The 66,837-nt window shown below is 62.7% G+C and overlaps 3 protein-coding genes and 2 long non-coding RNA genes across 16 annotated transcripts in view; 3 read left to right on the top strand and 2 right to left on the bottom strand.

The window, feature by feature from the left end:
- Positions 1 to 6,970, top strand: part of FGR (FGR proto-oncogene, Src family tyrosine kinase) — a 10,435-nt gene extending 3,465 nt beyond the window's left edge. For 3 of the 8 annotated variants that reach the window (XM_032132456.1, XM_032132454.1, XM_032132455.1), the window contains 12 exons: positions 1,384 to 1,444; positions 1,695 to 1,947; positions 2,042 to 2,144; positions 2,421 to 2,519; positions 2,673 to 2,776; positions 2,847 to 2,996; positions 3,419 to 3,583; positions 4,494 to 4,673; positions 4,781 to 4,857; positions 4,935 to 5,088; positions 5,518 to 5,649; positions 5,806 to 6,970. In XM_032132456.1, the coding sequence (XP_031988347.1) occupies positions 1,707 to 1,947; positions 2,042 to 2,144; positions 2,421 to 2,519; positions 2,673 to 2,776; positions 2,847 to 2,996; positions 3,419 to 3,583; positions 4,494 to 4,673; positions 4,781 to 4,857; positions 4,935 to 5,088; positions 5,518 to 5,649; positions 5,806 to 6,014 (1,614 nt within the window). In that variant the 5' untranslated portion in view covers positions 1,384 to 1,444; positions 1,695 to 1,706 and the 3' untranslated portion in view covers positions 6,015 to 6,970. Of the gene's footprint in view, positions 1 to 1,383; positions 1,948 to 2,041; positions 2,145 to 2,420; positions 2,520 to 2,672; positions 2,777 to 2,846; positions 2,997 to 3,418; positions 3,584 to 3,945; positions 4,102 to 4,493; positions 4,674 to 4,780; positions 4,858 to 4,934; positions 5,089 to 5,517; positions 5,650 to 5,805 lie in introns of all 8 variants that reach the window. The other 5 variants (XM_032132451.1, XM_032132449.1, XM_032132450.1 and 2 more) reach the window with 3 other exon arrangements.
- A 5,304-nt stretch (positions 6,971 to 12,274) lies between these two features.
- Positions 12,275 to 61,289, top strand: AHDC1 (AT-hook DNA binding motif containing 1). 5 transcript variants are annotated; one of them, XM_032132174.1, is made up of 6 exons: positions 12,275 to 12,392; positions 12,884 to 13,004; positions 54,550 to 54,712; positions 55,482 to 55,522; positions 56,009 to 61,066; positions 61,176 to 61,289. In XM_032132174.1, exon 5 carries the CDS (start codon positions 56,086 to 56,088, stop codon positions 61,021 to 61,023), a length of 4,938 nt encoding a protein of 1,645 aa, XP_031988065.1. In that variant the 5' UTR covers positions 12,275 to 12,392; positions 12,884 to 13,004; positions 54,550 to 54,712; positions 55,482 to 55,522; positions 56,009 to 56,085; the 3' UTR covers positions 61,024 to 61,066; positions 61,176 to 61,289. The 5 variants fall into 5 exon arrangements, with proteins under 5 accessions (XP_031988065.1, XP_031988066.1, XP_031988064.1 ...); XM_032132175.1 differs by lacking the exon at positions 12,275 to 12,392 and adding an exon at positions 12,471 to 12,554; XM_032132173.1 differs by lacking the exon at positions 12,275 to 12,392 and having other exon boundaries at positions 12,803 to 13,004.
- On the bottom strand, positions 25,918 to 27,358 carry LOC116454962. Its single transcript, XR_004244267.1, has 2 exons — positions 26,402 to 27,358; positions 25,918 to 26,300 (listed from the first exon to the last, which is right to left on the bottom strand). It is a non-coding gene; the product is annotated as an uncharacterized LOC116454962 (long non-coding RNA).
- Positions 27,407 to 29,699, bottom strand: LOC116454961. Its single transcript, XM_032132177.1, has 2 exons — positions 28,615 to 29,699; positions 27,407 to 27,828 (listed from the first exon to the last, which is right to left on the bottom strand). Exons 1-2 carry the CDS (start codon positions 29,218 to 29,220, stop codon positions 27,721 to 27,723), a joined length of 714 nt encoding a protein of 237 aa, XP_031988068.1. The 5' UTR covers positions 29,221 to 29,699; the 3' UTR covers positions 27,407 to 27,720.
- Positions 61,290 to 61,362: 73 nt separating the features above from the next.
- LOC116455152 lies at positions 61,363 to 63,870 on the top strand. The gene is made up of 2 exons (XR_004244308.1): positions 61,363 to 61,814; positions 62,488 to 63,870. It is a non-coding gene; the product is annotated as an uncharacterized LOC116455152 (long non-coding RNA).
- Positions 63,871 to 66,837: the final 2,967 nt, after the last annotated feature.

The raw sequence follows: 66,837 nt of genomic DNA, 5'->3' as shown, positions 1-66,837 counted from the left end.
CCCCGTCCCCATCCCTGCTGGCATCTGTGGTATCTCCATTGCCTGCTCAGCACTGAAATTCAGCAAAATGGGAAGTTTCTGAATGTGGCGGGTGGGTGATTCTCACCCAGGCGGGACAGAGTTTGTGAGAGCCAGGGTTGTTCATCAGTTTAAATAGCCATCAATTATCATCAGGAATAAAATCCCCAACCAGCCGAGTTTGCTCAGGTTTGGCAATGCTACCCTGTCAGCAATGGCTGTGGCCTTGCCACACCACCAGTGTTGAGAGCAGAGGTGGAAGGGGAGAGCTGGGCTCTTTCCACCCCTACTGAGAGAGAGGAAAGGGAATCAATGACCATGATGGGGAAAACTTGCCTGAAACATCTCATCCACCCCAAAACCTTTGCCTCCTGCTGCTCACTGGAGTGCAGAGGACAGGACACCTTCCTGCTCCTTCCCTCTGCTCTCAGCTGGAGACAGAGTGACCTCTGGCATATTGCAGACTGGATTGCTCTGCTCGGAGCAAACTGGGCAGACTGGTGTGGGTGGGTGCCCGGCAGCCAGGGCAATGACAGGGCTGGGGATGGACGTCTCCTTGCAGCCATGACAGGAGAGGTCCGATTTCCCCATCCTCCTCCTCCTCCTCTGTGACACCTTCTCGCCACATGCGGCCGGAAGAGCCTGTCCTGACCACAGCGATGTGAGCGGGGACCTTCCACCCCAAAACACCCACTGCCGTCAAGCAGAGGGTGTGGGGATGGGGACGCTTCGGGGGCTCCTTCCCACCCGGCCTGGCTGTTCTTCAGCCTCGGGGACACAGATGCCCTGGAGGGACGTGAGCAGTGTGGTGAGGACGAAGTGAGAGAAAAACCCACTTGAGGATGTGGTTTCAGCCCCCACCGGGGTGTTGCAGCCCTGGGAGGAGTGTTGCAGCTTTGTGGGGGTGTTTCAGATCACGCAGATCATTTCAGCTCATGCAGGGGAGTTGCAGCCTGCGAGGGGGTGTTGTAGCCCATGCAGGGGTGTTACGGCTCATGCAGGGTATTACAGCCTGTGCATGGGTGCTTCAGTCTGTGCAGGGGTGTTGTAACTTGTGCAGGGGTGTTACAGCTGATGCAAGGGGTGTTGCAGTCCACGTCGTTGGTGTTGCAGCCTGTGCAGAGGTGTTATGGCCCATGGCAGGGGTGTTGCATCCTGTTACAGGGAGTTTCAACCTATCCAGGGGTATTTTAGCCCTTGGCAGAAGTGTTTCAGCATGTGCAGGGGTGTTCCAGCCCCGGAAGGGGTATTTCAGTCCACCCAGGGGTGTTGCAGCCTGTACAGGGGTATTTGATCCCATGGAGGGGTGTTACAGCACATGCAAGGGTGTTGCCCCCCAGCTGACATCCTCCCTGGTGTCCACAGGTGCCTCTTCTCCTCCCCGAAGTGACATGGAGCAGCTGAAGTGACCTGAGGAGCCGTCGCAGTGAGTGGAGCTGCCACGGAGCACCCACGGGTGCCGCGGGGACATGGGGAGCACAGCCCTCCTCGCAGTGGGTCCCTGCTACTGGCAGTGCCCATGGGGACCCCAGTGTCCAGTGTGGTCCAGCGTGCTGAGCTGGGGGGTGGCAGGACCTCCTGGGGCCAGAGGGGCGCACCCCAGTGCCTCTACCCGTGCGTGCACACACGTGTGCCCTGCCGGGGGGCGTGGGGCTCACGGACCCTCTGTCCCACAGGCGGTGCCCAGGATGGGCTGTGTGCCCTGCAAAGAGAAGGGGGCTGGCAAAGGGCAGGCAGGGGGCGAGGGGGGCTCTCTCCAGCCCCCTGCCTCCCAGTACGACCCCGATCCCACGCAGCCAGAGGCCATCTTCACCCGCATCCCTGACTTCAACAACTTCCAGGGGCCAGCGGTGCCCTTGGCCCCGTCCTTCGCGGAGCCAGGGGGCTTCACCTCCAACGTGCTGCAGACGTGGAGCGGGGGCATCACAGGTCAGCAGGGTGGCTAGATGATGGGGAGGGGTGTCCAGCTGCACCCCTGGGCTGTGGACTCTGGGGTCACTTTGGTCCCCTCCATGTGCCACAGGCAGGGGGGTGACGCTGTTCATCGCCCTGTATGACTACGAGGCCAGGACGGAGGATGACCTGACATTCCAGAAAGGGGAGAAATTCCACATCATCAACAACACGTGAGCCTCCCCGGACCTCCTGCACCCCCAGCACCCACATACCACCCCGGGGAGGTGCCTTTGTGCTTGGGTACCCACCGCAGGACCCAGGCTGAGGAGCCTGGCTCTGCCTGGCTCCATTGCTCAGTACCAGGGCCACGAGTCATGGGTGGTTTCAGCAGAGATGGGTGGGGGAGAGTGGGGTCTGGCGGGGCCGTGTGCAGGGTGAGGAGGCACATGGTGGATGGGTCTGTCTATCTGTCCCTCCTCCTCCATATTCTCTGTTTCTCTGCCCAGGGAGGGGGACTGGTGGGAGGCCAGGTCGCTGAGCTCGGGTGCCACGGGCTACATCCCCAGCAACTATGTGGCCCCTGTGGACTCCATCCAGGCAGAAGAGTGAGTAGGGGGGAAAGGGATGGAGACAAACCCCAACCCACCTGCCTCAGGCCCAGGTGTCCTTGTGAGCCCCGGCAGTGCCACGGTGCTGGCAGGAGGTTCCATGGTCCCCTCGGCGGTGCCTTCGTGGTGCTGAGCCCATCACCATGGCAGGTGGTACTTCGGGAAGATCGGGCGCAAAGATGCAGAACGGCAGCTCCTGTGCCACGGCAACTCCAGGGGCACCTTCCTCATTCGGGAGAGTGAGACGACGAAAGGTAGAGGGACAGGGGTGGAGACACTGGGGGTTGTGCCCCACATCCCTCCCTGACCAGTATCCCCTCGTAGGTGCCTACTCCCTCTCCATCCGGGACTGGGATGAGGCCAAGGGAGACCATGTGAAGCACTATAAGATTCGGAAACTGGACAACGGGGGGTACTACATCACCACCCGTGCCCAGTTCAGCACCGTCCAGCAGCTGGTCCAGCACTATATAGGTAGGGTGGGGTGGGGGGCACAAGGGGGCAATAGGAGGGGTAGGGAAAGCTCAGAAGACCTTTTGGTAAGAGACTGGGCTGACGGGGTTGAACTGGGGAAGGAGGGGGCTGTTCTGGTGGTGGCATTAGGGGACTCCCTGAGGGTCTCCCCTTTTCCACGTCCAGGGTGCAGGGGATTCCCACTGTCTCCAGTGGGTGGGCATCACCCACTCCCTGGGTGTAGCTGGGGGGACTGGGGGTCCAGCCCAGCCGAGGGGTTGTGGGGCTGTCCCTAGGGGAAGGTGGAGGGGGGTGCATTTATGTGTTGGGGGTGACTGGGTGATACAGGAGCCTTGGCAATGCCTGGGGTGGTGGGAGTGGGGCAAAGGGCTGGTGGGGGTCTGTGCCCACACTGACTCCTGTCCCCCTGCCCGGTGCTGCAGAGCGGGCAGCTGGGCTGTGCTGCCGCCTGGGCGTGCCGTGCCACAAGGGAACCCCCAAACTGGCCGACCTCTCAGTCAAAACCAAAGACGTGTGGGAGATCCCCCGCGAGTCCCTCCAGCTCCTCAAGAAGCTGGGAAATGGGCAGTTCGGGGAAGTCTGGATGGGTAGGGTCTGATGGGCAAGCCAGGGTGAGAGGCAGGGGGGGTGCAGGGGTACCCCCAGGCCTGGCACTCCACCAGGAAGAGCTCCTGCCTGCCAGGACAGGCTGAGAGACACCGATTTGCTGGCATGAGGAATTACCCCATGTCCTGCTCTGGGTTCACAAAGGGTACCCCAGATGCCCCATGTCACCTCTGCATGGGCAAGCAGACCCCCATTGCAGATGGGACCACAAGACCAGGCCAGGGGGTCCCACCTTCACCATCCTCTTCCTCTGGCATCCCCTGCTTCCTCCACTCATGCATGCTGCCTTCATCCCATCACATCGCCTCCCTCCTCCTCCCTGCCTGCCCCCCATCCCCCGCAGAGTACAACGACGGGTTGTGCCATCTGCTCACCCACCCATGCCCTGCTGTGAAGCCCCAGACCCTGGGATTAGCTAAGGACGCCTGGGAGATAGCGCGGGAATCCATCACCCTCGACAAGAAACTTGGCATGGGATGTTTCGGAGACGTGTGGATGGGTAAGGTGGGGGAGCACAGGGGGCAGGAGAAGCCTTGTTCTGTCCTGGCAGGGAGCATCACAGAGTGCCAGGTGGTACCCACTTGTGTGGGGGAGATGGAAACTTGGCACAGAGTCCACGAAGGGTTTGGGAATGGGGTGAGGTTGGTCTTGGGAGAGGAGCTCACGGGTGCCTTGGGGTGAGGGGAACTCCTTGTCCTGGGTGGGATGCAGTGGGATCCTGATCCCCGCCAAGGGATCCCTTCCTTGCCCTGTCCTGATTTCTTGCCCATCCATCCATCCATCCATCCATTCACACAAGCATGCAAGCAGGCACCCACACACCCCTCCATCCTGGCCCCACCAGGGCTGGCTGTCCCCTGGGCTCGTGGTGACTCTGTGTCCCCAACCCAGGCACATGGAATGGCACCACGAAGGTGGCGGTGAAGACGCTGAAGCCGGGGACCATGTCCCCTGAGGCCTTCCTGGAGGAGGCTCAGATCATGAAGCGGCTGCGTCATGATAAGCTGGTGCAGCTCTACGCTGTGGTGTCGGAGGAGCCCATCTACATCGTCACCGAGTTCATGAGCCAGGGTGAGCGGGGGGCACCTGCTTGGGCATGGTGCCAGGGCAGGGGGGCTCACAGGGGAGGGCACCCTTGGGTTTTGGGGGTCTTTGATGGGGACCCCTTCTGCCTGCAGGCAGCTTGTTGGATTTCCTGAAGGATGGGGACGGTCGCTACCTGAAGCTGCCCCAGCTGGTGGACATGGCTGCCCAGGTACCGGGGGGCTGGTACAGGGTGGGGGTGCCCCCCAGGGGTGTACTGGGGGTGTTCACTGCTCCATCCCCCCTCAGATTGCAGCGGGCATGGCGTACATTGAGCGGATGAACTACATCCACCGGGATCTCCGTGCTGCCAACATCCTGGTGGGAGACAACCTCGTGTGCAAGATCGCTGACTTCGGCCTCGCTCGCCTCATTGAGGACGACGAGTACACGGCGCGGCAGGGTAGGAACCTCTGCACTGCGTGCTCCCTGTTGTGTCCCACCCTTAGCCTGGAGATGGTCACCCCCAAGGCTGGGTGACGTGGGCAGTGGGTGCCCCAAATTATGGTGCACCAGGGAATGATGGACACCCCAAATTACGGGTATTTTGAGTGACAGATGCCCCAGGTGATGGGTACCCTAGTGCAGGGTGCCTCGGGTGCTGGGTGTCCCAGGTGTGGGCTGCCCCAGGCAGAGGGTTTCATGGCTGCTGGGTCCCCCTAGTGCAGGGTGCCCCCCGTTCAGGGTACCCTGGGTGCAGGATGCCCTCAGTACAGGGTGCTTCAGGTGACGGTCCCAGGTGTGGGATGTCCCCAGATGTGGGTGCCCCAGGTGCAGGGTACCCTGGGTACAGGTGCAGCCCCAGCCGTGGCTCAGCTGACTCCCCTTGCAGGTGCCAAGTTCCCCATCAAGTGGACGGCTCCAGAGGCTGCCCTTTTCGGGAGGTTCACCATCAAGTCGGACGTCTGGTCCTTTGGCATCCTCCTGACGGAGCTGGTGACCAAAGGCCGGGTGCCCTACCCAGGTACGGCCCACTGGGGCAGGGGCACCCTTGGGGTGAGTCGGGCAGGGCACAGACAGGGGCTGACTCTCCTCAGCAAGGCTTGTCCCATGCCTCAGTTTCCCCACTGACCTGTCCCGTGGGGGTGCTGTCGCTGAGCGGGAGGTCCTTGTCATACAGGGATGAACAACCGAGAGGTGCTGGAGCAGGTGGAGCGGGGGTACCGCATGCAGTGCCCGGGGAGCTGCCCTCAGTCCCTGCACGAGGTGATGGTGCAGTGCTGGAAGAGGGAGCCCGAGGAACGCCCCACCTTCGAGTACCTCCAGTCCTTCCTCGAGGACTATTTCACTGCCACCGAGCCCCAGTACCAGCCTGGGGACAACCAGTGACCCAGCGCTGGCACCCCCAGGAAGCTCTGGGGTGGCTTTGGGGTGAATCTCCTCTATTCTTTAGGAGGTTGTTGCTTCCTTCGTCTGTGCCCCCCCAAAAACGCCTGTGAGGGGTGCTCAGGGTGCCCAGGGAGGACACAGGGCTTTGCACAAGGTTGTTTGACTCAGAGAGGAGACAGAACTGTGCCCCCCAGCCCCGCCCTTCCCCCACTCCCTTTATTGCCTTCACACCCAGCTCTGAACCTGAGAAGGGCTTTGGCTGCAAGGAGGAGTGTGGGTAACCCCCGTGAATCCCCCAGACACCCCCAGACCCTCAGTAGCAGAGGGCTTGGGGGGAACTCCCCATGCCAACCCCAATCTCTTCTGGGAGCACAGCTGGGTGGGGTTCGGCCCCCCAAAATCCCGGCACTGACCTGTGGGAGGTCAACTCAACCCTCCCGCCCTTTATATCTCCTTTAATTTATAAGATTTTATATGCCTCCCCCCAGCAGCCACCGCCCCCACCAAGAGGTCCCTGTATTTGGGGGACCCCCTCGTCCTCTGCCTTATCTCCTCTGCTTTATAGACGAGCCAAGTCCTGAAAGCCATACACCTCTGCGTGCACTGGGGGACAGGGGGGCCTGAGGGGGGCACACGAGGAGTCCTGGGGGGCCCAGGCAGGGTGGGGGCAGCTCTGCCCCAGGGGCTGTTCCCTCCTGCCCCGAGGGGGCAGGAGGAGGGTACGGGATGGGGTCAGCCCCACAGCGCTTGGGGCGGTCCCGGCTGCAGCAGGAATTAAGGGGGGGTCTGGGGGGCACAGTCAGTGTGTCAGTGTGACTGTAATGGCTCTGGGGGAGGAGGGGGCCACCCTGTCTGCTGCCCCTCCAGGCACTCCCATTCTCGAGTCCCAGTCCTGTGCCCCATGGCCAGTAGCGCCCCTGCACCCCCAGGGCAGGGCTGTGGGTGGACAGTGCCGGGGGGGGGCGGAAGGGAAGGGCAGGGGAGGGATTTGTTGTTTATTTTTTTTTAGTGAAGTCTGTAAATACAGAGAAATAAAACCTTTCTAACAAACTGGGGGCAGCCCAGGTCCTTCTGCCCCTGCCCCGCCCCAAAAGAGACAGGCTGCCCCGGGTGGGCATGAGCACTGGGGGGTGCTTAGAGCTGGGGGGACAACACCCAGTTACAGGATTTGGGGTGGGAGCACCCATCCCCATGGTGGGGGCTCCGAGGTTCAGCCAAGCCAGGACTGAGTTATGCCCCCTCACCCGCTCCAGCCCCAGGCCATGGGTTTGGGGGGTCTCCTCAATGCGAGTGAGCAGAGAAAGTCCCCCCTGCCCCCAAGTCCATGTGGGGAGGGGACACACCAACTTCCTTTGTGACTAAAAGCCTGGAAACGCTGGGTCGGGAAGCATTTGGGTTTGCAAAGCTGCCCTCATGCAGAACACCCCACAGCCCCCCAGCACTCCCTGAGAAGGGACTGTCCCTTCCTGCCAGCTGTGACAGGGAGGGGTCCCGTGCTTGCAGGCTGGGGAGGAAGAGGTTAATTTTCCTTGCAGCTTGGCCTCCCCAGCAGGGCCCAGCTGTGCCGGTAATGAACTCCTCAGCACTGATGGGAAGGAGGGACTGGCCCCCACCCCAGCCAGGGGGGGCTCAGGCTGTGGGGAAGACGCTGGGCATGTGGGGAGGAGGGCACGGGGCCAATGCCAGTGGATATGGGGACATACCAGGGGCTTAGGGGATATGCTGAGGTGTTTGGGGACATACCAGAGGCTTTGGGGACATACCAGGAGGCTTGGGAACATGCCACCATCCCTGGGTACCACCAGGCATCTTCAGAGCTCCTGCTCCACCCCAGCCGAGGGCCCTGTCCCCAGCAGTGGCGGTGGCAGGAGTGGGTCAGGACCCATGTGGATTTGCCACGTTCTTTTCCACGTGGCTGTGCCACCATAATCCCTGTGACGCCATGGTCACTCACCAGAGGGTGTCCCCCATTTTGCTGTCATGACTGTGTCAGCTCTCGGGGATAGAGTGGGGCCTGAGGCTGCAGGTACCTATGTGAAGGGGCTGAAGGGGGGAAGGGGAGACCGCTGTCCTGGTTCCCATCCTTCTGTCCTCTCCCAGCACTGGTGCCCGCAGAAGGGGTGAGGGGCTTAAAGGATTTTGCTGCGGGGTGACCACAGGCTGGGTAGGGGAGGGACATCGATTTTATGTTAATGCTGGGCGGTATTGATCAGGGGTGGAGGGACAACTGCGGGTTGGCACAGCCACCCCCCGTGCCCGGGGTCACCCCTCACAGAGCTCCTGCAGCTCCCAGCAGGGTCCACCCTGGGGCCAGAAGAGATGGGGAGGTGGGGAAAGAGGTTGGGACCCCTCCAAAGGTGCTGCAGGCTCATTTTTGCTTCAGAGCTTGGGTTGGGGGCTTGCAGGGAAGAGCAAAGCTCAGAGCTGGGGGCTCTGCTCTGGCCCCTTCCCCTCCCGGCTGGTTGCTCCCTGCAGCACCACAGGCAGCGCTGCAGCTGCAGCAGCTCCAGAGGGGAGAGGGAGCAGCTCAGCACCGCTTCCCCTGCCCTGCACCCGAGGGTTAATCCACCGCCATCAGCTCTCCCCGATGCTCCGCAGCACCCGCGTCCCCATGGTGCCGAGCCCTGCTCGCCCCGCTCCTGCCCGCACACCCTGCCCAGCCCGTGTGGCCCCGCTCTGGCTGGCTGCTCTGCCAGCGCCGGGCCAGCCCGGGCCACGCGTGGCGGGGGGGTCTGGAGCCAGCGAGCCCACCCGGTGCCGGGACACAGCAGTGGCGATGCTGCAGATGGCCGGCGCTGCAGACCCTGGCACGAAGCACCCGCAGCGCTCCCACTCTGCCCGGGGGCCCCCTCGCCCCGAGCTGCTGCTGGGGACCCCCGTGACCGGGAAGGAGCCATCCCCACCCACAGCAGGGCGGGGGTTTGTCCCTGTGGCCCCTGGCCTCAGCTCCCCAGGGACTGGCAGAACCTGCAGAGCTCCTGGGTCGTGGATCGGAGCCACGTTTCCGAGGCAGCAACGGCCAGACAACAGTGGAAAATGGCCAAAAATGTGGATTTAGACTTGACCAAGCTTGAGCCTGCTGGTCCAGGCCTTCAGGCACTGTCCCCTCAGAGGGCAAACTGAGGCACAGATGGATTTATCTGCAATCACCCAGCAGCTCAGCACCAGTCACTGTGAGGGGACACCTTTTTCCATGGAAAAACAACAGATAATTGGGAAGAGCTGTGCACTGACAACAGCAGCATCTGTGACAGCAACGAGGGAGCAGCAGGATTTGGGGACGGAGGTTTTCTGGGCGTGGGAATGGTCAGGTGACAGCGCAAACACAGGCGATGGGGAGGGGGCACAGTGGGAGCCTTGCTCTGCTGGCCACAGGGCTGCTCGGAAGTGGTTTTATTGGGAGAAATCGGGAATTGTTTTGCTGCTGCTCCGGGGCAGCCCGGTGCTGGAATTCGGGGATGGATTGGGCTCTTCTGCCGCAGTTACTTTTATGGAGGCAAAATCTGAGTGCCCTAACTCTCCACAGCCGTTGCAGGGGCAGGATCCTCCCTCCCCCCCGCCCCCCAACCCCATCAGGGCCTCTGGACTGCGCTCCCCGCAACGGCAACTCCCAGTATGCCAGCAAAGCATCAAACACCTTTCTCTGCCCTCCTCGCCCCTCTATCCCCATGCCCCCAGATCTCCCCCACAGCACCCCACTGCCTCCTAATCCCCTGCTCCCACCCCGGGGAGCTGGTGGCTTTCGGGGTGTCAGCTGCCACCACCCCCCCAGCCCAGCCAGCCACAGCTTTCCGGGGACAAACCCAGGCAGGTCACCCTCGTCCTGGTCACAGGGGTGGCTTCGACCCCCGGGTTTGGGGAGGGGGGGCGGTTTGCGGGGACACGGACTGAGCCGGGGACAGCGGTGGCAAAGCAGCCACTAGATGGTAGCGTAAGTCCACGCCAACGCTGCTGACACAGCACTTGGCTGGGAGACGGAACAAGGGTGCCCGGGTGACCCGGGTGGCCCCGGGGACCCGCCTCCACCACCCACCCCCCCAGCTGAAAAGAAATCCTGGCAGGGCTGAGCACTCGCAGAGCTGTGACGCGAGTGGCATGGGCACAGCTCACCCGCCCCAGTGTCCACTGCCATGGCTGGGAGCCACCTGTACCCACGGGGACAAGTGGGGGACCCTGCTCCCAAACCCACCGCATCCATCTCTAGCCCAAACCCAGACTCCAAACATAACCCCCAAACCACCACAGGGCGCAAGCCTGACTTGAGAGGGAACAAACCCAGGCCTGGGGACAATCAGGATGACCCGCAAGATGCCCAGTTTAGCATGGGGGTGTGGAGCACCCACGGAAGTCTGGCAGGGCCGGGTGGGGGTGTCCATCCCACTGTGAAGTGCCTCATTTAACTCCTCCTCCTCCTCCAGCCCTGCCTGGGGCTCCACGCCAGACTGGTATATATATTTTATGATAACTATAGAGATGCACTTCAAACCTGACAAAGGACTTTGACAGTTTTAAGCATCTCTTTGATTAATACATGACCTTTTAATGCTTTGGATTAAATTAATAAATATTTTACATTCTAACCCATTCTGCTTGCCATGTCATGCTTTTTGCACGACCTCTCTCTCTTCCCTGCCCTGTCCCTCTGTCCCTCTCCCCCCCCCCCGCCCCGTCCCTGCACAGGTACAGTGATCCACAGCCTTGCAATATTCATGGGGCGCAGAGCCCTGCAAAGCAAGAAGGGAGGGATCCTCCTCGGTGGCTTTTTTTTGGAAATGTCCCTAAAAATAGCAAGAAAATTCAAAGCTGACATTCAGGGCGAGGGGACGAGGAAGCCTGCAAAGTTGCTCACTCAGCCACCAGCAATTGCAGTGATCCTGTCTGCGTGTGCAGATTCCTCTGCTGACCGGGCTGGAGCCCAGGCCTCCACTCTGCTCTGCTTCCAGGGGCGATGCATCCTTATCCGGGCTGTGCAGAGTCCAGCCAGTCCCACACCCAGCCCTTCTGATCCCGATGGGGTGCGTGGAGGGGACAGATCTGACACCTTTCCAGCTGCAATAGGTCCCAGCTGAAAGACAACTCCCAGCATGACCCCAGCTCACCAGTTCATCCCAGTTTAGCAGCGAAGCTGGGGTGACCAGCGTGTATCTGGAGTTCAGATTCCTTCCTTGCTTCCTGTTGATCCAAAAACACATGAAACCCCAACCTGCCCCACACAGGCGAGGCAAAGGGCTGCTGTAAAGCCAGGTGCTGTGTCTCTCCCTGCACCCATGTGTTATTCCATCTATGACTCACGTGTTATTAGCAGCCAAGCAATATTCCCAATTCCCTGGAGTTAACCCTTCACTCGTCACTCACAAAAACACGATGTCATAACAAACATCACCGGTATTATCTACTTTAATTATATTGTATCTACCCTGCTCCGGGAACATTAACAGCGACGGCGACTTGGTTCTGGGGAGATGCTCCGTGGAGCTGTGGGGAGGGAGGTTACGGGGTGCTCAGGAAGTTGGAGAGCAGCTCCCTGCTCTGCCACCACTGTCCCGAGGGGCCTTGTTCACCACCTTCCCTCCTGGCATTCCCTTTGGGACATGGCCAAGAGGGGACGCAAAAAAATTGGAGGAGCAGGGTGTCAGCAAACAGAAGAGATATTTCCAGGCCTCAGATAGAGCTTTTGATTAAAAAAAAAAAAAAATAGTTAAAAGTGGGGGGGAAAGGAAAAAAGGACATGCTTGGCTCCATGGGCACACTTGGCTCCATGGGCATACTTGGCTCCATGGGGGTTTTGAGGGCGCAGGGGTGCTGAGTTGGAGAGAGCGACGAAGTGCACCCCAGATTGTCGGGGGGGGGGCTGCAGAGGGGGGTGTGTGTCCCCAAATCCTGCATCCCTAAGGAGGGGGTGCGCAGTGCGGGTGCAACCCGGGAGAGGGCAGCAATGCCCCGCGCATCCCACTGGGACCGCGGGGAGGGGGGGGCAGCCTGGGGGGGGGGGTTACCCTCCCCCCGGGATATCCCCCCCAAAACATCCCCTCTCTGGAAGTGTCCCCCCCCTCCCAGGGCGGCGCTCAACGGCCGCGCGCCCGTTGCGCCCCTCCCTGCGCGCTTCGCAGCGACTGGGAGGAGAAAAAAGGGGGGGGGAAGGAAGGAGGGGAAAAAAAAGAGGGGGGGAAAGGAAGGACTACAAGGCCCGGCATGCCCCGGCGGTGCTGCACGGCTCCCCGGGGTGCCGGATGCTGGCCGTGCCGCTGACAGCGGAGAGAAGCGGAGCCGCGGTCCCCGCCGCGCACGGAGAGAGGAGCGAGGGGCTGGGCGCGCCTGGCCGCCGGCTCTGCTCCCCCCCTTTTATCCCAGCCCCCACAAAGCCGGGAGCGGCAGAAGGCAAGAGAGAGGGAGGAGGTGGTGGAGGAGGAGGAGGAGGAGGAGGAGGAGGAGGGAGGAGGAGGAGGAGGAAGGGGGGAGGCAGCGGCAAGCCAGGGCTCTGCTGCGCTGTGTCTTTCTTTGCTTTCCGCAGGCGGCGAGCGGCGGAGGCGCAGAGGGGAGGTCGGTTCCCCTCCGCCTCCCGCTCCGCTGCCTTTTGTGTGTGTGTGAGAGGCGAAGGGGGGGGGAGAAAAAAGAGGAGGAAAAAAAAAAAGGGGGAAAAAAGGTGAAAAAAGGGGGAGAAAAAAAAAAAAAGGAGAAAAAAGGGAGAAAAATAAGCTAAGCGGTAGAGGGGAGAGAAAATCCCGGAAAAAATAAAATAGAGGGGTGGAGGGGGGGGGAGAGGGAAGGAGGAAAGAGCAGGCAGGGGACGGAGGAGGGGGCGGGCTGGCAGGAGCGGAGTTGCCTGGGGAGAATGTGAGCAGGAGGCGCTGGAAATGCTCTCGTTGAAGGTGGCGAGCGGTGCCGAGGGCTCCGGGACCCCCGCGGCCGGTCAGGACGCAGCCCCGGCGGGCGGCAGGAGCCTCCCCAAGCGGGCGGGCTCCGAGGGGCGCGGAGCGCAGGAGCCGGCGGGTGAGTACCGGGGACCCCCGCCTTTGTGTGGGACTGGGAGGGGGGAGGACACACGGGACACCCCCTTTGGGCAGAGCGGGGTGGGGGGGGAGGAGGCGGCGTGTCGCGTGTATGTGTCCCCCCCTCGCCGTCCCCTCCGCTGAAGTTGCGCGGCGAGTTGGTGCCAAATTGCCGGAGTTTAATGGCACTTGTGGTGGGGAGGGGCGTGCGGGCGTGGGGGGGGCCCGGGGCGAGCCCCCCATGGCGGGGGGCTGCCATCTCCACGAGTTCGGCCGCGTCCCCCTGGACACCCCCCCACCTCTACCCCCCCGGGTGCGAGCGGTGAGTGACAGCTGTCAGAGCCGGCTCCGGCCACTAGAAGGCAGAGCCTGTCAACAGCGCGGGGGGCTAGGGGGGCTCCCCGGGGAACGTGGGGGACCCCCCGGGGCACAGCATCCCACCCCTTCCTCTGGCAGGCTGTCTCCGGGGAGCGGTGGGCCGCCCCGCGGGGGCACTCCCGGGAGGGTGCGGGGTGAGGGGCGTGCGGGAGGCTTCCCCCAGCCCCGCCGGTGAAGTTGCGTGGTCCGTGGCGCGGGGCTCGGCGAGCGGTTGTTACTCCGGTGCCTGTCATCCCCCCTCTGATTTGTTTTTATCGATCAGCTGATTTAAAACCCCCCCGCGCGGCCCCTCGGTGCTTGCGACAGGGACCGCGGGGGACCGCGATGGCTTTGGCGGGGGCTGGAGTCACCCCACGGGGTCACGCTGACGCCAGACTCTCTGTGTTTGGTGTCCCCAAGGCCGACGCAGGTGGAGACACCTGAGTCCCCGCTTGTTTACGTGCTGGGGGGACGACGTGGCTGTGCCCAGGACCAGGTGGCCTCGTGCATCCAGCCCCTCTGCCCGTGGCTGCCAGGAGAGCCCCCCAAAAGCAGCGGGGTGAGCTCATTGTGTGCCACAGCGCGCGGTGGAGTCACTCCAGATTTATCCTGGCGTGACAGAGAGCAGAAGCGAACCCCCGGGGTGACGGGCACGGATCCTGCCCCGCTCGCTTTCCCACCCTGGTGCCGGCGCGGTCTGAGTCGGGGGCGCGTGGTCCAAATTGGGGCCCCGTGGTCTGAATTGGGGCCCCCCTCCCAAGCCTCTCCCCCTTTCCTCGCCCCCCCAGGTGTCCCCTTACACTGGCTTCTCCTGCTGGGCTGTGGAATTTGCAGGGGAGGGTGGTGGTGGTGGTGGTGGTGGGGAGCGGGGGGTGGAAGAGGAGGGCGGAGGGGGGGCTGGAGAAGGGATGGCGCGGCGCCAAATTCCGCTCTGCCATGTCTCTGTAACCTGAATAGGCCAACTCCATCCCCGGTGCGAGTCCCCCGGGGCTCTGCCGCGCTCCGATGCAGTCAGGCGGGAGGTGGCTTTCGCTCGGCTGTTGGCGTGTCCCCCCTCTACACCCCGCCAGCCCCAGTCCGGTTCCCTCCCGGACACCGGCCGGAGCCACCGCGCGCCCGCCGGGAGCCGGTCGGGCAGGAGGTGGAGATGGTTTGGGGGAGAGGGGTTGGCACTGTGGCGGGGACGGGGTAGCCAAGGACATGCCGGGAGCGGGGCGGCCGGCGGAGGAGAAGCCATGGAAGCCCATGGAAGATTACGGGAAGCCTGGGGGGGGGGGCCGGCGCTGCCCTGGCCTCCTTAGAGGAGGCAGCAGAGACCCGGGGCAGGCTATTTCTGCTGAGATCCCGAGGAAAGCTCTGGGAGAATTGTGGGCTTCTATAAATAGTGTGTGTCAGCCGAGTGGAAACAGGGCCTTGAAATGCTCCTGCTATTCTCCCGAGTGCTTGGAACCAGCTCTTGGTAAACAGGGCAGCGGTGGGGAGGGCTGTTTCCTTCTTCCGGGCTCGGTAACAGGAGCGGGAGGGATGGGGGGGGATTTTTGCCTGGTGATATGGCAGCGTTCCCCCCCTGGGGCCAGCCGGCTGGATGCTGGGCTGTGGCCGGGCTGCCCGGATGCGGGATGGCCCCTGAATGCGTCGCAGATGTGTGTCCTCCCCCCGCTGCCGTCCCCTCCCCAGCCCCACCGCCCGCCAAACTTCGTGGCTGGGATGTGCCGTGTGGTCCGGACATGGTCCTTGGGGAGCCAGTGATGCTGGGGGAGGTTTGTGGGATGTGAGGGCTCAGCTGGCCAGGAGATGCTCAGCACACCCCCTCCTCTGGCCGGCATAGAGGTGCGTGGGGTCACAGCCCCATTCCCTCTCTCCCCACCGCGTGTCCATCCATCCGTCCATCCCGGCTGGACTTGTTCCCGCTCTGCCTCAGGGCACATGCTGAGCGATGCCTTGGCCCCGTGTGCGTGCTGGAGGGCAAGGATTTGATCCCGTGGGACCTTCCCAGGCATGTCTGGACACCCAGGGTGCTGGGGACTTTGTTCCTCAGGGGGCTCTGCATGTGGAGGGGACATGGTGACATGTTCCCAGCGTGTTTGCTTGGCTCTGGGGCACATCCTGGCAGCCCCAGTGCTGTGGTGAGTGTTCAGCTTCCCACGAGGACCCTAGCATCATGCTCTTGTCATCTCCCCTCGCACCCACACCCCAGTATTCACCCTGTGCTGCAGACAGTGGCTCGAAAGCTGCCTTGTTATTATTTTCCTTAAAAATAACACAAAAGGGAAATAACTGGGCTGTGCTCACCTCCCCACTGGGAGTTTTTAGGGTGATGTACAGTGGGCTGCATGGTGGGAGGGATCCAGTGCACTTCTGGTGGGATTTGGTGTTGGATTCGGAGTTCACCAGGGTGTCACAGGGCTGGGGGGCCCACCCCGTCCCTATGTGCTGCCTGCCCGGGTGCTCGGTGCCGGCACAGTGGAGTGTGTTCTCGGCGTGGGTGGGAAGGGGCGAGCGCCAGTCCGGTGGGGTTTTTTTTCCTTCTCCATCTTTCTTTTTTTTTTTTCTTTCCCTTTTTTCTTTCTTTTTTTTCCCTCCCTCTCTGTGGGTTGAGCGTTGGGGCGACAGACAGGGAAAGTCTGAGCAATGGTCTCCGTGCTGGTGCTGTCTTCAATCACCGCGTCCCAGAATCCCTCGCTCTGGGCCTTCTAGGCACAAGGGCTTACAGCGAAAATCGGCAGCTGCAGCTGCGAGTGAAAGCACAAGAGCCCGGCTGGGTCTTTGGCATCGGCAGGAGAGCAAAAAAAAAAGCTGGGGGAGGCGAGGAGGGAAGGGAAAAGGCGGGGGGAAATGTGCCCTGTGGTTTTTTTCCAGGCTTGCCACCGAGGGTTGTGTTTCAGAGCATCGGTTCCCGGGCGCGGGAAGAGGCGGGAGGATGGGGGGTGCGGAGCGATGCCTCCGGGGAGCTCATTAAAATCTGTCGGCTCCCCCCTTTCGCCGGCCGAGAGAGGCTGGATATGGAGGGAAGGAGGGAGGGACGTGCTGGGAAGGAACATGCCGGCAAACCGGCTGCCCGGTGGGGACAGTTGCCGGCCCAGGCAGGAACGCTGCCCCGGGGGCTCACCTGTCGGAGCACGTCGGCCGCGGCGTGCCAGCGAGGCCGTGACAGGGGCTGGCGTGTGCCGGGGACTCCCTCGGCGCTGCGAGAAACCCCCTGGATGCTGCGCCAGGCTCAGAGGGGTGATGAGCTGTCCTGGTGCCGGGGTGGTGGTGGGTAGGTTATGGGTATTCAGGCGATGCCGGGGGTCAGTGGGGTGCAAGCAGGAAGGGGTGTGTGAGTGGGAGGTGTCAGCACGTGCATGGGCAGCATTGAGAGTGTTGGCTGTGCAGGCAGCGTTTGATGTGCGGGTAGGGTGTGCGGACAGGGTTTGGTGCACAGGCAGAGACTGGCATGCAGGAAGGGTTTGGTGTGCAGGTAGAGTTTGGTGTGCGGGCAGGGTTTGGTGTGCAGGTAGAGTTTGGTGTGCGGGCAGGGTTTGGTGTGCAGGTAGTTTGGTGTGCGGGCAGGGTTTGGTGTGCAGGTAGAGTTTGGTGTGCGGGCAGGGTTTGGTGTGCAGGTAGAGTTTGGTGTGCGGGCAGGGTTTGGTGTGCAGGTAGTTTGGTGTGCGGGCAGGGTTTGGTGTGCAGGTAGAGTTTGGTGTGCGGGCAGGGTTTGGTGTGCGGGCAGGGTTTGGTGTGCAGGTAGAGTTTGGTGTGCAGGCAGGGTTTGGTGTGCAGGTAGTTTGGTGTACAAGACAGAGGGTGCAGGCAGGGATTGGTGTACTGGCAGGGTTTGGTGTGCACAGGTAGGGTTTGGTGTGCTCGCAGAGATTGATGTATTGCGATGAGGTTGGCTTGGACATCCTGAGTGCTAAGGTGGGTCTGGGTAGGTGTTGGCAGGGGACATGCCACCCTGGCAGAAACACCTCCTTCCCCTCCCCAGTGAAGGGGACTGACAGTGTTGGGGATCCCCCTTCCCATTCCAAATCCCTTGGCTTGCCGGAGGGAGAGTGTTGGTGCAGCCTGGCCTGGCACAGTGTGGGGAGACAAGGAAGAGGCAGAATGTGGTATTGATCCTCTCAGAGGGAGAGTGAAGCAGTTCTGGCATCCTCCAGCTCCAATCCTCTGCCCTTCCCACAGCTCAACAAGCTCCAGGCAGAGAGAGCAGCATGCCATGCCATGCCATGCCATGCCATGCCATGCCATGCCATGCCATCCCATCCCATCCCATCCCCGTGCTGCCGCCACCAGGGCCCCAAGCCCCACGCACACTCTCCCTTCTTCTCTCTTCCCTCTTCCCTCTTTCCTCTTCCCTCTTCGCCTCCTGCTGACTTCAGCGCATCGGCTTGGGCTCAGCGCCTGAACATTCCTCGCAAAACCTGGGCCTAAAATATCTGGAGGAGGATGGAGCGCCTTGGGCGAGGGAGATGAGCTCCTCAGCTGCAGGAAAGAGGGAGGCTGCCGGGCTGGAGGCAGCAGGGACGCTCTGCTCCCTGCCAGCTGCCAGCCCCGCTGGCCCCCCGGGAAAACGCCAGGAATAAATCTTGCCTGGTGAAGTCAGTGGTTTGGTTTGGTTTGGTTTGGTTTGGTTTGGATGTGCCCGGGCAGAAGCAGGGGCAGTGGGGAGCACGGCACTCTGTGGAGCACCAGATGAGTGTCACAGGGAGCAGGGATGGCGTTGGGAGTGGGGTGACAGAAGGGCAGGGTGTCATGGAGTGTGGTGACAAAAAACCAGTGTGACAGGGAGAGCAGGATCACAGGGGAACAGGGTAGCAGGGTGACAGTGGATCAGGGTGGCAGGGAATGGGATGAAGGGGGAGCAGGAGAACAGGGTGCCATGGGAGAGCAGTGGCAGAGAGCAGGGTGGCAGGGAATTAGGGTGACAGCGGAGCAGGGTGACAGTGGAGCAGGGTGATAGAGGAGCAAGGTGGCACTGGAACGGGACGGAAAGGTGACAAGGGAGCAGGGTGGCAGGAGAGTGAGCTGGGCTGGGGTGGCTGAGGAGGGACAATAACTGCTGGGAGGGAGGTGCTACGCGGGAGCTGTGTGAGAACCAGTTTGCGAGGTCCAGATTGGCAGCAGATCCTGAACCAGGAGGAGCTGAGCATCCATACGGCCCCTGCCGAGATCAGACGCGACGACAGCGACTCGGTTTGGGGGAAGAAATTGGAGGCGGGGGAAGCTTTTTTGCTGAAATGAAATTTGAACCCCGAAGTGGGAGGGAAGTGGAGGTGGGGGGCACGGCTCTCTCCACATGGTTATTACTGCTGTTTTCCACCCAGCTGAAAGGAGAATGTAGCTTAATATGGACCCACGGGGAGGAGAAGCACTCGGGAACGGGGATTTGGCAGGAGGGAGCTGGGAAACAGCGAGAGGAACGTAGAGGTGAGAGTGGCCAGGGCTTTGCCCAGGGAGGAGAGGACAGAGCCGGGCTGGAACAAGGCGCTATTGTTCTTGGCGAGCAGGGGGCCGGCCGCGGCCCCCCCAGACCCGCAGAGCTGGCGCGGATGTGGGGAAGGTTTTTGGGACCGGTTTTTCCCGGCGGATTGCTGGCTGGGGAGTGGGAAGAGCTCACTGTGCTGGGGTGCACCGAAGGGAGCTCGCAAAACACCCAGGGAGGCAAAGGGAGACTCTCGCGTTTGATGGGGAGGTGACAGCAGGTGAGACGACGGGGTGAGGAGGGGGAATTTTGGATCAGTGAGCGGGAGTGGGGGTGGTGGGGCAGGGGCTTGGCGGCCAGAGGACAGTGTGGGGATGGGGCAAAACCCGGTGTCCTTCATTTTGCCAGCACAGCAGCTCCTCCTTGATGTGTGTGTGGGGCTGGGGAGGTCAAAATGGAGGGTCTGGGGACCTTGCTGGCCTGGGGACCTCTGTCACCCCGTGATTCACGTCCTGCCACGATCCCCTCTTGGCTGTTGGCATCTCTCCAGTGGTCCCCACTGAGCCCTGCTATCCCACATGTCCCTTTGGTCCCTTGCCCCAGCACCCGACATCGCCGCCTTCGGCACTTCGCCGCTGCTGTTGATGTCATGTGCCACGTTGCCACAGCCACCGGCTGTCCCCTGGGCCATGACAGTGCTTGGGGACACCCCAGGGTGCCAGTGAGCAGGAATGTGGGGAACCAGCAAGCTCATGGGGCTGGAGGAAGAGGAGGAGGAGGAGCGGAATGGAGGGATGTGCAATCCCATGGGCTCTGGGAGCTGTGGCCGGGGAGGGGACGACGAGGCAGGGGCCAGGCTCAGGGCAAAGCTGAGCTTACCCCAGCCCTTCCTGGGCTCCCCATGCCTTGGCCCTCCCAGCCCAGCTGGAAAAGAAAGACCTCCCTGCAGCACATCCCTGGCATTTGCTCCCCATCCCCCCAGTTCCCACCTCTCTGATGCTTCCAACGCAGTGATGCCCTAAAGGCAGCAGAAGCACCTTTGCAAGTGCACACTAAATATTTGAACACGCTTGGGTGCTCTGGCACTGCTGCTGCTCTCGCTCTTCCCCGTGCTCTTCCCTGGTCTCGCTGGACTCCCCAAATTTAGTGGGTACCCCTCCTTTCCTTTGGTGGGGGCTCCTCCTTTCCTTCCAGAGAGGGGTGTGATATTTGCTCGGCAGCTCTTGCTCAGAATTATTTGCTCCAACCAAGGCAGTGCTTGGCATCACCGTGTCACCCCGGGTGTGTGTCATCGCGTGTCCCCCCCTCCCCAGCCCACCCGCTGCCAGCCCTGGCTGCACGTGGTGGTACCACAGTATCCGCGCGACGCCCGCCTCCCCATCCTTCATCCCTCCTCTTCCTCCCAGCCTCAGCACCCTGCAGCCGGGCTGGGTGCCCAATGGGGCGGGAAGGGGGGGAGCAGTGTTCCCCTCCCCTCCCCGGCATTCCTTGGGAGTGAAACACAAGAGCTGGCAGGGCACTCCTGCTTTCTCTGGCCTCCGCTCCTCCGGTGCCTGAACAAAGCCCTCCTGCCTCTCCCAGGAACCTGGGGTTTGAAACAGGAGAGACGGCTGGTGCTGCGTGGCAATGCCCTCCTCGCGTGTATTTTGGGTTCTGTGGTGGGTGGGGGACAGAGGTGGGCAGAGTCCCCATGGGGGGCAGCTCTGGACAAGGTACCCCAGGGTGCCCACAAGCACTATGCCTGCCTTAAGAACTGTTGGCATCCTCCCCAACCTGGGTTTTGCTTCCCCACCATCTCACTGCCATCATATTGCCATGGAAACTGAGCCCTGAGGAGTACCAGTTCAACTCCAGTTTGCCCCCAGTTTGGTCCTAGTTTGGCCCCAGCTCTCTTCCCAACCCATCCGTGACAACACGAGTTGGTGTATCCTTCATCCCACCATCCAGGATGATGTATCCCACAGGGAATGTGCGCTCCGTCCCCCTTCCTAACGTCCAACACGCCCCCTCCTCACCACGCAAAGCCCCCCCCACCCTCCCCACCACCCCCGGTGAAACAGGCCCCTGTTGGAGCGCAGTCCCCGACAGCGAAGGTTATTTTAATGGATGCATTACTTTAAACGAACCCTCCGCCATCTGTTCCACCCCCTAATTACGCATGCAAAAAAAAGCCCATCTCACAGCCAGCGCAGGAGAAAGTAAAGATATAAGTGATTTAAATGCATGTATCCACAGCTCCGCCAGCAGCTGGGCTGGGCTGCGCTCCTCGGCTGCCTGGCGAGCTGGGCAACTTGGAGGCAAGAAGGCAAAAGGGATGGTTCTCCTGGATCTGGCAGCGCCAACAGCTCAGGAGGGCAGCCATGGTGCTGGGTGGATGGTGTGTGCAGCAGGCTTTGGAGCATGGTGGCTGTATCCATCCATCCCTCCATCCATCCCTCCATCCATCCCTCCCTCCATCCTGCCATGGCCTCTCCCCGTCACCCCCTGAAGGTTAGCGCTGCCCGCCGGCTGCCAGCCTCGGTGTGGCGGCGGCTGAGCCTTCAAAGCGCGGGGACACGCGACCGTCCCCAGGCTGCCGCTGTGCATGGCGGGGGCTTGGGGGGGAGCACCCCCCAGCTCGGCCAGGCTCCTTGTCCTGACGCTGTTCGGAGGTGACTGAAGGGGCAGGGGGTCCCATGGGGATGAGGATGGGTGTGCCTGGCCTCCGGGTGACACTGGGTGCTTGTTCTCTGGGAGAGAGGCTGAGGAGGGAGGCTTTTCCCCCACGCTGTTTTTCCCAAGCAGTAGCTCTGTTTCTATGAGCCATCCCAAGATCCAGGGGATCTTGGGCCCTGAGTGCTCCCAGATGATGTTCAACCCTGGGGGCCTGTCCTTTGGGACAGCAGAAGGTGAGAGTGGAATGGGGGGTCTGAATGAGACCTGCTTGGAGGGGCAGAGCTCATAGGTGATGAAAAAAACCCGTTTTTACATCAATCTCCTGCTTTGCAGAGTCCCAGCAGGGACAGGGAGGTGACAACAGTTTAGGTGGCTGCGTCCATCCCCTGTCCAGGGCGAAACAGGGGGGAACCCTGTATCCAGGGCTGCCCCACTGTGACTCAGTTTCCCCCATCCCCAGTACAAACCACCCACAGGGATGGGATGGGTGACTGGCGTGGCTTTGGGTGACCCCACGGTGACAACGCAGGACCATGACCACCACAGCAGGGCCACCGCCTGGCGCCGGAGCCGACAGCAGTCCTGGGTGCCCGTTGTTCCCCCCTCTCCCTCCGTCTCCTTCTCTCCGTGCCTGACTGCAGCAGATGCGCCAGCTCTGCAGGAAGAGGGAATTAAGTTGGGCTGGAGGAATTTTAAAGATTGCTGCAGGCCTGAGGGTCTTAGATCCCCCCGCGGAGATGGGCAGTCATGCAGAATTAATCCTATCGGCAGCCTGGCTCGGCTTCAGCCGGTGCAGAGCTCCGGGAGAGCGCGCGGGAGCGCGGGGGGCGATGCTGGGGGCGGCTGAGCCAGCCCCGGCGCCTCTCAGCGTCGATGGGAAATTAATAATGAAAAATTAAAAGCCCCAATTCAGCCTTTCACCCCCCTCCTTCCTTCTCCCCATCAGCCTGGAGGTGGGACTCGTAGGGGGGAAGGAGGTGGGTGGATTCTGCAAAGCTTAAGGAAAACCTGTTTGCCGTAGCCAACAGACCCCGTGGTGGGAGAAAATGCTGGGGCCACATCCTGCTCCCGGTGCACGGAGCTGTGGCACAGCTGGGGCTCAGCCGTGCGCCACAGGGGGCTGGCTGGGCCTGGCATGGGGACACCCCTTTGCTGCCATCGCCCAGCTCCATCTGCAGTGAGGTCACGCAGAGGCAGGAGCAGGCTGGGGTGACAGCGGGCACGTTGGGGTGACAAGAAGGAGGTTGAGGTGGCAAGAGGGAGGTGGGGTTGCAGGAGGGAGGTTGTGGCAGGAGCAGGTTGGAGTGGCAGTAGGAAGGTTGAGGTGGCAGGAGGCAGGATGGGAAGGTAAGAGCAGGTTGAAGTGGCAGGAGGCAGGTTGGGGTGCTGTGCCAGCGCAGGGGACACAGGGACACACCAGACATCCCCACGTGCTGCACCAGCTGCCCGCCACATCCAAGGGGACGCCAGGGTGACATCTGGGTGCCCCGTGGCTCTGCCAGCCCCACAGGCAGCCTTGTCCCTATCGTCCCTCCTGGCTGCCGGGGCCGTGGTGCCACCGTGCCAGTGGGCTCGGTGGCTTCGTGACGCCGGGCAGGGCGGCCCGCAAGGGCTCTGCAGCTGCTGCCGAACCCTCTGCTCCTCCAGTTTATAAATAATGCAGCACCGAGGCGTGTTGGCAGTGCCCGCACACGCCTGCAGCCCTGGCATGGCGGCGGCGCTTTGGGGGTGAGCGACGGGTGCTCTCACCCCGGCTGGGCGACACCGAGCCATGCCATCCCGGCGGGGAGGTGGCAAACCCTGGTGGGTCCCCCGCTCCCCTTGCTCCCCAGCCTGTCCCCCAGCCCCACATGTCCGGGGTGGGTGGTGGCGGTGGTGGGTGCCCGCGGTGACCCCACGCGTGGGGACGTCCCCAAGCCTCACGACAGTGGCGCGGAAGGCGACGCGCAGCTTGCGGGGTTGCCATGGCGATGTGCTGGCGCTAACGAACCCGAGTAAACATTAACGAGGGAGAGCCCCACGCGGGTGGGTGCGAGCGTGGGGACCCAGGCGTCCTGCGGGGCTGGGTGCTGGGGTGGGGACACATCGTCCCCGTGTGGGGTGCACCGGGAGATTCTCCCCAGGTGGTCCCTTCCAGGTGCTGTGTGAGGCTGGGGTTTAATCGTCAGCTGGGACCTACTGGGAGCTCTGGGTGCTGGGTGAGGTCCTTGGGGGCAGGATGTCAGTCCCCTTCTCACTTCGGGGGCACCCAGAGTGGGAAGGTCCCCACCTTGAGGTCCCAGGGGTCCTGCCGTGCCCCGGCACTGCTACCCCGCTCTGGCCACCGTCACCCTCTTTGCAGCGCCCGTGGGTGCTGGCTCGGAAGGGGATGAGTCCCCAGGGTGCCCCCGGGCGCTGGTGGGGACCTCGGGGTATTCCTGGCAGCAGCTGCCACCGCCGCTGCAGTTGTCACCGTGACTCAACTCCCCGCGTTCCTCCTTCCCCATGGCCACGCCGGCACAGGGACCCACACCGTACTTTGGGTGGGGGTCAGGGTGGGGGCAGCCCCCGCGCCGGCACCTCTACCGTGCCCGAGGTCCCCTCCAACATTTAATGGTGCTGCAGCTCATTAAACGGAGGTGCAGGTGCCCCCGGTACCTTCATCCTCCCGGAGGGCTCTTAATGAGCGGCTGCTAACGAGCGCCCGCGCTCCCCTTCCAGCCCCGGCAAGAGGCTGATTGGCGAGAGGCACCCGCGGGCTCCTTTCAGGGGCTTCGAGGGGTCCAGCGACCCCTTTGCCGTGCTGTAGACGTGGCCTTTGCACCGTGCACGAGGGTCCCACGTCACCGACACTGCACAGGTGTCACACCTGTCCTCAGCTTCTCAGTGTGTGCATCATGGGCACCTGGTGCCCTGTGCCTCAGTTCCCGCCCCCCCTCTCCCCCCATCCCCGGGACACAGGGCCTTGGGGATGGGCACCAGTGCTCACAGACGTGCAGAGGTGTGGGTTGAGGCTGCTGTTGGTCCTGCCAGCCCCATTTTTGTCCCCAGAGTCACACTGTACAAAGCCACCCAACTCCTGGGAAGACCTGCTTGGGTCTGTCTGCATGGGGGACTCCAGGGGGTTTGGCAGAGGGGCTGTGAGGGTCCTGTGCGCCCCAGAAACGACCCAGTGGCACTGAGGGTGCCGGGCAGTGAGTGCTCAGAGGAGGCGAGCTGGGGGATGCCTGGCTCAGGGGGACTCTTAAGCTCGTCCCCCTCTTTTGGAGGCTGTAGTGGGGAGAGCCCATCCTGCAAAGAGCCATCGACCCACACCAGGGCTGGGTCCCCCAGCTCCCCACCGAAGGGAGCCCTAATCCTCGGTGACACGGTGCCCAGCTCCATGGTGGCTAATTGCAGTGTCCCCAGCTGAGGATTACAGTTTAAAGCAGGAAAGGAGCAGCAGGAGCAGATGAGCTCCTGAGCAACAAAGCTCCTGTTCCCCTGCAAAGCGACTTTTATTAGGGGTATAATTAAAAGCTGACGGGAGGGGAAAATCATGGGGACGGTCAGGGTGAGGGATGAAGCCACCTGAAGGTCCCTGTGTCCCCCCAGGCGTCCCACTCGCCAGCTGCCCTCTCTGACCACAGCGTTTCTGGCAGGGCAGGAGGCAGCGAGGTGCTGGGCTGGCAGAGGAAATCCAAACTCGGCCCCTATGAAAGGGGCTTTGTGTGCCCAAGAAGGAGCAGCCCTCCTCCTTCTTCTCCTTCTCCTCCTCCTTCTTCTCCTCCTCCTCCTCTTCTTCCTCCTCCTCTTCTCCTGGCCACGGGGCCACTTTCCTGCTTGGGGGTGGCCTCAACGTGGGTGCCAGAGGAAAACTGAGGCACAGGGCAGCATGGCGACCCTGTGGCCTCCTGCCCTGCTCAGACTCCTGAGATTTTCCCCATTACTTGTACCCATGGCTGGGGGTGAGGAAGTCCCTGGGGATGTGCTGGGGACCCCCATGGGTGCCCCAACTGGTGCCATCCCTGCAGAGTCCCTCGGATAGGTGCTCTGTACCAGGGCTGGCCAAGGCACTGGCAGTGGAGGAGGAGCTGCAGGGACAGACAGACACGAGGACAGAGGGACATCTTCCCCTGTCCCCTTAATGCCACCTGGATTGCCCTTTCCTAACACCACCACCTACCTCAGTTTCCCTTTCCCCCCTCATGAGTACTGTGCCTGCCCTCTGGCACGACAGGACCCCAGATCACCCGGGGGGAGTTGAACCCTCCTTGGTGACCCCAGCTGCCCCCGCAGACACGGCTGATGTCCCCTGGGAAGGGAACACTTTGTGGCACCCAGTGTTTGGCACCTTTCTGGGTTTCCGCTCGCAGGAACATCGCTCTGGTGCCAGTCCGGTCCTGTGGCAGGGAGGAGGGTGGGTGCAGGCAGGGACCCCCAGCTGGGAGCTGGGCACCGGCCACCTTGGCCTGGCCCAGCCCCAGCCCCAGTGGGCAGTGGGGGGCTTGTTCTTTGCCTGGACAGGAAGATGAATGAATTCCATTATGGGATCGCGATTTTATTCCACGTGTCAGGGAGCCTGAGATTAACTTGCTCACCAGGCTGTGACAAACCCAGACACCCGCGTGCGCACACTCAGGCGCGGGGGCTTCGCACACTTGCCGGGCACGGAGCTGCTGAGACCCTGCCATGCCCACCCAGGGCAAGCAAAGCTGTGCCCATTCACACTGATTCCAGCTGGGAGCCCTTTGGCAGCTGGGGAGGTGGCAAAGACCAGGGCAGGGATCTGGCAGTGCCACTGTGTTCTCCCATGTCCTAAAGGTCCTTTGGCCGCCCAAGGACTTGTATTTTGCAGACAGGCGAGGGGCGAAGCATGATCCCAGCACAGCTCTGGGAGGCCATGTGCTGCCAAGTGACAGGCTGGGAGGGAGGAAGGAAGTGGGACATGGGGGTTTGGGGGCCTTCACGATAGCTGATGACACTGGGGACTTGACAAGACCAATGGGCTGCTCTTATCTCACCTCAGCCAGGTGGTTGCCCACTTTAGGAGGACATGAGGGCTGCGCAGTTGTGTCAGGGCTGTGCTGTGCTGTGCCGTGCTGTGCCGTGCCGTGGCGCGGGGCCGGCTGCTCTCCCCTCACCACCCCCCTGCGCGGGCGCAGGCAGCTGGCTCTGTTTGCTGGAGGCTTTGCACATTCCAGTTCGTGGGTCACTCGCCTTCGAAACCTCTCCAGGGACAGAGGCAGTTGGGAGCCGTAACAAACAACCCAAGGGCTCCAGTGACGCCCGCGCCCGACGCTGCCTGCCAGCTCTGGGGTGGGGGGGCTCAGGAGACAGCCCCCTGCTCGCCTGGGGTGCTGGAAGGCAGCTCTGGGGTGGTGCTGGGAGGTCCCAGTACAAGCAACCAGGAAGGAGGGACACGCCGAGCAGGTTTCCTTGCAGGAGGTGGGAGTGATCACTTTTTGGGGAGCAGTGGAGAGCGCAGGAGGAATGCTGTGGTCACCTCTGCATTGGGGACGGGGGTATGGAGTGGGGATGAGGGTATGGCAGTGGGGCATCATCCATGATCCATATGGGAAGGGGTGGTGGAGTTGGCCAGGCACGGTACGGGCAACATGGGCAGCAAGCATGAGGTGGCTCAGGGCTGGTTGTGGTGTCCTGGAATGTGCATTGGAGCCATCCCGAGGAGTTCCTGGGTCCGGTGGGGTGGTGGGAGTGTGGTGGGAGCGCAGCGTGGCTTGGGGAGGCTGGGCGGTGCAGGGAAGGTCAGCCTTGGCCAGATGCAGCCACTCCACCCTCCTCCAGTGCTTTGCACATTAATGCAAATGCACTGGCCTGAGTGGTTCATCAGCAGCATGTGGAATGGAATAATGCATCCGCATCCCATTAGCCTAATGAAAAAAAGGGAGCCGGCACCTGGAACAAAGCTGCCGACTCTTGGCTAGTGCTCTGGCTCGGCCATGCTGGGCCGTGGGGGCCCCCCTTCCCCTCCCCTCTCCTCCCCTCCCTTCCTGTCCCTTCCCCTCCCTTCCCTCTGCCGCCCCAGCCATCGCCTGCCCAGCCCTCTGAGCATCCCTGTGCCCAGCGCTGCCGAAGGGGACCCCATCCCCAGGGTGTCACCATGGATCCCATTCCCAGGATGTCACCACGGCAGGGTGCAGCCCCAGGAGGACTTCAGGGTGGTCCCAGCATCACCCCTCAGCATCCCAGGGTGGGAGAGGGATCCAAGCCAGTAGTGCCACAGAGGTGTCCACACAGATGTCCCCACGTCCCTGGGGCTGGCAGTGCAGAGCCTGAAGGATTCGGGTGCACCCCAGGGTGGGCAGAGCCGGTCGCAGCATCATCCTTCTGCATCCCCGGGTGGGAGGGGGTCCAAGCTGGGAGTGCCGCAGTGGCGCTGGCCGGGTGTCGAGATGTCCCCATGTCCCTGGGGCCGGGAGCGCGGAGCCTGAAGGATTAGAGGAAACATTGCCAAACAAACCAGGCTGTGCCGGAACCAATTAGCCTCCAGCAGGCAGAGTTTCAGATGCTGTTATTTCTGCCTCTTCTCTTTTCTCTCCCTCCTTCTGTCTCCCTCTTTCCCCCTCCCCGGCCCTCCCCAGCCCCTCCTGCCCGCCCCCAGCATCCCTGCTCTCGCCATTCCTCTCCGTGTCGGAGCTTGTTTTGGGCACTGGCTCTGGAGTGAGTCATGCCGCGCGTAGGGGATTTTAAAAGCTTTCTGCTGTCGCTGGGAAGCCGGTTTGGGCTGCTCCGACACTGGGGGTGGAGCGCCATGCCTCGCAGACAATCCTCGTCTGGGGAACCCAAAAAAATCCCCCACCCCGATGCCCCGAACCCCTGGGATCCCAGGGCCCCCCCTTTGCGGGGGTCGGCTCGGTCACCCCAGCCAGCCAGCGGTTGAGTCACAGGCGAAACTTTCGAGCCGTTGGAGCTTCCTCCGCCGGGCCCCTCTCCGAGGAAGTGGTCTGCCGGGGCGTCGAGCCCGGCGGGGCGGTTGCCCCGTCCCGGTGGGTGCAGCACGCAGGCGCGGGCGGCCGGCGCTGGAGCTCGAAGCGTGGGAGATTTTTTTTCCCACCCCCCCGTTTCCCTCCCTCCTTCCCTCCACTGCCGCCTCCGCCGGCCCTGATGCCAAACCCGGGGTGGGGGCCCTCCGGCACGACCCTCCCGCCAGTCCGCAGCTGGCCGCGGTCCCCCCCTTCATCCTCCTCCTCCTCCTCCTCCTCCTCCTCCTTGCCTTGAGCTGTGCTGCTGAGGGACTGCAGCTCCCGTGGATCAGGAGGAGATTTAGGTCAAGCGCTCGACTGAGTCGAAACAGCCATCTGTGTGCGGAGGAAACCGGCCACCCAGAGCCCCCGGCGCGGCTGGCCCGGCATCGCCCAGGGTCCCGGCACCGCCGGCACCCCCGGACCCTGCGCCTGGGCACACAGCCTGCCTTTGTCTCCAGCAAGGGAAAAAACCCACCCAACGAATAAATAAATGGGGAAAAAAATCCCCCTTCCTGCCGATCCGTCACCCCCGGCTGTGCCGTGGGCACCGCCGGGAAGTTTGGCACGGAGCGGCCGCGGCAGCGCTCCAAGGTCGCCCTGACACGCGGTGGGAAGGTGTGTGCCGGCGTGAACCGGGCAGGGATGCGGGAGCGAGGGCCGGAGCCGGCTGCGGGCGCCCGCGGAGCAGGCAGGACGGGAGGTGCAGGCAGGAGGGAGGCCCTGGCTGCCTGCCCGGAGCCCGGACTCCTGGGTTCCTGCAGGAACAGGGTGGAGCGGGAGGAGGATGGGGAGCTGGTGTCATCCCGGCCGCGGCGGGAGCGTTTCCCTCCCCGGGAGAGCGGGGCGCTCCGCATGAAGCTGCGGCCGCCGTGCCTCAGTTTCCCCGGATGATGAAGTGGAGCAGCCCAGTGCTGGCAGTGCAGCCGGGCACCCCGGCGACGTGGGGACCCCTAGATGCCCCTTGGCACCCCGCACCGGGGCGGAGGTGACCGCGGCCCCTCCTGCTCTCCACCTGCCGGCTTCGCCTTGCTTTCTCCATTTCCTTCCGGAGCCTTTTCTCGCCCGCCGGTGTCTGTGCCGCTGCGCCTGTGCGCACGCTGGGCGCAGGGAGAGGAAACGCCGCCGGTGCCGTGGGAGGGCTGGCCCCGGATGGGCCTCCCAGGCCCGGGCGGTTTGGCACACCCCAGCCGTGTGACGAGTTGTGCCTGGTCTTAGGCCGGAGGCCGGCCGGGCGCGGGGATGCTCCCCGGCACCTCGCCCTGCTCGCTGCCCGCCCGGAGCCGGGCCCGCGCCCCGCCGGGCCCCTCGGGAGCCCATCGATCCGCCCGCCGGGCCTGGTAAGGAGCTTTGTCCGGCTGCGCAGCCAGTTTGCACAGTAATCCCGCCTTGGTCGGGGGGATTATGCGTGGGGTGAGCTGTGGGGGGCCCGGAGCACCCAGGCAGACGGGGTTTGGAGGTCAAGGTTTCCCGTGGTGCAGTGGGTTCTGGCCAGGAGAGTGACGGGGACATCCTTGTGCTCAAGCGGGTCACACAGGGACCACAACGTTTGCCCCCAGCCACGGGGCAAAGCAGGCAGGAGCTCGGTGTCCCTGCAGAGCCCTGTGCCAAGCCAAGCCAGAGCTGTGGCCGGTGCTTCCCTCTGGGATGGTGTGGAGCATGCCTGCATCCTTCTCCAGCATCCTTCCCTCCCAGTGTGGCAGCAGCAGGCATGCGCAGGCAGCGGCGAGGCAAGAGCTGCCAGGAGGTGCGGGTCTCATCTTGGGTCCCTTCCCAAGGTCCCATTCCAGGGTCCCATCCCAGCTTCCCCACAGCGCTGGGTCCCTGGGCAGGCTCGGAGGGGGCTGATGGATGCTGGGAGCTCAGCGGTTCTTTATGGTCTCAGAGGGCTCCATTAATTCTTTAAATATCCAGCCTTTCCAGGTGGGTTTTGTTGAAAATTAATTTCCGGAGCTATTTTAATTTTGCTGTATTTAATTTGCTGTTTATTTTAATTAATTAACGCCGGGAAAATCTCTTCTCCCCAGCATACTGCAGCCGTCTGGGGTGGCTGCACCCGGGAGGTGAGAGCAAGGGGGTGTCATGGGTGTGAGGGGCACTGACAGGGAGGGTGCCCAGCCCCCATGGTGCCCACCTGGCTCCATCCCACCTGCCCCAGGTGATAGGGTTGGCATGGGAAGGCAGTGAGCCGGGTCTCTTCCCAGCTCCATCCCTACTCCTGGGCACATCACAGGGTTTGCTGCTGGCTCCGTGGGATGTTTGTCACATCTCCTGGTGGGAGATGGCTCAGGTGGTGCTTGCAACCACCTTTCTCCTCCTCCTCCCACCGATGGCCAGGGACCTGAGGGAGTGCATCCATGAGGATACAGTGCCATGCTGTGCCATGCCATGTGCCAAGCAGGACAGTCTTGGTTTAATAGCCCAGCATGGAGCTGTTCAGAACCACACCCGCACAGAGCAATGCGGGGCTGAGCCCAACCTCCCGCTCCCATCCCCGCATCCCTCCCAGTGCTCCATCCTCGATGCTGGCCAGACCCCAGCGAGGGGGTCCCTGTGGGGCAGGCGGGCAAGGAGAGAGGGAAGGGATGGAGCCGCCTTCCTCCAGATCAAGGCCTCTGGTCTCTCGCATGTCTAGACGCTGCCACACACACCTAATGTGGTTCTTGGCAGGAGCCGCGGCTGCTCTCTCGAGGTTAATTGCTGCGCACGGAGCTCTGCAGACAGATAACCCGGCTCCATGCTGCCCCCGGACCCCTGCCTCAGCCAGCCCTGCCTTGGCTGCAGTCCCCAGATGATGCTCGGATTCCCCCAGGATGCTCACACCCCCCCCCAGGGAGCGGCAGACCGGGGGTGCAGAGAGGGTGATGCTGTGATGCTGTGCCCGGTGGGTGGTTTGGGCTGCAGCACTGAGCAATGGGGGAGGGGAGGGTTTCCCGGTTTTGGGGAGCAGGCAGGGATGGAGGAGAGGTTCTTGGCAAGGGGTGACAGTGGCCACGGGGGCTTTGGGACGGGAGAAGGAGAAGAGAAGGGCCCCACCAGCCCCGGGCTGCCGCCATCCTCTGCCTGCTCTTGGCAAAGCGTCTGGGCCAGATAAGGAAAGCACGGCGGGGGGAGCCGGACAAAGGCTCAGCCTTATTCAGCCTGCGTGGCCAGATCCAGGCTCTGGAACGGGAGCTGGAGAGAGATGCGGTGAGGACTGGGGTGGGAAGAGCCATTTCATCCTCCAGCCCCAACATCTGGTGAAAAGAGGGGATGGGAGAAGAGAATGCTGGGCAGGCTGCAGGGGTGAGCCCCAGGGCTCGGCCACATCCGGACTCCCTGGGATGGGCTGGATGAGGCCATTCCCAGCAACTCCTCTTGCAGAGCACCTTCCTGGGAGCAAACACTGCTGTAATGATATGCTTGGAGCCACTGGCACCCCAATCCTCATCCCTGCTTGGGCCCATCCATAGGGACCAGCTTCCCTGTGGACAAATTTGTGCTTTGCCAGGGCTGGTGCCGGCTCCCAGGTGCCATCACCAAGGCAGGGTGGTGTAGAGCAGGGCTGGTAAGTGGTACATTCCAAGGCTGGAATCACATCGGGTCCCTGGAGGGATCCCCAAAGCACGACATCCCCTCACCTCACACATGGCTGGGGCTGGCGATGGGGTCTGGGCTCGGTCCCATGTCCCAGGGCTGTGTGGGGGTGATCCCCAGCCCTGGGACCAGCCCCACACGGGATCCACGGGGAACTGGGTGAAGATTTCAGTCCAAGCTGTGTTTTGGTTTGGGGTTTCGTCATGATTTCATGGCAGGGAATTTCCGCTCGTAACCAAAGACAAGAACAAAAAAAAAAAAGGAAAAAGCTGAAACCAAAGAAAAAAACCCCAACCCTGCCTTGAATTTTTGCCAGCAAAATGGGATGTTTCCATTCTTGTTTTGGCTTTTGGCAGCCCCAAACTGCAGCCAGTGGAAGAAAATATCCATGTGGAAATGCTGCTGGCCTCCTCCAGCAGTGCAACGGCCAGGCTGGAGCTCCTGCCCCATGGCCATGCCGTGTTGGGGGATTTTGGGTGCAGAGGGAGGAGAAGGAGCATGGCCCCTCCAGAGCATGTCACCGTGCTCCCTTCCCTGTGCTCTTTGCAGAGGACATTGCCATGAGAACGGGCTTGTTGTTTTGTGGGGAGCATTGAGACAGAGCAGGCGAGCGTTTGCAAGGACACCAGTGGCACGCCGAGCTCGCGCTTCCCACTTGTCCTTGCAGCGGGTCGCTCTCTCCTCCCCAGCTGGCAGCAGAGCCATGTTCGGCTCCAGCATGTGCTGTGCCATGCCATCCTCCCTCCGGGCATTGCCTTCCCTCCCGGCATCACCCAGCCTCCTCCCACTTCACCCCTTAGGTTTTGGGGGACCCTCTGTGGGGCTACAATGGTGTGGATGCCAGGGAAGAGAGGAGCGGCCACTGCAATGCTTAAATGAGGTTGAGTTTTTTTCCACACACCCCCCCTTCCATCCATGCTAGGAAGAATTACAGTCGCCCAGGCATCTGTTCTGGCAGAGTCGAGCTAAAGAGCTTGTCCTGGGCTTGGCAAACCAGCCGGCGCAGCCGACAGCTTTTCCAAGGGCAGCCTTGGATGTGGAGCAGCAGGTTGACATTGCAGGGAGAGGAGTCTTGTGCTGCAGGCACCGGTGCTGTGCCCCTCAGCTCCTGCTTGGATGGGTTTTGGCAGGGAGTTCTGCAGGGAGGATGCTGAAAACCCCCTTCCCAAAAAGCAGCATCCTCCAGCAGGTCTTTGTCTGGAGCCGGGAAGAGGGCGAATGGTGCCAGCACATCCCAGGGTCCTCGTCCCTGCACAGGGAGGACAGCAAGTGTCACCCTGCAAGGGACCACCGCTAAAAAAAGCCCTGCTAAATTCTTGAAGCTGGAGAGGCTCCTCTGTGTCCCCAGGCTGTGCAGCATCCCTGACACTGCCACCCCTCCCCATTTGCCACACCTTGAATATCACCCACAGTCCTCCAGAACACCGTGGATGGTTTCAGTGGTGGCACCAGGAGATGCCAGGAGCGTGGCTGCCCCCTGTGCCAGCAGCACCGGGCACAGGCCGTATCCATGCCCTGAACCATCAGGAGTCGAGGCAGGGGGAGGCGAGCTGGAGAGGCTTGGCAGGGAGGTGTGGGAGCCCTGCCGTAACGCTGGGCTCGGAGCTGGAGCGTGTCAGGCACAGATGGGATCGTTAGTGGTGGTAAAAATTATCCAGCCCCTCTTAAAAACCCAGGCACAGCAACCTGACCCTGCAGCTCCAGTGGTGGCAATTCCCACTGGAGCAGTGCCGGTGTTTGCTTCCCCTGCCATTACCATCCATCCCTGAGATCTGGGGCCACAGCTGCCCATCACATGCCGCATGTTCCCAATGCCCCGTCCCCCCTGCAGTGCCAGGGTGATGGATCTCTCCTTCCCCCTGCCCCAGGGACAAGCACCCTGACCTCACACCCACCCCAGTGCCACCGCTGCTGGGCAAACCCCATCCCTGCGGGTGCTCCCACCCTTTATGCCATTTCCTATTTCTTTTTTAATGCACCCAGGTCTCCTGTTTGCTTTTTTAACTGCAGTAACCACAAGAGGGAAGTTTCAGAGCAGTACAAGCCTGTCTCCACCAGGAAGGGAGAGCCACCACCACTCTGTGCCCATCACCGCAGCACTGCGCCCGGGGGCTTCGCCGCCATGGTCCAGCGGCTGGTGGCTGTTGTGCTTTCCATCCCCCTCTTTCTGCCGCTCATCCCCAGCTCCTTTTCTCTTGGAAGTGAGGAATTTGAGGCTGGTCTGGCGTTGCCAAAGGGCCTCAGGCCCCCCCAGCGCCAATCGATCGCTCCGCGCGCTCCTGCTCCCTGTTTTTTCTGTTTGTTTGCAGCCGCTTGAGGGCTCTTGTGATGAATCCAGCCTGGACAGAATTCAACAACAGCTGAAACACAGCCCGGGGTGGGGGTGGGAGTGGGAGGGCAGCAGGGCCGGCCCACACTGGAATGTGAAATGGGGCAGCAGGCAGTGCTGGGATGGCAGGATGGGATTGCTCCAGATCCCACTCCAGGGGTGCGGAGGGACAGGGAGCACTGCCAGCACCGTTCCAAAACTGTGGGTGCTGTAGGTTGGCAGCGTGGGGACCTGCTCGGTTGAGCGGGGTGAGCAACTGGGGTGTCTTCCCGTGTCTCCCTGCTGCCCATGGCTGCTGCTGGGAGCTGGGCAGCAGGGAGAAGGGCTGGTCCCACTGGTTGGGCTGCGGGATCACACCTGTGAGGGGCCAGGCATCTGTGCCAGCTCCACCGCCCACCCTGCCATGCCAGGTGCTGTCCATCCCTGAGCATCCACAGGGACTGGCCACCTGGCCTACCCGCCATCACTGTAAAATGGCGGATTTTAATAAAAAAGGAAACATTCCCCAAAACTCCAGTGCAAGGAGGGGGGTGAGCACCACCCTGTGCCCCCAGCACGCTGCTGCCAGCTTTGCCAGGGAGCCATGTCAGCAAAGTGGGGGGCGCAGGCACATGGGGGGCACAGGAGAGGAAGAGGAGTCTCAGAGGGAATCTTCCCCGGCCAGGATGATGCCGGTTGGCGTGGCCGCCGTGGTGCTCGGTGCCGGGGTTGGCTGTGATTTTGCAGCTGTGGCTCCAGGAGGGAACAGGACGCGGCTGCGCCGGCGTGCGAGGGTGCGCGCAGGCGGGAGGGATAATTAGTTCCTACTATAGCACTTCTCAGTCAAAGTGCTTTTTAAAAGCCTCCATTCATTAGTCTTCACGGCTCCCCCGAGGTGTCGTGTCCTGGTTCTCTTCCCCCCTCCAACTCCCCACCTTCCCTGGAGTGATTGGGGATCCTGGGCTGGGGAAGGGGAGGTTGATGTTGCTGTCGAGGCTGGGTCCTTGTAAAACCTGCAGATGGGGTGTCAGTAGTGGGGACCGTCTCAGTGTCCCCCTTCCCAGTGGGCTGGTGGGGTCTCATGGCCGCATGAGCATTGTTGGGAAGTTTCCATGGAGGCTGAGCTGTGCCGGGTTTGCAGCACCAGGGAAGAGAGTGGGGTAGCAGGGAAGGGTTGTGGGTCCAGTGGGTGCCACCGCCAACCCGCCACCCTCACCAGCATGCCAGGGAGCAGCGCGGTGGTCCCAGTTCCCAAATTACCCAGTGTGTGCTGGGCTCCCAGGGGTCACCAGCTGGAAGGACAGAGGGTGGTGGAAGATGCCAGGGGGTGCCAGTGCTGCTCAGCCCCCAAACCTGAGCATCCCATGGGTGCAGGCATGGGGGTACCCAGACGTGTGCCCCCGGTGAGGTGGCAGGGCCGGAGGGGCGCAGAGGCAGGCAGGCTGGCAGTGGGCCTCCGCTGCAAACCCTAACCTTATTTTCCGAGGTCCGACGCCAGTTTCCATGGAAACAGCCGGGAGCAGAAACGGGAACCAGAATCCAGAAATGCGAAGCCGTGAGCTCCAGTTTGCCTTCCTGGATTCCTGCTCCCTGTGACCCCAGCTGGGTGCTGGCACCCACACTGCTCCCACTGTGTGTCGGGGTGCAGGGCTGCCCCGTCTGGGCACCCCCTGGGGTTGGGGTGCTCCTCTGTCCTTGCATGCTGCAGCATCTGGGGGCATGGTGTGCGGGGATGGGCATGGTGTTCCAGCAGGGATGTGCAGGGGGCACTGTGGGAAGGGGACATTGCAGGCAGGGGACATTGCTGGCAGCCCCATGCACAGACAAGTTCAAACAACACCTGCACACATCTGTGTGTCAAGGGGGTGCACAGGGGTGGGCGTGATGAGCCCACGAGCTCTTGCATGCACATGCACTTTATAGGTGTAGGGGGGCTGTAGGCACAGTATGGATCAGTATGTGGTCTCTGTATTACTGGTTAGCACTGGGAAGACCCCAGTCCCGGGGTGTTCACCTGCCCTGGTGTCTCCATCCCCAGGATGCAGAGGGGACAGGGGACCCCACAGCCTGGAGAGGGGCAGCACCAGCTGTCGTTGCACGCAGGGGCCTGGGTGCTGCCCCAATTCCGGGTGTATGTGCACGACTGTGGGGGAGCCCTGCTCAGCCTCCTGGGGCTGGGAGTCCCCTGGGCTCTTCCAGGCAGCTCCTGCCAAAGTGGAGCCTCATGGGACACATCTGTGTCCTGCAAAATCAAGCTCCGAGCCCTGTGCTGTGCTGTGTCCATCCATCCTATGCCATGCCGTGTCCATCCAACCTGTGCCAGTTCCTGTCCATCCAACTCGTGCCATGTCCATCCAACCCGTGCCATGCGTTGCTGATCTATCCTGCACCTTCCCTGCTACCCGCCGGCCTCCTGCAGTCCCTCAGGTGTGCAGTGACGTGCCCCATTCCTTTGTGAGCTTGTAGCAGCCACCATCAGTTTCCACAGCATGGGACATCGGTGTGCCCCGGCACCTCCTGGCCAGTGACAGGGATCACTCAGTGCCATCCCAGTGCCAGCTGGCCCCATCCTCCCCGCAGCACCCCGCCGCTCCCCACGTGCCCATTTCACCAAGGTGCCAGCAGGCTGGGATACACTGGAGCAGCTCACGGCTACCAGATCCTGTCCCCATCCCTCTGTCCTGTCCCCCGTCCCCATGCCACACCTCGGGGGTGATGGTGGCACCACCGTGACGCCTGTCCCCCCTCGGCAGCGCGTGGAGCCAGGGGCGCGGATGCTCTGTAATACATCATTTACCGACGGACAGGTATTAAGATACATTATGGATAACTCACGGAGAGAGACGCTATTAATAATACAGACACATACAGAGGGAAGAAAGTGCACACTTGATTTCCATGTTGCTACCAGGAGTTGTGAGGCTGGCTCTGGCTGCCTCTTCCCACACGTGACTGCAACACAGTGGGTAGCTGACAGCCCAGAGAGCCTGGCTTGGGGCCAGGAAAAAGCAGAAAACACAATGTCTGTGCATATCCTCTCTCTTAAAATAACACTCCAACACCGTCTGAGACGAATTAAAATAAGATCAGGAGCGGTCTCGCGAAGAGAGGAAGACGAAGAGGGAAAAGCCAGGCAGGGGAATGGCCGGAGCTGGGCGGCTTCAGTCCCTGGCGCAGATGGAGACGGGGTGTTTCGGAGGGTTAGAGTTGAAAATAATTGAAGGGGGAAAAAAAAACAAAAACAAAGGAGAAAGAGAAGGCGAAGAGGGAGAAGTAAATCCCGTTTTTGGGAGGGGAGCGATGGCGGCGGCGCTGGCTGTCCGGCACATGGCTGTCCTTTGGAGGGGAGCCGGGCAGGGCGGGGGATGCAAGCGCAGGCTGCATGATGGAGAGCATCAGGAATTTCCTGCAGCTGAGGAACACACCAAATACCAGAATGCAAGAGCGAGCAGAGGAGAGCAGGGTGCCGGGAGGGAAAGGGGAGGAGGAGGAGGGGGGATGCAGAGGGCTGGAGATAACCCGTGGGGAGAGCAGTAAGGGCAGGGGGCAGCGTGTGGGGCTGACCTGGGGCTTTGGGGCTTTTTCCAGCTCTTTCCCTGGATTTTTTTGCTGCTTGTCTGCACCACATGGTGCCTCATGTGCGTGAGCGGGTGTTTGGGGCATTTGGGGAGTTTTATGTCTTTCCTCCCTTCTTTCCCCCCTTCTTCCCCCTGGTTATCTGTAATCAGTGATAGCTGGACACAGGGGTCCCACAGCCCTCTGCCTGCCCCCTGGGGCAGGATCCGGGCTCGGGGAGCCAAGAGCAGCCTGGAGAACAGGCACATCCCTGAAGAACGGTGTCCCAGGAGTGCGGGGGCCCTTTGGGGGGACCCTCCGTGTAGGCAGCGAGGCCGAAGGCTGCCCCAGGAACCACGGCGGCACCTCCCACACGCACAGCGAGTTTGCCAGGGACTCTGTGACCATGCTCCTGCTTTTCCCTGGGCCAGGCTGGGTTAAACACAACAACCCAAGCCTCCTGAGGCTGGTCTTGCATCCAGGTGCAGCCCGACCTCTCCCTCCTCCTCCTCCTCCTCGGCCACCCCCAGCTCCCCCCTGCATCCCGCTCCTGGCTGCATCCAGCCCCGGCTCCCCCGGGGATACTAGGGGGCCGGAGGGGAGGGGGGATCAGAGGGGGCATCTTGCAGTGCTGGATCCAGGTAGCCAGAAGGTCGCACTGAAAATCTGGAAGTGGAGTTTGGAGCTCAGCAGAGCGGTGAAATCCGTCTGGCTTTAGGGCAGACAGGAGGAGGAGGAGGAGGGTGGAAGATGCAGCGAAAGGAGCAGGAGGGAGAGGGGCTGCGTGCCGCCATTTGGGGTGCGGGGTGTCCCCAGGTTAGTGCCGTGTCCCAGCTGGGGCTGTGCCAACATCACTGCGGAGCAGATTGGGGATATTTGGGAGACAGAGGGTGATGAAGAGGAGGCAGAAGAGCCTGAGTGAGTGCTGGAGCCCATCCAGCCGAAGCCGAAGTCTTTGCAGCCCCTCACCGGGTGCCTCCCGTTTCCACCGATCCAGACCACGGAGTCCCTGCCATCGCGGGGTGAGCGGTGACCCACACCTGCCGGGGCCACCCGGGACCGGGATGCTGGGAAAGGGCCGAGCTCATTAGCAGGCTCCAACCTCCCCGCACAGGGGGTCAGGGAGCAGCAGCCGGGGGCACGGGGAGAGGCTGGAGTGGCTTTGTGTGGGCTGGCGGCTCCCACCATCCTGCTCAATGGACCCCGGGAGCTATTCCAGTTCCTGGGAGTCTGGGGCTGCAGTGCTGTCCAAAGGGGATCTGACAGGAGGGTGCTGGGGGCTCCTCCCACCCAGTGTTGCACCCACTGTGTTTGTTCCTTCCCCTCCCCGCCAAATCCCCCTATTGCCTTCACTGCAGACCCGGGCCATCCCCGGCCACTGCCCTGTCCCTCCCTGCCCACGTGGAGCAGGGTCTCTCGGCCGGTTTCGTGCCAGGAATCCCTCCAGCATCCCTTTGATCTCCAGCCTGGAGGGGTGAGAGGGCACGAGAGACCCTGCCGAGGTGCAGAGACAGGACTGCAGCCCGGGGGGGGCTCTGGCACCCTGGGACCCCTCCCTGGGCAATGAACCTGGGGACAAGGGGCTGTCATGCCCAGTGTCAACCTGCCTGGGTGGGAGATGCAAAGCCTGTGCTCCCCCCAAAGGTGGGCCATTTCTTCTTAGGCATCAGCTAATTGCCCCTCTCTGCAATCAAGGGGAGGGGGGAGATCCTTTCTCCAGGTGTGTCCCCCAAATCTTCCAGGTGTGCCTGCCCGGCATGGGGCAGGGTCCCCCATCATTTTGGGTGGGTGCTCACAGGCGTCACGGCATCTTCACTTGCACCACGGGTCCAGGGTTGGGGGTCGAGGGGCCCCAAATCTGCCCTGGCAGGAGACACTCAGGGTGCTGGTATCTCAGGATGGGGACAAGGTGGCATTTCGCCTCCCAGCAGATCGCAGGGTGTCCCACTCCCTCCATGTCCCTCTGCCCAGCCTGCCCCCCCCCCTCCCTGCACATGCCTTTGCGCGGGGGCTGGAGGCAGGCAGTGGGGGGGGGTGGGAATACTGGCTGGAGCGAGTCTGAACCTGGCATCTGTCGAATGTCACCTTACCCAGACAGTCTGTGCTTCCCTGTCTCCATATCAACCGTTCTGCTCCAGCCACCTGCGGGGGGGTGGCAGGGAGCGTCTTTGGGAGGAGGAGATCTCGCCACTCCCCTCACTCCCTGCAGCCTCCCTTTCCTTCGCTGCTGCCCCCGGGATGCCAGAGCCTGGGCTATAAATCATGGGCGATGCTCGTCCAGCCTGGGAGCTGGGGGTGACCCCGGCGCTCGCGGCTTAGTGACCCCACATCGCACTGTCTGGTTCCATCGTGCCTCAGTTTCCCCTCCCCGGTGCAGCTGCAGCGCAGGAGGGATGCTGAGGCTTGTTCCACCCCAGCCGCGGCGGTGAGGGCCTCTTCCAAGGGCTCGGCATTTTCCTTGGACTTGTCCCTCTTCCCTGCGACCAGATGTTCTCACCCTCCTCCCTGCAGCGGGGTCCGGGCCAGAGCTGGGACGGCAACCGCCTGCCAGCACCCCCGCTCCTGCCCCGCACCTGGACAGCGGCTGGGGACAGGGGACAAGGGACACTTCATAGCGTCCTCCCATGGCTGTGTCTCGGCTCCCAGGGGTCCTTAGTACCAATCCTGCCCGCCCCAGCTGAGTTGTGGCAGTGCCAAAGGCAGCGGGGAGCTGAGCCCAATGTGGGGCAGTGTGTGGGGCAGGGGGTAGTGGCACCAGGGCTTGGTGTTGTGGGGATGCTGGAGCCTTTGGGGGATGCTGGAATGTTTGGGGAGATGCTGGAGTATTTGGGGGGATTTTGGAGTATTTGGGGGGATGCTGGAACATTGGAGGGGTGTTGGAGTACGTGGGGTGGGGATACTGAAGTACTGGATTGATGCTGGAGGACTTGGAGAAATGCTGGAGCATTAAAGAGACTGCTGGAACTTTTGGGGTGGTGCTTTAGCATTTGGAGCGTGGGGGCGGTGCTGGAGCATTTTAGGGGGTGCTGGAGCATTTGGGGAGGTGTTGGAGGACGCAGGGAGATGCTGGAGCATTGAGATCAGGGCTGGGCACCCGTGTGCGGGCAGGGCCCTCGCGGTGCGTGGCGTGTGCCGAGACACGGGATGGGATGCCAGGGTGTACGGGTGGCGTTTGTGGGGCTGCATGGGTGCTTCCATGGGGTTCATGGGTGCTGCTCCTGGGCCACGTGGATGCTGCTCATGGTCGCGGTGCCTTGGGAAGGCTCGGGGCATACAGCAGGCGGGGCGGATACACAGCAGCCGACGACGGACACAAGCACCGCTCCCTCCTCTCCCAGCCATGCGCAGCGGCTCCTGCAAGTGTGTAATTTCACCACAGTGCCTAAACGAGGGACAGAAGTAAATTGACCTTTTCACCCGTTTTCCTACCAGGGGGATTATAGCCTGTTTCCTGTTAAATCTCTCCAAGAACTGGCTCCATCCTGCTCATGGAGTGGGGCGGGGAGGGAGGGACAGACACCCAGCCAAAGTGGGGGCTTTAATTTCCCTCCTCATCCCCCTGCACCGCGCCTTTTCCACCCCATCCCGTCGCTCCACCACCTCTCATCTCATTAAAGTCTTCGGGGTGATTTCACCAACCCCGGGCTAAACCAACGTGGAAAAAATTGCTGGGAGGAAGGAACCGAAGGCGGAGAGTGATAAATATTGAAAGGGTGGGATTTCGATGTAGGCTGCAACAGCTGTGCCGGTTACAGTGTCACACTATCTCTCCACAGGTTTACTGACCCATTTCCATTCACACGGCTGCCAGTATCTTAGCAACTGCAACAGTCCCCCAAGAACAGGCATATTGCCTGCTATTAGTGACTGCTGCAACTGTGTCAAGGTTAGCTCTCTCCCTCCAAGCCCTGCCGGGTTTGTTTTTTGCCCAAAGCCAGCACAGTCTGTTCGGTGACATGTCCCCCGGCAACCATCCTGGGTGTTGGGTGTTCATCCCTGCCATGGAAAATGCCAGTGGGCCTGGAGCGGTTGGTGGGATGGTGATTGTGCAGTTGGGTGATGGATGGGATGAGGGGTTAGGTGATGGGATGGTTCAGGATGTGGGTTTGGGTGGTGGGATGCAGCAGAATGTGGGGTAGGGTGCACTGGGAGATGCTGCAGGGTGTCGGTGATGGGGTGGGGTGCATTGTGTGTCCCCAAAAATAGAAGTGTTGCCATCTGGTTGGGTGTCACTGTCACCCCTGTGCAACTCTGAGCCCTGAGAAATCATCTGGAGAGGGTTGGGGGCTGCGCTGATCCTGCTTGGGGTGTCACCCTGCCGGGTTTGCTTTTCACCCAAAGCCAGCATGGGCTCTTTGGTGACATTCCCCTGGCAACTGTCCTGAGTGTTGGGTGTTCATCCCTGCCATGAAAAATTATGGATGGGATGTGGGGTGGGGTGGTGGGGGGGATGGAATGGTGGAGCTCAGCATGCTGGGGGATGCTGCAGGCTGTTGGGGATGGTGCAGGGGCACAGTGTGTCCCCAGAAATAGGAGTCTTGTCATCCAGCTGAGTGTCAGTATCATCCCAGCCGCAGGAAGTCACCCAGAGGGGGTTGGGGGCTGCACTGATCCCGCTTGAGTGTCACAAGCTGGATTGGCCTCATCCTGTGCCCTCAGGGGCTCAGGCCTTGGCTGGGCATGGGCAGGGGATGGCACGTGTCCCTGGGGTCCGCGGTGGCACCAGGGGCTCGGAGGACGAGACTCGTCTGTCCTGGCGAGGCCAGGCACCACGAGGCTGGCACAGCAGTGCCACACAGGTGACATCCACTGTCACCATCTCTGTTCCCACAGCACCCGGCCCTGAGGGGAGGTGCAAATGGGAGAAGGGATTTGTGGTCCCTTGGTGTCCCCAAAAATGTGCGATATTGGGGTGACTGAACCCACACAGCAGGGAGAGGGCGAGCAGCTGGTGCATCCCCAAAACACCCCATGCAGGGAGGGAAACTGAGGCATGGAGCCCCCACCCCGGCAGGCAGAGCCCCCCTCACCCAGCTCCCGGGGGCTGAGGAGCAGCGGGGCGGGTGCTGGGGTGGGCAGGGTGCATCCCGATGCCCCATCCCGGCCATCTCCCCCGGCAGCGCTGCAGACAGCAGGCTCCACACCGGCACGGCCGCGGGGACGGCTGCGAGGGAAGCCACAAAAATGATTTAAGGGGCTGGCGGGATTGATTTATTAAGAACAATTAAAAGCGCTAAATACGCTTAGCTCAGCCAGACACCGAGCAGGGAGCCTGGGGGGGAGAGACCTGTCTGCCGGATCCAGAGGGCGCGGCTGGCAGCAGGATACTGGTGGCAGTGGTGGAGGACGGGGTGGCATTGGGCTGGGCTGGGACAGCTGGGGAAGGAGAGGGGTGCTGGTGGAGAGGCGATGGAGTGGGGTGCAGCACCCTGGGGCTGGGTTTGCGTCCAGGGTGGATTTGGGCTCAGGGATGGGTTTGCATCTAGGGATAAATTATCACTCCAGGGTGGATTTTCACCCAGGTGTGGGTTTGCACCCTGCAGTGGGATGAATTTGCACCCGGGGATGGGTTTGCATCCAGGGATGAATAGTCACCCAGGGAGGTTTGTATCTAGGCATGGGTTTGTATCTGGGGATGGGTTTGTATCTGGGGGGGGGGGTTCACCATGCTATGGGTATGCACCCTGCAGTGGAATGAATTTGCATCCAGGGGAGTGTTTGCACCCCAGCTGCAAGGGATGGAAGGGATGTCAGGGACCGGAAGGACCCCAGGCAGTGCTGCACTGAGGAGCTGTTTAGAGCCAGGGCCAGCTGCAGAGTGCCCCGGAGGAGCAGCGAGCCATTCTGGGCAGGGTGTTGCTGTCCCAGTCTGGCAGTGCTGCCCTGGGAGCTTTGGCAAAGGGGTTCCCCACCAATGGGCACCCACGAGGCTGACACGTGTGTGGGTCCAAGGAGCTCATGGAGCAGAAATCCCGGGGTGTTGTGACATCTGCAGACCTGCATCCCTCACAGGAAATCCCAGCCGAAAGTCCTTGGAGGCTGGGAGAGTCCTTGGACGTGTCCAGACCTGCCCAGCCCAGCTCCTCCCGGGCACCAGCGGCGGCTGTGAGGGGACGGGGAGAGCTGGGGTCTCTGCTGGGCTCCCCGGTGCCGTCACCCTGCAGGATGAGCTTCAGCCAGCAGTTCTGTGTCCCTGTGTGCTGCTGGGGCGTTGGGATACCAAGAATGGGGGCAGGGCTGTGCCCTGCATTCTTCCAGCCCCAGTGGCTGCCTGCAGTGGGAGCACTGGTTTTGTACCCATCTTCCAGCACCGTGCAGGATCCATCCCCTTCACTGGGCTCGACAGGCTGGCTGTGCTTTGGGATGGCAGTGGGGATCATGGGGATGGCTCAGGGACGCTGGGATGACGAGCCATGCTGCCTCCCTCCCCTTAACCCCTCCCAGGGCTGTCAGGGAGGTGGGGGTCAGGTTTTCAGGTTTGGGTTCAGATCCCCCACACAGACCCCCCACAACCTCCTCCAGTCGCCCCACCTTGGGGCTGGATGTGCCCACGTCCCCATCAACATTTGGGTCCCTGTGCCATGAGCCACGCTGGGCACATCCTGCTCACCAAAACCCACAGTACCGGAGGGGGCCCCTGCCCTGGCCCCCCGGATGGGAGCCCCGGGAGTCAGGAGGTGCTGGGAAAGGTGCTGAATGGGAACAAAAGGTCCGCGGAGCGGCTGGCAGGGGCGAGCGGAGCCGGAGGCTTTCTGCTGACCCCGCTCCGGCGGCCCCGGCCCCGGCCTCCCCCCGCCACCCCCACCCGCTCCTGCCGACGTCAGCGCTTCCCGGCAGCGCTCCCAGGTCTACCTGGAGCTGGCTGAGAGGTGGAAAAGCCATTTCTGCCTCTGCCCCGGTGCTTACGCCTCTGCCAGCCCTGGCCAAAGCCTCCCGGGGCAGGGTGGGTGCTCATGCCTTGTGCCCAAGCGTCACCGTGGGGCCATGTGTCCTTTTCCCATGAGGATGGAGCCGTGGTGAGGTGTGGAGTGTGGTCTGAGTTGGGTGGTGGCCGTGGTATGGGTGCGGGGTACCCCTCTGTACCCCACTGTGCTCGCTGGGTGTGCCTGTGGGGACAGTGGCTGGGAATAGAGATGGATAGAGGTGGCCAGGGGTAGCGGTGGAGGAGGTGACCAGGAATGGAAGTGGCCAGGGATGAAGGTGACCAGGGATGGAGGCAGCCGTGGATGAAAGCGGCCGGTGATGGAGGTGACCCCGCTCAGTGGCCCTGGCACTGCATTTGCCTCTGTGCTCCTGCTTGTCCAAGTGCAGGCACAACCACGGGCAGCGGGGACAAAGCCAGAGCCCATGGGACAAGTGGGCTGCCCACGGTCACCAGCTGGGATACACTGGTGTCCCAGTAGCCTCGCTGGTGGCTGCAGTGACTCGCCCAGAGCCGTGCAAGCGGGGCGCTGGCAGAGGTGGGACGGCCCCCGGGCACTCGGCCGTGGGTCCTCGGGTGCCTCCGACCCCGCCAGCGCTCCCGCCGCCGGCTGCCCAAGGGTTAACGAGAGTTTGCTGCTCCTGCAGACAATTAGTGACATCTTTGCTGACAACGCCACACTGAGCCTCTGCCGCCTCCCCGGCAGCACCAGCCCGGCCGCCCCCGCGCCCCACGCGGCCCCCGCTCCGCCGCCTGCCTTCGCCACCATGGATGGCCCCGTGGTCCAGCCGGCCCCGCGCCCCGACACCGCGCCCCGACACCTCGCCCGGCGGCGTTCGGCAGCGGCGGCAGGACTGCAATCCCAAGCGGAGCAGCCGGCTCCCCTCGCTGCCCTCTGACCTACTGTTGCTGTGGAAACTGCATCCCACGTAGGATTATGGAGCCGGAATCCGCAGGCTCCAAACTCCCCTCCAAATTCACACGGTCACCGGGGTCCCCCCTCCCGCAGCACCAGCCCCCCTGCCCGCGGCGCCTGCAGGGTGCCCACAGGGTGCCTGATATCCCCAGTGGGGTGGCATCTGGGTACAGGAGGAGGTGGCAGCAGCACTCCTGCGTCCCCTGGTTTGCACCCACTGGCTGGTGACACTGCTGAAGATGTCATGGTGTCACCACGAGGCCATCAGTGACCCCTGACCCATCTGCTCCCTTGTGCCATCGCCTGAGCATCATCTCCCAGTGTGCCATCACTGCATCTCAGGGGGAGAGGGTGGTGTGCTAGCAGGACCCTCACCCTCAAACAGCACCCCAGGAATGGGAGTCCTCACCAAGGACCCATCCCCAGCACCTCTGAGGCATCAGCAGGAGCTGGACACCCACCAGAGCCCCCCACATCTGCAGGGACTGGCAGTGTGAGCCCCCCACGGGGGGGAAGGGGTGGGCACAGGGGAGAGCAGAGCCTGTTTGGGGAGCTCTGTGGGCTGCGCTTGTGTCTCAGCATCTCTCCTGCCACCCGAGGAGGTAGGAGCTGAATTAATCGCGATCAATTAGTGCTGCTTGCAGTCCCTGGCTCCCTCCCTGCACCAGCTTTGTGCTGTCGCACCCAGCGAGGGGGGCCCCGGCGTCCCCCGCAGCACCTGCGTGCCATGGGGGACCGCAGCCCCTCTGGACCTCCAAATGGGGATGGGGAACAAGCAGGGTGTCCCCCAGCCCATGTGGCCACGAGAAACATCCCTGCTGTAAAATTTGGTGGAGGGGACAAGGAGGGGGCCTCGTGAGTCCCTCGAGGTCCTTCTGCCAGGCTGGAACAGGGTGACGGGGGTGTCCAGAGCGAGTGTCCGGATCCTGCAGGATACTGCAGCAAATGCCCTGCAATCTGCAGCCGGATGAATCCCACCTTCCTTCCCCCGCAACGTGCTGCCCTGGGCTACAGCTAATCTATTGTGCGCTGGGCTGCAGCCAGCACAAGCTGCAATACAGTAAATCCTTCTGCAGTATCCTGCAAGGGGACCGAGCCCAGCCGCAGCCACCCGCCGCCGCCAGACAAAGCCGGGGGGCCCCCGCGGGGATGGGGCGCAGGGGACGAGGGCACCAGAGGGTGGCAGGACCCCTGGCGTCGTGCCAGCAAAGATGGGAGAATGAAGCCCTTGAGCAGGGTGGGAAGTTCTCCAGGGAGTTTTGGGTGGTGCTGTGCATTCTCCTGGCCCCCCAAATCTGCGGGTAGGGAGATGCTCAATCCTCTGAGTGTGGGGTTTTCCGTAAAAGGTTGTCACCACCGTGTTCCCCTTTCAGGGTCCCAGTGTGACGCCGGGGTTTCCATGCCCGCCCTCTCCCTGTGCATGGTGCATCCTTCCCTATGCCTCAGTTTCCCCACTAGTAAAGGGCCACCAAGCCCCTCAGCTCCCTCCCTCAAGCAGGCTCCATCACATTGTGAGCCCCGCTGCCCTTTTCTGGGGGATTTTGCTTGGATACTGTCATTATGGTTATTATTACTATTATTATTATTATTGGGATGTTGGTGGGGCTCTGCGGCTCTGCCGGACCCGTCTTTGGCGAGCAAGGCATCCTTCAAAGGGAAGGCGCTCCGTCACCGCCCCACAGCAGCTGCGTTCTCCTCAATTAGAAGAGGTAATGAAGCAATTTATGGGCATCTACAAAGTGATGTGTGAGTGACAGGCTGTGTACGATCCGCGCCGGGGCTCTGCCGGCAAGTTGTGTTCTTCCAATTTTAATGGAAAGCTCCCCGGCGAGGGGGGAGAGCAAAAATTGGTGTGTCTATAGGTGTGTGTGCTCCGAGGGGACTGGGTCGGTGGTGCCAGTGCGTCGTGGGTGGGTGCAGGGAGACCTGGGTGCTCCAATCCCCATCCCTGGGGAGCCCGAGCCGCGGTGTAACCGGAGCCGGGGGGCAGCTGGGTGGGAGCCGAGCATGGGGCTGGAGCACTACAGGACGCCTGGATCCTCTGGACTAGTTGGCTGCAGCTCCCTGTTTCCATCAGCACCCCGGGCACTGCCCACCCTGCTCCTGCCTCAGTTTCCCCATCGCTATCCATGTCCCTGCTGCATGGAACTGGCAGACCCCTTCTTCACACCCCCAGCTTTTGGTGGACCACCGTGGCCTCTCAAAGGGGAGGGTGAATTGTGTTTTGGGGTCAAACCCCAGCAGCTTCCAGTGGTGTGGGATGAGAGTCTGCAGTGCTGCCCTGGTGTTTTTGGGTGCCTGGGGGGGTCCCTGGAGCTTGTGGGTGCTGCCATGGGGCATTGTACCCCCCAAGTGGGTGTGATCCTGTGTGCACACAGAGGCGGGTGCTGCGCATCCAGGTGCCGGCACACCTGCGCGTGTACCTGTAACACAAGTGTGCACCCCCTGTGTGCTCGCCAGTGCCTGTGCGTGTTCCTGCACCTGTGCGTACCTGTACACACTTGTCACATGTGTGTGACCCACCCGTGTGCTCACTGGTGCCCACACATGTTCCTGTCCCTGTGTGTGCACCCACACCACTGTAGGTGTGTGAGGTGCACCTGTAGGAGGCCTGTGTGCACACACGTGTGCAAGTCCTCCCCCATGCATGTACCTGTGCACACACCTGTGTGTGCACAACCACCTTGTGCACATTCAGGCCTGTTAGTGGGTGCATCGCCTCCACGCCCACATATTTGTGGGTGCCAGGCTGCCGGCATGATGGGGCAGGGGTTGCCCCCACCTCCCCACACCCCTGCCCCGTCACGCCAGCGTTGGCATCGTCCTCAGTGGCTCCCACACCCCAGCTCGGCCCCAACCGGCCGCATCTCCCAGGAAACAGGATCCACAGCCAGGAGTTTCCGCTCAACTCGTGTGTGCCTCCCACAAAAAAAAAAAAAAAAAAAGAAAAAAAAAAGGAAGAAAAAAACCCACCCTGACACTAGCACGGCCGTTAATCCTGCCCAGCTCATTCTGCTTTTCTTGTCTAGCCTGTTTCTAAAATTGGCCAAGGGAGGCAACTGGCTGCTCTCCCTCCACCCAGACCCCCCCTCGGTCCCCACCTGGTCGCCCCGGCGCGGTGTCAGCACCTGGACCCCGTCACCCCATTGCCTGCGTGCTGGGGCTGCGATGGGGGCGGCGCTGGTGTCCGGCATGGGGTGCGGGTGGGCACCAGCTGACCCAGGACCCCGGTGGGCGCATTGTCAGCATCCTCCCATCCCGGCGGGCGCCCCTTTGCTGCCCTGGGCAGCCCCCCAGCCCCAGCGTCGGGGGAGCATGGCTGTGCCGAGCGAGCCTTCGGCATGGGCACGCGTCCATCTGGCGCCTTCCAAATGTTACTGGCCTCGCAGGATCCCGGCTCCGCTCGGCGTTAACCCGCAGCGCCCCGGTGGGGAACGGGGGGACCTGGGCATCGCCGCTGCGACCCCCCTGGGGGCTCCAGCAGGGTGTCGGGGGGCTGTGCAGCTGCCCGGGGTGCCCCTGCTGGGGGTGGGGGTGGCGTGGGCAGCCAGCAGAGCCCCCTCCGCGCCAGCGCGGCCACGGGTGTTACATGACCCGGCGTGGCCGGCGCTGGGCAGGGACACACCGGGGCTGTGACTCATGCTGTGGCTATAACAGGGAGCCCGGAGAGGGGGGCCGCGACCATCTGCGCAGCCTCAGGGCTGCCAGCACACTGCGGGGCCCTGGGGCGCGCTCCCCACGCCGGGGCACAGCACCCGCGGCACCGCCGGGAGCAGCCGGCGCACGGAGACGCGCGGGCAAATGCACCCGGCACCCCGGGGAGCGCCCGGTAGCCGGAGCTGGCACCCCGAGGGAGGGGTGCTGGTGTGTCCCGTATCCTCCCGCAGGCAGGGAGAGGGCAGAGGAGGGGGCCCGGAGGCTGCTCGCCTCCCGCGCCGGCTCGACGGGGCGGGGGAACAAAGCTGGCACCGAGGGAAGAGCTAAATTTAGCCCGTTTCCCTGCTAGCTCTGAACTGCGGCGCTGGGCTCCAGCCGGCCGAGGTGCCACCATCGCTGCGGTCCATCTGTCGAGCCGTTCCCCAGCCCCCTCGAGCCCCCCCAAGCCAGGGAGGAGGGTCAGACCCCTCCAGGGCCAAGGGGGTTGGGGGCTGCATCCACGCTGGGCGTCACCTGAGTGCCTCCCAGCCTCTGGGGGACAGCGGGGTACCCACGATTGTGGGGCAGGAGGGGAGGGTCCTCTCCTGGGGGAAGGGGTTCTTGACTGGGAGGATGACTGCGGGGCGAAACGGTCGCTGGAGCAGGGGTGGTCATTGTGGGGAGATGGTTTCTCGCGGGGCAGATGGGCATCACAGGGAGATGGTCTTTGAGGGGGAATAGTCATTGAAGGGGAAATGGTCATTAAGGGGGAGATGATCATTGCAGGGAGGATGGTCATGGCAGGAGAGATGGTCCTTGTGCGGAAGATGGTGCTTGAAGGCAAGGTGGATCTCGCAGGGGAGATGGTTGTTGCGGGAGGGATGGCTCTTGCAGGGGAGATGGCTTCTTGTGGGGGAAATGGTCATTGCAAGAGAGATGGTCATTGTAGGAGAGATGGTCCTTGCAGGGGAGATGGTTCCTCCTGAGGGAGACGGTCCTTGCAGGGAAGATGGTTTATTGCAGCAGCAGGAATAGGGGCCTGACCAGGCATCCCCACCCCTGCCCACCTCAAGGGCACCGTGCCATGTTCTGGTGCTGAGGGCTGAACCTATCAAGAGTCCCACAGGCTCCAGGACTCCCAGGCCTGGCGGATGCCACCAGCCGAGCGGGCGCTGCGCTACAGGAGACCCCAGTGGCAGTGGCACATCCAGGGCCAGGTCCAGGAGAAGGGCCACATCCCCTGACTCAGCACCATCCCCAGAAGCATAGGGGTGTCCTTGGGGTCCCTGTTGCTAGGACCAGGGGGATTGCAGGGAAATGAGCTCCCCAGCTACCTTCCCGCAGCGCTGATGGGGAGATGCCAAGATCTTTGGCACCCTGGTTATAGCCCAGTGGTCCTGGATCCTCCTTCCCAGTGCCAGGGCGGGTGTCTGAGCTTGCCCTGGGGATGTGACACCCTGGGATGATGTGAGAGGGCAGAACCCAGGTGTGTTTGCCCCACGTGCCAGCCAATCCCTTCCTGGCACTGCCGTCTCTTCCTGCAGCACCCCCAGAGAGCGTTGGAGGGACATGTCCCCTCACCAACTCCCTGCTTGGGGGGCACCCCGAAAAAACCTCTGGTAGCCCCACGAAGGGAACTGGCGGCCAGGCAGCTCGTCTGGACCCGTTACCTAAGATGAAACCCAGGCGCCATCTGCTCCATCTCTTAATTAAGAGCATGGCAGAAGAGTCAGGGCGGCGGGGGGACGTGGTGACGGCAGGGGGGATGTGACAGCGGGGTTCCAACCATAGGGTGACAACTGAAGGAAGGGTCAGGGCTGCCTGCAGGCACCGCGTGCCCCAGCACCCATCTGTGCCCACCCTTCTGGACCCCCAGCTCTTGCTCTGCTCCCAGTCACAGGGTGGCGGGTCCCCAAGGTGGGTGTGTGCTCTGGGAGCTGCCAGTGGTACCCAGAGAGGACCCCAAACACCGCTGGCGCTGATGGGTGCCCCACTTCAGAGGGGGGCAGGGTGCTGGCAGGGGATGAGGTGTGGGGAGGAAGAGGAGGGAGCAGGACCCGGGTGCTTTGGGGTCTGTGATGCTGATTTAGAGGGGACGTGGAGGTCGGCGTGGAGGGGGTGCAGGCGGAGGGACCCCCCGCGTGGCTCAGGGAGGAGGTGGCCAGTGGGGGCTGGCTGGAGAACACGGAAACCCTCGGCAAGCGCCTGCCAGGAAGCTGTCACTGGAGGGGATTTTCCATTGGTGTCAGCAGGCGCAGGACGGGCTGGGGGGAACTCGTGGGGCGGGGGTTGGGGGCGCCTGGGAGGGGACCAGGGGGGTGCGAGGGGCGGGGCGCAGAGGAGACAAGCTCCCCGATGCCCCAGGGGCGTGTGTGGGGGGAGCTGCACCCCCGTGGTGCCCCCCGATTGGCGGGAACAGGGGAGAGAAACCTCCGCCGTGCCCTGTGTGTGTGAGTGCGCAAGGAGAGGCACCGCCACGGCGTCCCCGTGTGGGACACGAGCGGGACACCCCCGATGCCACTCGCGGGGGGGGAGGCAAGGAGGGCAGCCCTGCAGTGGAAGGCCAGCTGTGCACACAGGACACGGGTGGCAGGGGGAGCCGGAGAGCCCCCTACGCCCACGTGGGGGTACTTAGGGCCACCCCAAACCCTCGCAGCGCCCCGCGGTGCCCAGGGACCCCCGAGGCGGTGGGGAAATAGGGAGGACGCCCCGTCCCCGCCGCTGCCGCCGCGGGCGGCTGGGCACGGCGCCCCGGCGGGGTGGGAGGCGTTGGGCCAGCGTGTCCCCATCTGTGTGGCGGCTGTGTCCCTGCCGCCTGCCTGTCTCCCGGTGGCATCTCCGGCCCCACCCTGACGTCTGGGTGGCCTCGGAGCCGGGCACCAAACCACGTCCGTGTCCTGCGGGGCCATCCCTCCATCTCCCCGCCGCCACGCCGGTGCCAAGACAGCCCCTCCGTGCCCGCCCTGTGCCAGCGCTGGGGGTCGGGGCTGGGTGCCAGCAGCCTCGGGGAGCTTAGGGGGGCTTGGGGGCTCCTGCAGCCCCCTGCACCCTCGTGCTGCCACCCCACGGCACGCTTTGCACCAAAGGGGGACCCTGTCTGGGTGGAGTGGGGGAGGCGGAGGTACATTCTGCCGGGTTGGCCGGGGCTTGGAGCAACCTAGTCTAGTGGAAGGTGTCCCTGCCCATGGCAGGGGGTTGGAACGAGATGAGCTTTAAGGTCCCTTCCAACCCAAACCATTCCATGATTCTGATTCCTCTCGCCGCCAACCTCCGTCAAGCCTGAAACCGTTAAACTAATTAAAGCTTTGCAGCAGCAGGATTAAGCCCGGGCAGGGGAGGTGGGAGCCCAGGTAGTCGATTAGTTCACCAGGCGAGGATATTGGATTTCTGCGAGGCGAGTCAGCAGTCTTCGGGGGCTGTTATCTTTGCAGGGCTGCGGGGTCAGGAGGTGGGAAGCGGAGGTGACTGCAATCTCGCCCGCTTCATCCCCCCGCTCTTCATCCTCACCCCCCCGGCCCCGCCGCAGCACCCGGTCTGGCCGCCTCTCCCCCGCCCGCGGCGCCCATCTCTATCTCTCCTTCTCCCTCCGTCCCTCCTCACTTGTGTGGTCTCGGCTGGTGTTTTGTAACCAGTGAGGAGAAAAAAAAAAAAAAATTAGAAGAAATTTTTTTTAAAAGGGAAAAAATAAAAAAAAAAATAAGGAAAAAGGCCCTACCCCTGGCGAGGAAGCCAGGAATGGCGAGGTCCGGAGAGCCTAATGGGAAACATGTGGCAGCTGCCTGGGGCTGAGCGGGGAGGTGAAAGTGAGCGCGGCGGCGCGGCGAACATCCCGGTGCGCCCCGCTGCCCCCCCGCAGCCCTCTCCGCACCGCAGCCCCCTCCGCACCGCCGCTGCCGGGCTCCCACCTGCGCCCCGCACCCTGGTGGGCGGGGAGGGGATGGTGGGTGCTGCCTACGCCGTGGTGGGTGGGTGTTTGGGGGGTGCAGGTGGTCCCCGCTCTGGGGGTGGTTTGGACGGGGTGAGGGCGGAGTCCCGGTGCAGGGAGTGTCCCCCGCGTGTCACGGGACACGTGGCCCCCTGTGGGGCCGAGGGCAGGAGCCGGCCACCGGTGGTGTGGGGTAAGAGCCGCGGGATGTGTCCAGCGCTTCCAGCACCCGGGGTCGCACACCGGGGATGAACGTGGGCAATGCAGAGCATGGGCCGTGGGGCGTCCGGAGACCCCACACACCCCGGTGGGGACCCCACGGGCATCCCGCAGTGTTTGCCAAGGCATCCGCAGCTCCGTGCGGCACGGACGCACGGGGAGGGGCGGCGCAGAGCTGGGGGGTTGCATCCCGACACCCCCAACACCCCGAACGTCCCCGTCGAGCCGTGCGCAGCGTGTGCAGCGGGGACCAGCTCCCGGCGGCTGTTCTGGAAAACCTCCCGTTTGTTTCCTTCCTGCCTGCCTCCCCTCCGACAGCTCCCTGGGCACACCAGCAGCCTCAGCAGAGACGAGACCGGTCTTTCTAGCACATATTTTCCTGCTCCACATAGCCCTTGGTGTAACTTTACACCGAGGTGCCCGCATCTCCGCGGTGCCAGCGCTGCGCCCAAAGGCTGGCGAGGAGACGGGGAAAGGGGGGGATGCGGATGGACTGACAGGTTTGAATTCTCTTTCCCTGCCTTGTTGATAAGTTGTCACGCTAATCCAGACACCGGGAAGAGCCTGGATCACGCCGAGCGGCTGCGTGTGTGTGTCTGCGGGTGTGTGCTGGGGGAGGGAGCCAACCGGCAGGGATTCACACGCGGCTCTGGGGAGGGAAAACAGGCGGACATGCTGGCACGGGGGGACTGCGAGGGACCGAGTGGCTCCACCGTGCACCCCTGTGCCACATGGGCAGCGGCTGTGGGTGCCTCAACCTCCTGCAGGAGAGCGGGGGGCCAAAGCTTTATGCACACGCGTGTGCAATGCTCACATCCGTGTGGATTATGCACACGTGTGCCTACAGCCTGGTGGGGAGATGCTCCCCCTCGTATGGGCAGTCCCGGTTCAAGGCATGGACACGGTGGGGAGAAAAGGGTTGTCCTGCCCCAAAACGCCACCCTGGGCATCCCGTGATGGGGGGAAGGGCACAGCGTGGGTGTCCCCGCGGGCTGTGGCTTCGAGGGGGAGGCGTCAACGGGTGGCACACGGCGTGCCCAGCCCTGCGGGCACCCACGGCGGCCGGGGCAAGTGGTGCTCCCAGGGTAGGGGGCCACTGGGCTGATGTGCGGGGGTCTCTCTCGAGCAGATGGGAGCTCGGTCGCCTGCCAGCCCCTCGCACTGGAGAACGGTGCCAGCCCGCCAGCCGAGTGGTTCCCGCGTGCCCAGGGCTCCGGCCCCCGCCAGCCCAGCAGCGACGGCGACAGCAGGAGCTTCCGAGTGAACCTGCACTGCAAACACCCCCGGAACAGGTACCTGGGGGCCTCACCCCAAAAATGGGGAGCGGCACCAAGCGGCATCTTGCTGCCGATGTTCTGTCCATCCTGTCTGGGAGATACAGGGCAAGGGGCTCCCCCGCTCTGCACGGCCTCCCGGCTTGGGATTTTGGGGCGCATAGAGGGGCTGCAGCCCCCACGGAGTGCAGAGTGGGCTGTGCAGTGGGCACGCGGTGCCCGTCACCCACCCGTGAGTGCCTGAGCCACCCCACTACCACCCTCGCTGTACCCCATTCCAACGAGGGGAAACTGAGGCAGACGCCACAGAGGGGCGTCCCGGCGAGTGGAGGGGTGGCACCGGGCAGTGTCGCCGTGAGTGGGGGTTGCAGCTGTGCGTGGGGTGTCCGCGGGTGGGTGGGAGCCGGGGGGGGTGTGGGATGTGCTGAGCCACCTCCTCGGGCGAAGACCCCCCCGTGTGTCCGGAGCGCGGCTCGCCGGGGACACCTAGTGGCAGCGCCACCAAAGGACCCCCGCCACCCCCCGCCCCCCCCGCCCCACGGAGCGGCTGGTGGGGATGGGAGGGGGGCGTAAACCTGTCCCCTCTGTCCCCCAGATCAGAGGCGGCCTCCCCCTCTTTGCCCACCCCCCCCCGCAGCCCCGACGTCACGGTGATGGGCGGCCGTGGGAGCTCGGGAGGATCAGCCCCTGGCATGTCCCGTGGAGGGACTGGCACAGGGGTGGTGAGCGCTTAAGTGAGTCCCCCTCCCGTGTGTGGGGCTGACCCTGAACACCCCTTCCTTTGCAGAGAGCTCAAGTGCAATAGCAGGAGCAGCAGCAACGCCGAGGGTAAGTTCCAGTCCCAGCCCCCCCAGACACCCAAACTCTGCCCTATGGCGGCGTGGGGAAACCCAGACCCTCACGGGAACCAGCTACCCCTCTCCACCTGGGAGGGGGCTCCGTGCTGGGGGCTGGCATGGGTGGTCCTGGTGTGGGGAGGACATCCAGCCCCCTGCTCCTGAGCTGCGGAAGGCATCCAGACCCCCTTGAGCTGGGGAAGGGGTTCAGCCCCTCTTGAACTGGAGAAGGGGGTAGACCCCCTGAGTTGGAGAGGGCATCCAATTTTCCCAAGTCCCCATTTTCCCAGCTGTTAGCAGGGCTGACAGCATTCCTGCAGTGCCAGCCAGGTCCTTGCTGGTGACAGGGCAGGGTGAGCTGGGGGATGGATATGGGGACCTCATCCCTGAGAATGGGGGGATGGAGTGAGGCTCTGCTGGCTGCTTTCGGCTGGGAGTGCCTGTGGAGCCTCACTGTCCCCCTCTCTGCCGCCCATAGGTCCTGGTGTCACCTTCCCTGACCCCCATGTCAGCAACTGCTCGGCCAAGCGGCACGCGGGGGAGGAGGAGGTCAGGATGCGCGTGAAGCCCCCGGGCCCAGTGGTAACGACCAGCGTTGTGCGTGGCTCGCCCGACTACGTCCGAGAGCCCAAATTCTACCCGCCGGGACACCCGGTGCAGCGGCCCCCAGCCTGCCCGGCCGAGAAGGCGTTATCCTGCAGTGTGCTCAGCTTCCCTGAGGGGTCGTGCCCCGCGCTCGGCCGGGAGCACCAGGCAGGCTCGCTGCTGCACGGCGACCCGGCCGACCGCTGCCAGAGCGTCCACGGGGGCACCAAGGCGGCCGAGGACCTGCTGGGCTGTGCCGGGGAGCCCCGGATCCTGGGGGGCAGCGCGGAGGAGGCATCCGCCCGCGATCGGGCGCCCAAAACCTTCCCCAACGCGACACTGGCCTCGGGCCGCTGCAACATAGACAGCATCCTCGCCTTGCTCCGGAGCAAGTGCGGCAACGGGCACATCAACCTCCACCCCGTGGTGCAGCTCATCGACATCATGAAGGACCTCAACCGCCTCTCCGAGGACCTCAAGAACAGTGGGGTGCACCTGGACTGTGGCAGCCTCCGTGGTGGCGGCGGGGCTCACGAGGACAGCCGCCTCCTGCCCGCCGACCGCGACCTCCAGTACAGCTTCTTCTCCTCACCCTCCCTGGCCAACAGCATCCGCAGCCCCGAGGAGCGGGGGGTGCTCCTCAAATCCGACCCGTCGCGGCACCCCCGGCCCCCGGCACGTGATGGAGAAGCTGACGGAGGCGGGGGGAGCACCCCGCAGCCCCCTGGACACAGTGGGGGCGTGGGGGGCATCTCCAAAGCGCCGGCGGATGAAGCCGGCTGCTCCCAGCCCGATGCCAGCGATTACTCGGAACTGGCCGAGGCGGACATCCTGAACGAGCTGGCCTCCCTGGCGTGCCCAGGGACACAGCTGCTGGAGTCGCAGGCGATGGAGCCACAGCCCCAGTTGCTGCCAGCCCAAGAGCTGGACTCCCAATCCCGGCTGTTGGATTCCCAGTCCCTGGAGTCACAGCCCCAGCTGCTTGATTCGCAGAGCCTGGAGCCGCTGCCAGAGTCGCTGGAGCTGCAAAACCTGGAGCCGTTGGGGCTGCAGTCGCTGGAGCCGCTCTCTGAGTCGCTGGAGCTGCAGTCGCTGGAACCCCTGTCCGAGTCGCTGGAGCTGCAGTCGCTTGAGCCGCTGGCGGAGCCTCTGGGGCTGCAGACCCTGGAGCCGCTGCCCGGAGCTCTGGAGCCCCCACTGCTGCCCACTGAGCCCTCGCTGCTGGAGCCGCAGCCGCTGGGAACCGTCTCGGAGCTGCTGGAGGCACAGCCAGGCGCTGGGGACCCTCTGCGGCCCCACGGGCTGCAGCCCCGGCTCGGGGGGTGTCCCCTGAGCACCATGGTGAAGCGGGGTCCCTGTGGGGGCCGGGGGGCCGGGCGGTGTGGCGAAGACCACCGCAAGTACGCCCTGCGCCGGACAGACAAGCCAAAGATGCTGTGCCGCCGGAGGAGGGCGGGGCGAGGGCGCCGGGTGGACGTCACCCCCGAGAGCCGCGTCCTGTCCCCCCTCGCCCTGCCCGCTGAGATGCCCCCCGGGCCCGAGGAGCCTGACACCCCACTGCTGAGCCCCCTGCCGCCACCGCCCCCCACCACTCTGGACCCCGACGAGATGCCCAAAGCCCCCACGGCGGGGAAGAAGAACAAGTGCCGGGGGGTGAGGAAGATGGTGGTGAAGATGGCCAAGATCCCCGTGTCCCTGGGGAGGAGGAACAAGACCACCTACAAGGTGTCATCGCTCAGCAGCAACTTGAACCTGGAGGGGAAGGAGCTGGCAGCCAGCAGCTCCATGGAGCCCACACCGCTGCTCAAGATGAAGAACAATGGGCGCAACGTGGTCGTGGTGTTCCCCCCTGGCGAGATGCCCATTATCCTGAAGCGCAAGCGGGGCCGGCCTCCCAAAAACCTGCTGCTGGGCCAAGCCAAGCCCAAGGAACCCACCCCGGAGGTGAAGAAGAGGAGGAGGAGGAAGCAGAAGCTGGCCTCGCCCCAGCCCTCCTACATCGCTGACACCAATGACAGCAAAGCCGACTACTCGGATGTGTTGGCCAAGCTGGCCTTCCTCAACCGGCAGAGCCAGTGCTCGGGGCGCTGCTCCCCGCCCCGCTGCTGGACCCCCAGCGAGCCCGAGTCCATCCACCAAGCCCCCGACACCCAGAGCATCTCCCACTTCCTGCACCGTGTCCAGGGCTTCCGCCGGCGCGGCGGCAAGGCGGGGGGCTTCGGTGGGCGCGGGGGGGGCCACGCTGCCCGTGCCGCGCGCTGCTCCTTCAGCGACTTCTTCGAGGGCATCGGGAAGAAGAAGAAAGCCCCCACCACCCTCCACGCTGACCCCGTGCACCCACGCAAGCGCGGCCGGCCAGAGCCCGATCCCGTGGGAAAACCCAAGCGCAAGCGACGGGCGCGCAAGAACGGGGCGCTCTTCCCCGAACCCAACTCCGGGCAGAGCTTTGGGGACGGCCCCACCGGAGAGTGGGGCGGGGGGGAGAAGGGCAGCCCCTGGACCCCCCACCACGGCCACCCCGGCAGCCAGGCCGGACGCAACGGTGGCTACCAAGGGGCCGAGGCGAGACCCTTCCATGCGGCGGGGCTGGAGTCGGGCTCCTCCAGCCGTGCTGGTTTCTATGCCAGCAGCGCGCCGTCCTCGCAGACAGAGACCGGTCCGGAGCGGCACAGCCTCTTCACCGGATACTTCCGCTCCTTGCTGGACTCAGATGACTCCTCCGACCTGCTGGACTTCGCCCTCTCCGCGTCCCGCTCCGAGTCCCGTAAATCGGCGGCTGCCTACACGGCCCCCCCGGCCGCGCTGCCCGGCCAGCGGGGCATGGCTGCCTACACAGCCCGGGGTGGCAAAGTGGCAGCGGCCAACCCTGGTGCCGAAGCCGCCTTCCATGCAGCCATGCAGGGCCGGCCGGCATTCCCGCCTGGCCGTGCCTCCAGCGGCTACGGGGTGACCCAAGGCTCATCAGAGTGCCGGGGCACCGAGTCCTTCCCCAAACTGGCCCCGCCGTCGGCCGTGTCCCGGTCACCCACGGCTCACCCGGCGGCCAGCGGCACCCCCGGCTATTCCCCGTACGGCAGCTATGGCAGCACCGGGCAGAGCGTGGCACCCGCCAGCGTGTTCCCACCAGGAAAGCAGTACCCATCAGCACAGGACTGCCCCAGCAGCAAGGACTGCAGCTTCGCCTACGGCAGTGGCAGCAGCCTCCCGTCCTCGCCCAGCAGTGCCCACAGTGCCGGCTACGCGCCACCGACAGCTGGTCCCAGTTTGCCACTGGGAAAAGCCGCCTTCTTCAACAGTGCCGAGCAGGGGGGGCAGTTCTCCAGCGCTGCGCACACTCCCCTACGTTGTGACAGCCGGGCCAGCACCGTCTCGCCCGGCGGCTACATGGTGCCCAAGGGGTCGGCGTCCTTCCAGCCCTCACCTGAAAATTGCCGGCAGTTCCCCAGCGCCGCGCCATGGGCCTTCCGGCAAGGCTACGGTGGGTTGGACTGGAGCTCAGAAGCCTTCAGCCAGCTCTACAACCCGGGCTTCGAGTGCCACCTCAACGAACCCAACGTCATCCTGGACATCTCCAACTACACCCCACAGAAAGCCAAGCAGCAGACGGTCTCCGAGACCTTCTCCGAGTCCTCCTCTGACAGCACCCAGTTCAACCAGCCGGCTGGCTACCGGCGCGCCAACAGCGAGGCATCCTCCAGTGAGGGCCAGTCCAGCCTCTCCAGCCTGGAGAAGCTGATGATGGACTGGAATGAGGCATCCTCTGCCCCTGGCTACAACTGGAACCAGAGCGTCCTCTTCCAGAGTAACTCTAAGCCCGGTCGAGGCCGACGGAAGAAGGTTGATATGTTCGACACCTCCCACCTGAGCTTCTCCTCCTCTTCCTCTTCTTCCTCCGTGTACCCCTCCAAGAGGAACACAGGACCCCGGCAGCCCCGGGGTTCCCGGGGGGCTTGTGCCTCCAAGAAGGAGAGGGGGACAGGCAAGGCCAAGTTCCCCACCAAGTCACAGGCAGTGAACCCCCTCTTCCAGGAGAGCACGGACCTGGGCTTGGACTACTACAGCGGGGACAGCAGCATGTCCCCCCTGCCCTCCCAGTCCCGCGGCTTCGGGGTGGGTGAGCGGGACCCCTGCGACTACGCCGGCCCCTACTCCATGAACCCCTCCACCCCCTCAGATGGGACCTTTGTCCAGGGGTTCCAGAGCGACTCCCCTGGTTTGGGGCAGCCGGATTTGGAGAGCAAGCACTTCCCTGCCCTCCCACACCAGCTGGCAGCCCCTGGCCAGCAGACTGTGTTCGAGGCCGGTTTGCAGAAAGCCTTCTCACCCAACTGTTCCCCGACCTTGGCCTTCAAGGAGGACCTCCGGGCAGGCAGCATCCGAAAGTTGCCCGCCTGCGACTCGCTCAAACACAGCATGCAGGGGGGGGCCCTGCCACACGCCCCACACCTGGCTTGCCGCGACCTCCCCATGCCTCAACCACACTACGACTCCCCCAGTTGCAAAAATCCCCCTTACTGGTATTCCCCCAACGCCAGCACCCGGAGCCCTTCGTACGACAGCAAGGCGGGGGCCGGGATGCTGGCAGACTTCATGGGCAGGACGGACCCCCCGTGTCTGAACCCCCATTTGAGCAGCCCAAGCAGCACCCACCCCTCCAAGGGCGAGAAGGAGCCCTTGGAGATGTCCCGGGCTCACCACCGAGGACCCTACGCTTGTCCCTTGATCAATGACTTGAACATCTCCCCCGTACCAAGAGACTCAATGTTGCAGCTGCAGGACAACTACAGGTACCCCAGTTTTGCACCCCAAGGGCACCCCGTCATGGCCCCCACCCAGAAGAGCGGGTTTTTGGGACCCATGGTAGAGCAACAACACCCTGAGGACACTTTTACGGTCACCTCATTGTAGTGTCTGCTGACGTGCCAACCGGACAACGAGGTTTTGTTACAGGGTAGGTGGGGAAGAACCTGGGGGTGAGGGTGGCAGAGGGGGATGCAGGAGACCCCCAGGGCCCTTCTCATCATGTCCCCCTCTCTCTCCATGTTGTGTTTCTCTTTCAGAGGTAATTTAGCCAGCACTTTTTTCTGGAACACTTTTCAAGTTCTGTATTTAACTGGGATTGGAACCGTTTGTTTGTTTTCTAAAAAAAAAAAAAAAAAAAAAAAAAAAAAAAAGGAAAGAAAAAAGGAGAAAAAAAGGAAAAAAAAAGGAGGAAAAAAAAAGATAAAAAATAAGTGAAACAAAAGGAAAAAAATTAATAATGATGGATGAAGAGAGAAACCCCCCATTTTTCCCCCTCCGCACTCAAACCTGCTCTGCCTGCCAACCTCCGGCTCTGCTTTCCGGACTGCCGCCCCCCCCGCCCCGCAGCAGGACAATCGGATGGACGGACGGACGGACGGATGGACGGACAGCGCAGGCCCCGCCAGGCCCGGCGCAGGGGCGCAGGCAGGGAGGGCAGGAGGGCATCTGGGGGTCAGCGCTGGGTGCCCCCTGCCCACAGCCCGGCCGGGGACCCCCTTGGCCGCCCCGGGGGAGGCTGTTTGGGGATTCTTTTCTTTTTCTTGTCCCTCCCCGTCCGCTCGCTCGCCGCGGGGGTTGCTCCTGCTGGACGGACACCGATGGGTGTTGGGAAGCGCTGGCCCCCACCAGGCTCTGGCAGCGTCACCAGCGGGGCTCGGAGACGCCACCATCACCAGGTAAGTGTCAGCCGCGTTCCCCGCCCCGTACGGGTCCCCCGGGAGGGTGTGCTGGGTGCTCCATGCTCTGGTGGGTTCTCCGACCCACCTGCAGCCCCGCTCTGGGTGCCCTCAGCCCCTTTTGGGCTGCGAGCAGTTTCCCCGGGTGTTGCCCCACCAAGCATCAAACTGGGGACCCTGTCGGCTCCGGTGTCTGGGGGTGGCTGGAGCCTGGGATGTGGGGTGCAGGACCCCGGGTGTGCCAGAGCTGAGGGGGTGTGGGATGCCCCAGACCCCTGAGTGTTTGGGTGCCAGATGGGGGGAGCAGGGCCCGATACCCGCAGGTATGTGGGTGCCAGACAAGAATGAGCAGGACCCTGGACTGTTGGGTGTGGATGGGAAGGACCCCAGATCCCCTGGGACATGGACGCCACATTTGGGGTGAACAGGACCTCAGACCCCTGGGTGTGTGGGTGCCACATTTGGGGTGAACAGGACCTCGGACCCCTGGGTGTGTGGGTGCCACATTTGGGGTGAACAGGACCTCGGACCCCTGGGTGTGTGGGTGCCACATTTGGGGTGAACAGGACCTCGGACCCCTGGGTGTGTGGGTGCCAGGCCCCCGGGTCCGTGTGGGTGGGGTGGGCAGGCACCCCATGGTGGGACCCTCACCCCTCTCTCCCTCTCCCCCCAGCCACAGCACCCCCGGCCCTGCGCCCCCCACCCATCCTGGCGGCCGGAGCAGAGAGCAGAGGAGAGGAGGGGGCCACCTCCGGAGGGGACCCCGCCCCCGCCGCCCCCGCTTCGCCCCCGGCCCCCGCCTCGGCCGTGGCGCCGGCGCCGCGTTCTCTCTCTCCTCCCAGCCAGAAGCAGAGGGACTCTTTAAGTTTTATTTTTTATTTGATTAATTTTCATTTTCTGCACAAAACCAGCAATTGTAAATACTTTTGAAGAAAAGAAGTTAAAAAAAATGTTTAAGGATAAAAAAAAAAAATTTAAAAAGCTGAAAAATCATACACACAAAAAAAAGAGAGAATCACGCACCGGAGGGAGAATCCAAAAATGACGGAGAACAGGCCTAAAGCATCCAAGAGCTGAATATGCAGCAGAAAAGAGCAAAAACCCCCCAGTATGCACTGAGAAAAAATTTATTTACAGATCGAGCAACAAAAAAAAAAAAAAAAAAAAAAAAAAGAAAAAAAAACAAAAAGTAACAATAACCTATTTATTGTATATAATGTTTTATTATAAATTGTGTCTTGTATATTGCATTCTGTACATCTGCTGTGGTTTTGTGGTGTGCAACTTCCGCATGGGTTCCTTGGGTTTCCGTTGCCTTTTTTTTTAATGATTCAATGATGATTTGAGTTTTATTTTTATTATTATTCTGAAGAACGAAGGCGGGTTTTTGGTTTTTTGTTGGGTTTTTTGGTTGGTTTTTTTGGCAGTACACACCCAAAGATCCAAATTTGTATAAAAACAAAAAGGAGTTAAAAAAAAAAAAAAAGAAGAAAAAATTTTTAAAAAAAGGAAAAAAAAAAGGAATAAATCAATCACAGACCCTCTTGGTGGGGAGGGGGAGTGGGGGGGGCTGGGGCAAAGGGGGGTCCCTTTCCCAGGGTCCCCGAGGCGGTGGCGATGACGAGCTCAGGGTGTGGGTGCGTGTGTGGGTGCCAGGTGGGCTTTGGGGTCCTCTCCTCCCACAAATTCCCTGTGTGTGTCCCCCCCTCCTCAAGAGTTTAGCAACCTCTGTACAGCTTTGTGGGTTGTGCAAAAAAAGAGAAAACACACGCACACATAAAAAGAGGAAAACCACCCTGAAATGGATAAAAAAAAGGCAAAATTCACAAAAAAAAAATAAAAGGGAAGAACATCCGAATTTGGTCAAGATACCCCCTCCTTCCCCCGCCCCCCCAGCTGCCCTGTGCAGTGCTTGTGCTGCCCTGGCCAGAGGGGCCCCCCCGTGAGCCCCCCCCGGCCCCCGCTTTGCCCCTCAAACGGTCTTTTTGTGTTATTTAGGAAGGAATTTTTAATAGGCACTTTTTTTATATTAAAAAGAAACCTATATATTGAGCGATGCCCGCTGCTTTCTTGCTTCTCTTTTTTCGGGGAGCACGGCCTGGCTGTGCCGGGGGCGGGTGTTGGAGGGATGCTGACCCTCCCTGGGTTTAGGGGGGATGCCAGGATCTGGCTTAAGGTGGGAATTGCATCAAGAAAGCTGAATTTTGGTACAAATTGGGGCGCGGTGTGACCCGGGGGCCCCCACTGCTGCTGCCCTGCGGGTGGGTGGCAGTGGGGGCCGGGGGACAGGAGCTGGTGGCACCCTGGGGACCCACGGCCCAGCCCTCCCCGGCACCACTGGCGGGGCAGGGGGCACAGGCACACGCGCGTCTTCCCGCTGATGGATGGGAGAAGCACCAACGCCAGAAAGTAGCAAAAATAAAGGAGGAAAATAAGGACAAAATAAATAAAATTCAGAAATCCACCAACTTCCAGCCTGGGAAGATGAAGGCGGCAGCGTCCTCCGGGCGAGGAGAGGGGGGGTCGGGGGGTGGGGGCGGAGCAGCTACCTGTGGGTGGGAGAGGTGAGCGGTGCCGGCGGGGTCAGGGCTGCGGCAGAGGAGGGTTTGGGGGGGGCGGGGGGGAGCAGGGGGGTTGCTATGGAGAGGAACACATGGCGCATACTGATGGATGGGGGAGCGGGGGGGGGGGGTCGGGGTTGCCAGCGCTGCCGCAGCCCGGGGAGATGCTCAGTGGGGTGGGGGGATGCTGAAGGACCCCCTCTTGGCTGGGCTGGGGGAGCAGCAAAGCCAACGCCCCCCCATGATAGGGGCGAGGGGCACTCTGAGCACCCAGGGGGGCTCACAGGACCGCCCTACCCAACCTCGAGGTGCTGGAAGCATCACCTGGCACAGCCAGAGCCAGAGCCAGAGCTGGGTGTGACCAGCTGCTTGGACCACAGCTGGATTTTACTTATTTTATTATTTTTTAATCTTTTTTTTGGGCCTCAATTATGTCTCTCAAGCAGCGTGAGCCACTCTAGAGCCTGAAAAACCTCATGATGGGGCTGATTGCTGGGGGTTGATCAGCACAGCCCAGCATTGCCTGGGTTCGCAGGGGGAAAGGAGGAAAAACCTCAAAATTTGGGGGGAGAATGATTGTTTTGCTATTTCTTTATTTGTTTAGCATGGATTTTTGGAAGGTTTCTGGGAGCTGCTTGTGAGGGCACCCAGGGTGAGTCCGGCATGGCCACATGGTGCCCAGGGATGCCAGATGAGCCAGGTCCTGGTGCCTGGCTGCACCTCAGGATGGAATTGATGATTTTAATTAAGCGGCTCTGCTGGGAGGAGGGTTCTGGCCTCTCAGGGTGCTGGAGCTGGGAGACCAGGGATGCTGCAGGACCATGGGATGAGGGATGCTCCACGTTGGAGGGGCCCAGGGCTGGGCCGCCACTGAGCCAGAGCGTTGAGCACTGGATCCATGGGGAAGACGGATGTGAGGATGCTCGGAGGGCTGCGCCGGGATCCGACATGCCCCTGGCAAAGGCAGGTCTGCCCCCATTTCCACCTTCTCCCATCCCCTTGGAAACACGGCAGGAATTTGCCCTCCTGCCTTCCCTCCCTGCCCATCACCTGGGGCTGGAGCCGAGGGAACTCCTCCTCCCGGGACGATGGCCGGGGCAGGCGATGGCGTGCATGGATGCACACACGTTGCACACCCATGGCTCCATCGCCCTGGCACGGGAAGCACGTGGGATGCCCGTGCCGGTGCCAGGCTCCCCGCGAGGGTCGCGTCCCCCACCCCGGGCAGGACCCGCCCTCACCCCGCAGTGCTGGGGCCGGCGGATCCGCCGGGAGCTGCCGGGAGGTTTGGACGCCCCGTTCTCCTTCAAATTAATGGCTGTGCCGTGAAGAAAATTGAAGCCATTATTCTTCGCTCGCATCCTTTATACCCACCAACTTCAACCACTTGACATGCTAATCACAGCTAACGAGGGAGGGAGGCGATTTCCCACGTCAGACCTGCAATCCAGCGCAGCCGGGCGGGGAACAGCTCCGCGTCGGGGACACCGGCACCCCAACAGCGGCACCTCTGCCCCAGCACCGGCCCTTCCTACCAGCAGCACCCCAGTAAACAGCCCCGTCAGCCCCACTGCAGCTCCCCATGGCTGGTGTCACCCCAAGCTGTCTTTGTCCCTCTTTCCCAGACAGGAAAGTGGTGTGGGGAGCATCTCGGCGCTGTCACCCAATCCGTCACCCCTGCTGCCACAGCAGCCCTTCCTGCCAGCAAACATCCTCTTCGAACACACTGAAGCCCCCCACGGCTGGCGTCACCCCAGGCTGTTCTTGTCCCCCAGCTCAGGACAGCCGGGATGGGGGTGTGGGTGACGGTGGTGCCACCCCACCATGGGCAGCCTGTGCTGTGCCACAATCCCGGCCCCTGCACCAGCAGCGGGGGCGGCAGGGCCCAGCTGGAGCGCCAGACCACCCCTGCTTTTCCCAGAGGAACGGCCAGGCCCTTGGAAGATACTTCCAACCCCCCGTGTGTCTGTGCCCCCCCATCCTCCTTCCGCTCTGCCATGTGCTCCGGGGTCCAGCTGAGCCCTGACGCACTCATTGCACCCGCCTGTCCTTCCAGGGCTGGATTCATCCCAGCCGCCAGCCGGGCAGAAAGCTCTGGAGTCCATTAACATTCCCCGGAGCGATCTAATCCCCCTCTCTGCCCTGGCTCTGGCTTTCACTTGGTTTTAATCAAGCCCAGCCTGGCGCCTCTCAAATAAGGGGGGCGGATGGCACCCAGCTCCCCGCATGGCACATGGGTGCTGCTGGCCCCGCGGCGGGTGCCAGGGAGGAGGGGGCAGCCGGGGGCAGGGTGATCGCAGGGGTGTCCACTCTCTGGTAATTTTAAAAGGCATTTTGGAGCTGGAGGAGCTGAGCTCAGCAGAGCCAGGGCCAGCAAAGCCAGGGAATAAAAGCACAGGCGGTTGCAGGGTTGTTATTAATATTTGCTGGATGGTGATTGAGGGAGGGCTGGGCACCAGGAG

Source organism: Corvus moneduloides, chromosome 23 (assembly GCF_009650955.1).
Source record: "Corvus moneduloides isolate bCorMon1 chromosome 23, bCorMon1.pri, whole genome shotgun sequence".
NCBI lineage: Eukaryota > Metazoa > Chordata > Aves > Passeriformes > Corvidae > Corvus > Corvus moneduloides.
Note: the sequence above shows the minus strand (reverse complement) of the source record. Positions and strands in the feature narration are given on the sequence as shown.

What these genes read in the sequence shown, in the direction of transcription:
- AHDC1 (XM_032132173.1), top strand. Translation starts at nt 12,869, where the DNA reads ATGCTCTCGTTGAAGGTGGCGAGCGGTGCCGAGGGCTCCGGGACCCCC. An exon ending in CGGAGCGCAGGAGCCGGCGG is followed by an intron (nt 13,005 to 54,549) that starts GTGAGTACCGGG and finishes TCTCTCGAGCAG; the next exon opens with ATGGGAGCTCGGTCGCCTGC. An exon ending in TGCAAACACCCCCGGAACAG is followed by an intron (nt 54,713 to 55,481) that starts GTACCTGGGGGC and finishes CTTCCTTTGCAG; the next exon opens with AGAGCTCAAGTGCAATAGCA.
- LOC116454961 (XM_032132177.1), bottom strand. Translation starts at nt 29,220, where the DNA reads ATGCGGAGCGCCCCGCTCTCCCGGGGAGGGAAACGCTCCCGCCGCGGC. An exon ending in CCTCAGCAGCACAGCTCAAG is followed by an intron (nt 27,829 to 28,614) that starts GCAAGGAGGAGG and finishes CTAATCCTTCAG; the next exon opens with GCTCCGCGCTCCCGGCCCCA.